The 72,089-nt window shown below is 43.6% G+C and overlaps 3 protein-coding genes across 3 annotated transcripts; all 3 read right to left on the bottom strand.

Annotated features, from left to right (window-relative positions):
- Window positions 1-4,972: 4,972 nt before the first annotated feature.
- LOC134621216 (E3 ubiquitin-protein ligase TRIM21-like) lies at window positions 4,973-6,763 on the bottom strand. Its single transcript, XM_063467645.1, has one exon. It carries the CDS (start codon window positions 6,761-6,763, stop codon window positions 4,973-4,975), a length of 1,791 nt encoding a protein of 596 aa, XP_063323715.1.
- A 10,076-nt stretch (window positions 6,764-16,839) lies between these two features.
- On the bottom strand, window positions 16,840-18,330 carry LOC134620376 (zinc finger protein RFP-like). Its single transcript, XM_065469760.1, has 2 exons — window positions 18,078-18,330; window positions 16,840-17,951 (listed from the first exon to the last, which is right to left on the bottom strand). The coding sequence occupies exons 1-2, from the start codon at window positions 18,328-18,330 to the stop codon at window positions 16,840-16,842; spliced, it is 1,365 nt and encodes a 454-aa protein (XP_065325832.1).
- A 36,458-nt stretch (window positions 18,331-54,788) lies between these two features.
- LOC134620362 (E3 ubiquitin-protein ligase TRIM39-like) lies at window positions 54,789-71,106 on the bottom strand. The gene is made up of 2 exons (XM_063466520.1): window positions 70,459-71,106; window positions 54,789-57,632 (listed from the first exon to the last, which is right to left on the bottom strand). The coding sequence occupies exon 2, from the start codon at window positions 57,621-57,623 to the stop codon at window positions 55,950-55,952; it is 1,674 nt and encodes a 557-aa protein (XP_063322590.1). The 5' UTR covers window positions 57,624-57,632; window positions 70,459-71,106; the 3' UTR covers window positions 54,789-55,949.
- Window positions 71,107-72,089: the final 983 nt, after the last annotated feature.

Below are 72,089 nucleotides of genomic sequence, written 5' to 3'. Positions count from 1 at the left end.
AAACTGCTTCCTGCACAGAGAAGAAACACTGCAGTATCGACTTAGTTCAGGGGCCACATACAACCTATTTTGACCTCAAGGAGACAGCTCCAGTAAAAGCAGTGGAATACCCCATTAACTCTGATTTTCATTCACCCCAGCTCTATGATTTTGTTTTTGGGCTCTACTAGAGCAGCTTCCAAATATTCAGCTCATACTGGGCCTTTGGTTGCTGCCATTTAGTTCAATTCATTTCAGTTCAGTTCTTTGTTTTAGCTGCTTTAGCTCCTCCCTCTTCAAGGCAGCTTTCTTTTTTTATTGGCTGCCCCTCATGAGCTGGGTGCAGCATAACCAGATTTCAACATCAGTAACTTTGATGTAACTTTGGTTTTAAAGGTTTAAAGGTTTTAAAGTTTAAAAAAAAACTTTTAAAAGTCTTAAATACAAATTTGTTAATATAATGTCTTAAAAAGCATTAAAATGTCTTAAATGCAATTTTGATGAGTGTTAAGTCACCAGTAATGATAGTTTTGCCCCATGTCTGTGCTCTGTTTTCTTTTTCTAACTTGAAAGGCAACTTCTAATTCATATTTCAGTGTATTCATTCAAATAAATTGTCTGATTAAATGTTGAGCTAACATTAGCTTGAATAATGTTGGATACGACGGTGACTCACTACTCCATCTGGTGGTTTAAAGTAATATTACATGACAGTGAATCACAGCTCTGTTTGAACAAAATAAGTTTCCACACATAAAATTTGCTTGTTTCACGATGGTTGATGTCACTGATGGTCAGTCGCTAATGGACATTCTGGTTGCCTAGGTAATCCTATATTATATTTACCATATGTTATATGTTAGTCATCACTGTCCTTCACTTTCATTGGTATTAGCTTCAGTCACTTGCGTCATAGTTGGAAGCCTACTACCAAAAGTTATTTCGCCCATTGTTATTTCATGTCACCAAGTATCTTTCATATTTCACGATCTGCTGCTGTGATTTACTTCTTGTGTGGACGCCCCTTTTGTTGACATAACTAAATTAACGCTTAAGAATTAACAACTTACCTCAGGGGGGTCAAAAATGTGGCCCAGGGTCCTGCTAAACAGTCCAACTTTGCTCATGGGATGCCATTTCTACAACATTTATTGTTAGTCTTTTTTTGTGTGCATTTTAGTAAATTAACACAAAAATTCAGTTTTTTAATTTGATGACAAGCCCGGATATTGGGCTGCCAGAGTTTTTCTGTAAATTTACACAGTTATTTCTTGAAGTTTAGGCCTGAACAGCCATCCTGATGGGCTTCTTTCATTTACTGCAACAGTATTTCTGTATACTGTAGAAATAAAATGTGAAGTTTGATATCTTTGCAGTGAAAAAAGGAGAATTGTAAAGAGTTCATCTGTTGCTTTGTATGTGTTATATAGGCTAAATTTACTTGTTAAGGTCAAATTGGGCTGTATGTGCCCCACAGTGTGAATGTCACAGCTGTTGTTGTTTCACACTCTGTTGATAGTTTTAAATTGTTCTTTAGAAGCAGAAAAAGTAGACTTTCCTGATCTTGTGTATGAACACGTGAAATGTAGAAGGTGCTAAAGGCGAGTGTTGCAGCAGAGTCAGGCTGCAGTGGATCCTGCTCTGTTAAATAATCATGATGAATAATGAAGGTGTGAGTCGGCCCTCCTGGGCGGACATTTAGTGTCAACTTGACAGCTCTCGGAGCAGCTCGGGGACGAGGGGGAGATGAAGTTGTCTCCATATTAAGCAGGCAGATTAGACCCGTTAAATGGAGGGCAGCGTGATGAGGGGCGGGACCAGGACCTCCGGGGTCTGCATCTCATCAGGTGAGACAGGGTGGTGGGGGGAGGCTCTGGCCCGCCTCCACCGCACCTCACGTCTTCCGCAAACTGGAACTGACCCCGCGCTTCTGCTAGCCTCCGCCGCAGCTCGGCCCGGCCCTTCCCATCATGCACAGGGGCTGCGTCGAGCTCCCATGAGCCTCGGCTCGCTCCCTGCCATCTGCCGTGATTTATAGAAAACGGCCGATGATTTATGGGCCAGTCATCTCACAATGAAGTTGTTCTCTTTCATTTGCGCGACCTCTCGACCCAGCCGCCACTCCCAGCCAGGTTGGGGAAATGTGCGCTAATCATACACTATGAGGGCTTTTAAACAGGAGGAGCCGGGCGGGTGGAGGTGCAAACAGAGGGCCTTTAATCAAATTAATTTCCAGCAGCATGTGCATACTGATGAAACAGGCGGGCCTGAGAGATGCCAGCGCAGCCGCTTCAAGGTCTGATGGCGGAAAGAAGACTCGGGCAGTCTCATCCCCACGCCTCTCTTTGATCCATGTATGAAATGCTCCGTTAGGAGCCAGGAATCCACGGGATGTGTTTAAATATTTATGCTGTGTCACCGTGGAGCTTGTAAACTAAAGAGTAAGGCCCCATAGATCAGCTGTAACTACCAATATGACCCATCAGATCCAAAAACATCCACCTCAGAGGGGTTTCCATCTAAAGGAGGAGCTCAGTTGCAAAAATCTGGCTGTTTCTTTACCACTCTGACTGACTTTTCAGTCCATCAGGGATGCTCGAGGAGATGCCACATACAGTGACTACAGAACAAGCTGTGCTGGAGGGAATATAGAGGCTTCTTAAACCCACTGGAGGAAAGGCTTAAAAAATCTTTACCAGACAGATCAAATTTAGAAACAGGAGTATTGAAAGTTTAGCCTGGCATTGACAGGAGGAGTCACTGGAGTAGGATATATTGGCTACCTCCTCAAAGCTGATGGTAGCCTCAGGTCTGTACTCTGAAAACTTAGGATTAAACCTAAAGTTAGCTCACTAAGGCTCAAATCCTGCTTCAGCGCTATGAAGACACAGACCTAACCTGCTGCAGAGCAGAAGAGCACACCTACTGACAAATCAGATCACTGGAAAATAGCATCACCGTCACTGGAAGATCCTTCAGAGTACAGGAGACCGTTTGAAGCAGAAGTGTGAAACATGTTTTACTTTGCAGGTTACAAACAACAATGAGAAGTTCATTCTAAACACAATTTGAAAAAGCCGACGCACAAAGTCAAAGACAAGCCTTTAAAAATATACCTCACAGTACAAAGTCTTATTTAATGATCATGCCACAAAACAGATGAAGAACAGCCTGAGATATCTTCAGATGAACAGTAAATCTTACTTTTTACACATCTGAGTCTGCTGCCATTACATGTTTGTTACAGTTCATAACTACAGTATTTTTATGACTTCATCATTCCAACTGCTCATTGACATCTAGAAATATCTAAAACCTCCCAAACATTTTCAGTCCAAAAGTAACAGAAATCAATTTCATTGAAATATTGGATGGATTTGATGAATTCCTCTGATCTTTCTCTAATGAGCATCAATAAGAAATAAAGATCCATGGGAGCAACTTTATTTCTTTGTTTTTATTTCTTCTGGCTGCAAAATTATTTCCAAACATTTTCATTGTTCTGTGAGCTTTAAAGCAGACTTCAGTCTAAAACAACACCTGAGCCTTGAAAGTGTTAGCTGATATAAAACCAGCATGTAGGCCTCCTTGAATTTGACTGTTTAGTTCTGCAGGGTTTGGAGCTGGAAGAACACGATTCAACTGTGTAGCACGCCATAAGAAAACATCTCAGCAGCACCTGAATTTAACTGAATAAAAAACTATTTGATCTGTACACACTCAGAGTTATTATAGATTTGAGAAGCTTTGACACCATGAGGGAGGTGGTTTGCTGGACTCATGAGGATCCTGCCTCATTTTACAAACACCTTACTGAAACAGAGAGCTGCTAAACTCACCACTCCTTATACCAATTATGCTTCACACAACTTCCAACACAGAATAAAACCAGGTAGACAACAAGGTGAATATCAGCTGATATCAATGAAGCTGTCAGTCCCTAACAATACAGACTAACAAAAGTGAAAAGTCTGAAACCAGAACTGAGGGATCCTCAGGGGATTAATCCTGTGACTCCTACTGTGGGAGAAAATGAAGCTGAGCTCCACAGTGGCCTCACAAACAGCAACATGGGGATTTTTATTTAAAGAGTGAGAAAAGGGGAGCAAAGAAAATAATTCCAAAATAAAGCCAACATGTGCTGCACAGTGAAGCTGAAATAAACTCTCAGAGTGAAACACTGAAGCAGCTCTGATGAGCTGAATAATCACTAATCAAACACACACACACACACACACACACGAGTTTAAATGGTTCAAATAAAGCACAGCAGCAGAGACAGAGCTGCCCTGGCTCAGAGCGCCCTCTGTTGGATTTTCACTCAAAGTGCTGTATTTACATTTACAGCTGTCTTAATGCAGGCTGAACAGCAGAGAGGAAAAATAATGAAAAATAATGAATCAAAACTTAAGTACCCAAACCAAAACTTTACATGTGCACCATGAACGAGTCACAGGGATGAGAAGGAAAAAGGACGAGTTGAAGGTGTTAGTAGGATGTCATTATCTTCTGATCAATTATCTCAATCTGCTCCAAAAAACCAAAACAAACAAACAAAAAAAAGAACTTCTTACAAATGTATTTATGACTTGCATCTCTCTAAAGGTTTACAATGGCTAATTCTGAAGTGAGCCATTGTAAACCTGAAGTGAAGTGAAGACTGAAGCTCAGGAGCTGATCATCATCAAAGAAACGATCAAACAAGATGATAAAAGTTCTGATATTTATTCATTTCATTGTGAACAAGTGTGTTGTACATGTTAAAACAACAGAACAGTTTCTCCATCCTGTTTTTGATATTTCACCCCAGGTGAATGAAAATAATGAAATTTTAACATTTGTACTCATGTCCATGGACGGTATATGCTTTAATACCTGTGCCTTTAAACATTAAAAGGAAAGAAAAGGAGAGTTTCTATTTACACAGACTGGACTTCCTTCCTCAAATGGATAATTTTCTTAAACTTGGGAACAGTTTAAAAGCAGGAATCAACTAAAGCTCAACTTGTTCTGCAGCTTCTGACTGAATCTCGTGGTCTTCATCAGGTGCATTTTGCTGGGCTCTGTTTATAGGACTTCTTCTCTGGCTTGGCTTAAACTTTGATTGATCCACATTCCCCATGGAAAAAGATTTGACTGACTGATTGACAGGACATATGATCAGAGGTGCAGAGTTATCATCATCATCATTGACCCCGGGACAGAAGAATGGGTAGAGTTTCCCGGTGAAGGAGCAGCCAGTAAAGGAGTAGATAAGAACTGCACGATCTACATCATAAAAGGAGACCAGACCCTCCTCATAATCCACAAACACCCCCACCTTCTCAGGATAAGACTGAAGCAGGAGACGGACTTCAGGATCCTCAAGAGCCACACAAATGTTTTCATATACTCCTACAGTCCAGTAACCTTTCTCGGGACTCGGTGTGATTTCTTGTTTCCTGTTGACTGATTCTCTGACTACTCCTAAAGCCCATTCAGTCTTTTCTTTAACCTGAACTTCAAAATAAAATCTGCCTGACAAGAGACTCTGCTTTCCTAAAACAACGAGCTCTTCAGAAAATCTCTTTGGGTTGTCTGGAAAATCATTCTCCTCTTCACCACAGTGTACTTGCTTTCCATCATCAGACAGGATGAGATGATGATTTACTGTATCAGGATCAAGAGTCACATCCACTGCATACTGCTGGACCCTCTTCAGCTCAGCATCAAACAGCTTCTTCAGGTCTTTACTGAATATTTCCTTCAGCTGATCCACAACTCTCACCACAGCTCTCACCACAGTCCCCTCATATGATGCTGGATGGATACTGACCTCTGTCCAGTCTTTGGTGGTTGGAGCAGCTTTCAGGGATGAGAAGCTTTGGAGGAGTTGGAGGTGATCTTTAGAGCGTGAGAGCTGTTCCACCTCTGAGCTTCTCTTCATCAGCTCAGAGATTTCCTGTTCCAGATCTTTGATGAAACCTTCAGCCTGTTTCTCTGTTGTTTCCTGTTTCTCTTCGATCTCCTTTATGAGCTCGTTCAGGCGTCTGTCAACAGACTCCTTTAAAGCAGTGAAGACCTGAACACCTTCTGCTTTCTCTCTGTCTGCAGCATCTTTACTCTTCTTCACTGACTCTTTGATCTCCTGAATCTTCAGTCGTCTCTTCTGGATCATCTGTTCAATTTCAGCCTCAGTCTTCCCCAGCTCTGCTTTCTTTCCTTCACATTCTTCTCTCAGAGGAACAAACTTGTGAGTCTTGTGGTCTATAACAGAGCAGAGCACGCAGACACATGTTTGATCGGTCTTACAGAACAGCTCCAGAGGTTTATCGTGCTTCATACACATCCTGCCTTCCAGGTTCTCCTCAGGATCGACCAGCTGATGTCTTTTCAGACGTGAAGCTGTCAGATGAGGCTCCAGGTGAGTCTGACAGTAGGAGGCCAGACACACCAGGCAGGACTTCAGGGCCTTCAGTTTGGTTCCAGTGCAGATGTCACAGGGAACTTCTCCTGGTTTGGCAGCTTGTTGCTCTGAGCTGCTGCTACTGACTTTCTGCTGAGCTTCACGTCTGAACTGAGAAACCATCTCAGAGATTAAAGTCTTGATATGCAGCTCAGGTCTGGTCTCAAAGACCTTTTTACACAAAGGACACTGACACCTCTCATTGATATCCCAGTGTTGACTGATGCAGTTTTTGCAGAAGTTGTGTCCACATGGTGTGGAGACCGGATCAGTGAAGACATCCAGACAGATGGAGCACTGTAACTGTGCTTCAGATAGGAGACAGCTGGCAGCAGACATGTCTGCACTCTGAACAAGAAAGAAAAGAAAATTCGTTCATTTTTAAATTTATTAATTCACATAACACTACACTTATATTTTTCTTTCTTTAAATATAGGATTTAATTTACAGTCTTTTAGTTTAGAATTAATTAACTCATACAATCACATAATACTGTATTCTAAAATAACTTTGCACATTTTAGTTTTTACTGTTATATTTATGATTTAATCTTTCTGTGTTTTCTGAGAGACCTTATTGGCAGTTGCTCCCAGACCCTTGGTTGATGAGCTAAGAGGTGGAGTAGGGGCGGAGCAAGCATATATGGAGAACTGCAAATTGGGTCATACCACAACTCTGGATCAATTTGTTATGTTAGTTTCAATAAGGTTTTGTGTGTTCTACCCCTTTTTGTGTGTGCACTATTTAAGTTTTGTTTAGGTATTGAGTTAGTAGAATTGTTTGTTGTCAGCTTTTGAATAGTGTTCTGTTACTTTGACCTCTTTTACGGGCCCAAGATTTAGATTTTGCTGTATAATTTAACCCAAGGGCGTAGATTTGGCATGGACGGAAGGGACATGTCCCCACCAATATCCAGCGATTATTGAATTGTCCCCACCAATAATTTGATCTCTTCGAGTAAAGAAAAACAAACCCGACAGAAAGAAAAAAGAAACGATTTGTCAACGTCTCATTCACCTAGCGGTGCAGAAAGAGTTAAATTACGTTCTCTACTGGAGTCCTACCTCATGTGACAAATATGGCCAATGTGATTGGCTGTGCCTTTCAGGGAGCTCTGTTTAGTTTTAGCAGCAGCAAGCCTGCGCTGCAAGGACCTGCAATGAGGAGAGGAGGGTGGCAGCAAAAAGGAAGAACCTGAATATAAGAAAGTATTTTTCAAAGAAACCTGTAAGTCACTCAAAATCAAGTTCACTCATAAAATGTGTCCGTCAAATAACGTTACAGGCTTTGCTAGGCTTTGGCCCACATCAGTCTAAAATTGTACGTAACCGTGAACAGTGTTGGGAAGGTTACTTTTAAAATGTATTCCACTACAGATTACAGATTACATGCCCCAAAATGTATTTTGTAACGCATTCCGTTACGTTACTCAATGAGAGTAACGTATTCTGAATACTTTGGATTACTTAATATATTATCATGCTTTTTTACAACTACATGAATGTGATTTATTACTATTACTGAAGGTCCGCGGCTCCGAACCGTAGTAAAGGAACCTCTGGCTAATAGCTTTACTTTTTTGTCTGGGTCAAGTTTGAGACAGAGAGAGGCGTTGAAAGGCTGCTGCAACGGAACTTATTGTTTCGGAGGAAAACACGAACACAGTGTACAGTCGAGTCTTAATAGCTTACTTACAACTGGGCTCGTCAGGCACTCTTCTTGGCTGCAGTGGTTATTATTATATTTACATGCTTCCAGCTCCCGTTTCTGCTCAATGACAACTCGTACTTTTCCTTTTTCTCCCTCCTCGCGCTCACAGACACATAACGGGTATGGCAGTCCATTCTCCCTGCAGCACGGACTACACTGCCCATGAGGCTACATTCTTTAGGGCTATGCCTGTAGCATTCTGCCTATTAGCTTAGCACAACAACAACAAAAAGGCGCTCTCTCACCCAGGAAACACACAGTCTCAGAGAGAGCGGGTCACCCTGTAACCATGGCAACGTAACGCTGCCGCCTGGAACAACGGAACATAGCTGTCAAACAAAACCCAAACAGTCCTGACCCGCCACAATATGAAACAGGAAAATATAGAATCCATTTATTTCAACAAAGTAACTGTATTCTGAATACCACCTTTTTAAACGGTAACTGTAACGGAATATAGTTACTCATATTTTGTATTTTAAATACGTAACGGCGGTACATGTATTCTGTTACTCCCCAACACTGACCGTGAATAACGTGTTTTGGAAACTAACAGGCAGCACTATTAGTTAGTTCTCTCTGTATCCCAGAGTAGCATTTCTAATTTTGATTGAAACTGTAAGAGAAAACGGCAGCCTCGAGCAAGCCAGGATATTAGTTTACAGAGGCTGTTACTAGGGCAGGGCGATATGGCCAAAAATATATATCACGATATATATTTGAAAATTTGCGATAACGATATAACTGACGATATAATTTCTGCGAGACAAAATACAACTCCACAACTTTACTAGCGCAAATAACCCCGATCCATTCATTTTACTTAAACAAGTAGCTGTTTTTTATAGGCATTAAAGCTATATAAACGTTTAACAGTGCAAATGCAAATTCCTTGCTGAAAGTTTAACCAAAAGGCATTTCCAGTAGAAATGTCTGACATATCCTGAGCATAACCATGTATAATATCCACTGAAGTTAAAAAGAGGTGCTTTGCAACATTATACTGCAGTGTGCCAAATAAAAAAGTCAAATACGTATTTCTCGGACCATAAGGTGCACGGGATTATAAGGCACATTAAGCGAAACAAAGCAGTCAGATAAATCAAACTTTATTCAACTCATTCTTCTTGCTTCCTCCACTTCTGTACCATTGATTCATTAATGCTGTATTCTATCACAGCTGCTCTATTCCCATGTTGTTGCAGTATATTAATGACTAACCTTCTATTGTGGATGGATTATCTCAGTTGTTCTCCTGACTGAAGTTTGGTCCGTTTACAGCATCCTGCTATGCGATTGCATTTGTCTCTAACCATCAGGAACCTTCACATTAACTTTTATCGAGTGGATAAAAGTTAGCATTCATCCTCCAGCTTCACTGTTTATGTTATGCTAACATAGCTGTGTCGCTAGCGATCACGTAGCACATCATTATATACCAGCTAGCCCAACTTCAGTAACCCTACAAACGTCACTGCTGTTTAGTTTCCTGTCTTCATTTATGTTGGAAGTGATAGCAGAATTTTTTTCAGAAATCTCTCAGTCAGAACATGCTATATCATGTTTAGGTAACTAGCGAAACTAGCGAGCTAACTTCCGCTAACTTCTAACTCCGTTAAATGTAATGAATTCTGTTTTCATGGATGCCTGGATGTTAAACTAAATAGTTACACCTGGTAAAGTAGCAATGCTGATCATTTCATTAAAGGTGAAAGAATTGAGACAGTTTTAAACTCTCAGTGATGTTCGTTTGACTTCGGGACTTTAAAGGACGGAGTTTAGGACCCAGATTACTCCCAGCTTTACAAGCGCCTTAGTCCGACAAATACGGCAACGACGGCCCGCTTGCATGTTCTACAAAAAAAAGTGCTCTTTTGTGTATCTGACGGACAAACACCAAACCAGTTAAGCTGCACCATTTTTACAAAACAATTCTGGCTCATCCTTTTCACTCAACAATCTACTTTCCCCATTCACATTCTCCGTTACCGTGCATTCTCCGTGCTTTTTCGGCACTGCGCATGCGTGTTTTACCCATATTCTATCGCGATATGTCATTTTCTTATCGTTGCCTAGCTTTCTACCAGTATTATCGTGAACGGTATAATATGGCCCAGCCCTAGCTGTTACAATTATATGTCTAACATTAAAATGTTGATGACACAATAATTTCATCCTAATGGTACTGACATATTCATAGGGTTAATTTTTGAGACAAAATATCATGAGGTAGTCACGATTGTGCAAATATTCCACCTTGTAGTGCAGTTTGCACAAATTGTTTTAAAAATGCACTCACCCTACAAACATTACTGATGAGTCAAGATCTGCACAAATTGACAGAAACACTGAAGCAGCTACCCATTTTATTCTTATTGTCATGTATGTCCTGTTTGTCAGGTGACAGAAGAACTAACACAAAGCTCAGAGAGCAATGGTGATGCAAGATCACAGGTGAAATTGGATGATGACTTGGTGGTTCATTACTGTATTTGAAGCACATGTGTGACTGCATGTATTTGGAATGTCTCACTGTTATTTATCAGGTGACAGAGGCAGCTCTGCCATGTTGTAGCTCGGACAGAGGTGAAGAGGCAAGGTCACAGGTGACTGACTGATGATTTGGTGTAGATTAACTAGTATTTATTATCATCATCCCATCATCCCAGTATCCTCGGCTGAGGCTGAAAGAAGCTTCAGTGCTCTCACAAGACTAAAAACATGGTTAAGGTCAACAATGACTCAAATGAGATTAAACAATGCTGCTGTATGCCATGTCCACCAGGAGAGACTGGACAGTATAGCTGTAAAACAAATATGCCAGCTGTTTATCTCAGCTAACGAGAGGAGAAGGCATGTGTTTGGCTCCTTCACATAGTGGACATTGAGTTGTTGTGTGGGACTCCAGTAGTCCATGTCTGTTGCTGTAACAGTAGTTCATGTTTAGAATAAAACATCCCAGCTCACTGACTTGATCGGGGCAACAGTGTGCCTAAAATGTTGCATAATTTTGCTGAGAGATCTTTTACTTTGTGGTCATCTTAGATGAGTAGTTTTATGGACAAAAACCACCAGGTCATTCAGTGTTCCCTTAGTGCTAATGTATAAGAGATGTTGGTGTACTATAACTGAAGTAATGTTGTTAAGTCCTTAAAGTCATATTCTTTTATTGTCATGACTGTATTTGAAGCTATTTTTATTTTTGTATGATACCTGATTTATATGGAATATGGCTGAAGTAAACTAAACTCTAAAATACTTAGTCATTTGTTTAATAGTAATTTAACAAATTTAACAAAACTATGAATTTTAAGTTTAAATGGTTTAAAAGCATGTAGAATAGCATATACAGGGAAGTATATTTCTCCTTTTGTTATCAAGAAGCAAAGACAAAAAGGAAAAAAAAGAAACAGGGCAGGGTTCGGTGGTTGAATCATCCGTCCCCACCAATGCCCAAATCAAATCTACGCCTTTGATTTAACCACATTTGTTTTGGGGTTAAATAAAAAGCCTTTTTTTTTTGGGGACTTTAAGGTTAGGGTCAGGTTAGTGTTTGGGGACTATAATCTGATCATCGTTAGGGTTAGGGTTTGGCATGTGGTGTGATGCTGTTTCCACATCTCAAAACTATGACATTACAAATTTAAGCCCAGATCAAATAAAGGATCATTTTAAACTGTGAATCATGCAGAGCTACTCTAGGAGACTCCAAGAATAAAAATATGGAGCTGGATCATAAGTCCACGTTAACAAGAAAAACGTGATTATCAGTTATTTGGAATCCTACGTGCTATCATGGGGTTTGGATAGTAAAAAGCAGAGTGAGGAGCAGGTGAAACAGGTTCAACTTCTGCTGATAAAATAACACAAATGGTTGTTGTTGTTGAAAATGTTCTGTTCTGTAGATTTGTACTGAAGAAGAGCTCTGCTAAAAAAGCTCTGCTTACTGAGTAGCAAACACACTGTACTTCCTCTCACTTCTTCACAATAAAATGAATCCGCTGCTTTGCTTTTATTGCAAAACAGCTAAAGCAAATAGAAACAATGAGTACAGGAAGTGATGAGTAAGCAGTAATAAAGCAGGCAGACTGAAGTCCAAATGTAATTCACTTCCAAAGTCCAAAGAAGTGACAGAGCTAAATGTTTGCACAGTCGATCCGTAGATGAATGATCACGTTTCTATTGGAACCAGTGTGACTGTGACGAGTCAGCATGAACTGAATAGAGTGTTGAATGTGATCAGCTATACTCACTGCTGTTTGTAGAGACTCTGCTGTGTTGTTGAGGAAAATCTGATAGACTCAGTTGAATCTCCGCCTCTCCCTGCAGGTGTGTCAGGCACAAAGTGGGGAGCTTATCAGACCCTGAAATTAGAGATTTTAACTGTAAATGTCTTTTCTCTGTCCAACAAATGTAATCTGATCAGTGCTGCTATTAAATCAACTCTTATTTCATCATTTAGAAAAATGTGAAAAAACACCATCTTCAGCAGCGTTGCAGTCATATTTCCTGACACAGAGAGAGTTAAAGTTTTAAACAGCGTGATCATGATATCTGTACTCACCAGTGCTGGACAGAAGCTCTGCTGTGCTGTTGAGAAAGGCTGAATGAGCTCAGTTTAAGGTTCCTTTGAGGAGAAACAGATTTGCTGAGCAGCAGCTCTCGCTTTAAGTTTCAGGTCTCGCCTCTGACACTGAAGCCCTCGTCTTTCAGGTGTTGCTCCACCTCTGACAGGTGGTGGGTAAGGTAACACTTTATAATACGCTCAATGACAAAGGGTTTAATTTCCCTAGAATCAAGTGGAATTTCCATGTATTTTACTTGAAACTACAATGTACTTGTTTGTACCTAGAAAAACTTAGTGGTTTATACACTGAAAATAGGGGCTAATAATTACTTATACTGTATAATCCTGACTCTCTGTGTTCTGTCCATTAGAAGGAGTTAATAAGCAATTTTAAGTTGTATGTAACTTCTGAGTATTTTACAGGAAAGCAAACAGAAATGATACTATTAGTCATTTTATGTAGGGCCTGAGTAATTTTTAAGTAGTGTTTAAATAATTTATTAATAAATTTCAGGTTTCAGTGGAAACAACAACAACAACAAACAGAAATTCTCCATCTTATGTTGTAAATACACTGTAATTGTACGGGAACAGGTTATATTGTGTAGTGTGTTTTTATATTTGTGTTATGAGCTGTATTGGTGTGCATCAGGAATGTTACACTATTCAGTTTCCTCTTACATTTCTAAAAAATATGATTTGGACTGTGTGCCTTTTTCCAACTTAGAAAAACAAACAAACACTAGAAAATATTACTTTTCAATTCAGTTTCAAATATACAGCGCCAAATCACAACAAACGTTGCCTCAACGTGCTTTATATCGTAATATAAAGACCCTACAATAAGACAAAGAAAGCAGGGAAAACCCCAACAATCATATGACCCCGATGTGAGCAAGTGCTTTGGCAACAGGAGGAAAGGAAAAACTCCCTTTTAACAGGAAGAAACCTCCAGCAGAACCAGGTTCAGGGAGGTGTGGTCATGTGCCGTGACCAGTTAGGGGTGAGGGGAGGAAGACTTGGACAAAGACATGCTGAGGAAGAGAGCCAGAGATTTATAATAACTAATAATTAAATGCAGAGGTATATAAACCCATACTGAGTGAAAAAGGTGACTGAAGAAGAAACATTTCACTCATCATGGGAATCCCCCAGCAGCATAGACCTATTACAGCGTAATTAAGGGAGGATTTAGGGTCACCTGATCCATCCCTAACTATATGCTTTATGAAAAAGGAAAGTTTTGAGCCTAATCTTAAAAGTAGAGATAGTGTCTGTCTCCTGATTTCAAACTGGAAGGTGGTTCCATATAAGAAATCAGACTTTTGAGTTTTCCAGATAGGGTGGTCAAGGCTAGGTGTCAGGCTTTCAAATAAATTTAAACTCTGTCTGGGTCTCGTGGTTGATTAATAACTTGGAGTGGAAGATTGCTGCCACACCCCCTCCTCGGCGTGCAATTCGAGGATTCTGAGAATTAGCATGACTCAGGGGTATTGATTCATTTAAGCTAACATAATTATCCTGCTGTACCCAGGTTTCTGTCAGGCAGAGTAAATCACTTTGTTAATTACTTATTAATTCACGTATTAACAGACATTTAGAAGAGGGAGACCTAATGTTTAATAATCCCATTTCACTGTTTTAGTCTTTGGTGCAAATATATTGTTCTTTGAGATTTTTATGATTAAATCATTTATTGATGATTTTTGGTTTGTTTATTTTTCTTTTTTGAGCATACATAGTCTCTAAGGGGATGAGTGGATAACAGGAGGAGACAAGCTGCAGAGAGGCGTGTAAAACTGCAACTCTGCTTCCTGGTCCCAACTCTGGATAGTCACATTTTGGGAGGGGGGGTTTAATAAATTTGGCCAGATTTGTAGAAATGAGAGCTGCTGCACCCAAAGTGGGACGGATACTGTCTCTCCTAACAAGACCACGTTTCCTCCAGAAGGTTTGCCAATTACCTATAAAGCCCACATTGTTTTCTGGACACCACTTAGACAGCCAGCAATTTAAGGAGACCATGCGGCCAAGCATGTCACTCTGGGAAGGGGACCAGGAAAACCAACCAAGTCCGACATTGTTTTGGCAAAGTTACACACGATTCAATATTAATTTTTAGTGATTGTTGCAACCAGGTGTCGTTACTGCTGATGTGAATTGCAATTTTATGAAAGTTATGTTTACCCTTAGCCAGTAGTGTTAGGTTACCCTCAGTGTAGCCTATTTTGGCTGTCTGTGGGTGTGTAGCACTAGAGCAATAGATGGGATGGTGGTGTACTGGGGGTTTCTGTTTAAACTACGCTTCCTCCTCACTGTCACCCTGCCGTGGGAGACCTAATGGTTGCTATGCTACCTTCAACTGCACCGGCTACAGGGGGCTGGCTATAGCTACAGGTATTTCAAGGCCGTGAAGCCAGGACTCCAAATCAGGCTATATTTATTACAAGTATTGTATTGGAGACTGTGCTACAGAAAAAGCCTTGAAGATTACACTATGAAATAAGACATTATCCAATTTTTTTTTAAATTGGCTACACAGATGAGCTACACAAAAACACCACTGTGCTCTGTAACAAAAACATGAAATGGTACTCTACTGCGGAGAGAGCTCTCGGTTTTGGGCATTATAATGGTGGAGCCAAATCAAAATTAACCATGAGAAAAATGAGGAAGAGGAGGAAGATTCTCTGGTTCTTCTCTCTGATGTATCTATCAGATAGATACATCTATTACAAACTGTCTCTTGTAAGTGTATAATAATTTTGACTGTCAAAGACTTTTAATCCAACCAAAAAACAGGAATTTCTTCTTTTAATTCTTCTTTTTTCCCAGAAAAATACCAATATAATTGTTAGTATTAAACAAGAGAAACTGAAACGGATCATGTGGAAATATTTTATTAATTAAGTTTTACACAATAATAGATCAACAGAGTTATTGGTTTGGTTTTCATCTTTCGGGGTGTCAGAACATCACTGACAGTATTTAAAACTAGCTGAAAAAGCTTTGAGACAAAGTCAGTACTACGTTTTACCACTTATTAAACACACAGTATTTACTGAGGAGCAATTTCATTCAGTGTATTTTACAGTCAGGTCCTCAGTGAGAAATGAGAGCGCTAACAGCAACAGCAGAGAAGTATTACAGCAATTATTTTTTATTATTCTCCACAGAAACAAAACTAATGTCTGAAAACAGAGAGCAGGTCAGGCTTCCCTCTGCATTTTAAACTTTATTATGCTTTTAATTTAGAGGGCATCATCTTATTCAGAGTGAACCACAGCAACAGCTCTGATGACCTGAATAATCATTAATCAAACACACACGTGAGTTTAATGGTTTAAATAAAGCGCAGCAGCAGTGACAGTGCTGCCCTGGCTCAGAGCGCCCTCTGCTGGATTTTCACTCAAAGTGCTGCATTTACATTTATAACTGTGATCTTAATGCAGGCTGAACATCAGAGAGGAAAAATAATGAATCAAGACTTAACTAGCTAAGTGCTTAAGTACCAGAAACACAACATTACATTTCCACCATGAACGAGTCACAGGGATGAGAAGGTAAAAGGACGAGTTGAAGGTGTTAGTGGGCTGTGGGGTGTCATTATTTTCTAGTCAAATATCTCAGTGTTGAAACTAAACATAAAAATCATTGTACAAATGTATTTATGACTTGTATGATAGTTAAAATAATATTATTGATGCAAAAAGGGGTCTTTACAGCAGCCCATTCTCCTATCAGCTCAGAGGTAACATAACATGAAGTTCAGCAGCTGATGAACATCAAAAGACACGATAAAAGTTCAGATTTATTTATACACTAGGTGAATTAAAATAATAAAATGTTAACATTTTTACCCATATCCGTGCCTTTAAACATTCAAAGAAAAGAAAAGAAGAGTTTTTATTTACTCACACTGAACTTCTGCAAATGGATGATTTTCTTCAACTTGTAAACAGTTTAAAAAAAGAATAAGAAAGAAATCAACTAAAGTTCAACTGCAGCTTCTAAGTGAATCTCATAATCTTCAGCAGGTGCAGTTTGCCAAGTTCTGTTTATAGGACTTTTTCTCTGTGTTATAACAATGAGATTATCCTGTAATTGACCCAATTTCCTCATGGAAAAAGATGAGACTCATTGGTTGACAAGAGAAATGATCAGAGGTGCTGAGTTTACACCACTATCATCATTATCACAGGGACAGAAGAATGGGTAAAGTTTCTCTGTGAATGAGCAGCCAGTAAAGGAGTAGATAAGAGCTGCATGATCTACATCATGAAAGGAGACCAGACCCTCCTCATAATCCACAAACACCCCCACCTTCTGAAGAGCAGGGTGAAGCAGGAGACGGACTGGAAAATCCTGAAGAGCTACATAAATATTTTTATCTAGTTCTGCTACAGTCCAGTAACCCTTCTCAGGACTCAGTGTGATTTCTTCCTTCCTGTTGACTGACTCTCTGCCCACTCCTAAAAACCATTTAGTCTTATCTGTAACTTGAACTTCAAAGTAAAATCTGCCTGAAGAGAAACTCTGCTTTCCTAAAACACAAAGAAACATAGAAAATCTCTCTGGGTTGTCTGGAAGATCATTCTCCTCTCCACCACAGTGTACTTGTTTTCCATCATCAGACAGGATGAGATAAGGATGTGCTGTATCAGGATCAAGAGTCACATCCACTGCATACTGCTGGACCCTCTTCAGCTCAGCCTCAAACAGCTTCTTCATGTCTTTACTGAGTGTCTCCTTCAGCTGATCCACAGCTCTCACCACAGTCCCCTCATATGATGGTGGATGGATACTGACCTCTATCCAGTCCTTGGTGGTTGGAGCAGCTTTCAGGGATGAGAAGCTTTGGAGGAGGTGGAGGTGATCTTTAGAGCGTGAGAGCTGCTCCACCTCAGAGCTTCTCTTCATCAGCTCAGAGATTTCCTGTTCCAGATCTTTGATGAAACCTTCAGCCTGTTTCTTTGTTGTTTCCTGTTTATCTTTGATCTCCTTTATGAGCTCGTTCAGGCGTCTGTCAACAGACTCCTTCAGAGCAGTGAAGACCTGAACACCTTCTGCTTTCTCTCTGTCTGCAGCATCTTTACTCATCTTCACTGATTCTTTGATCTCCTGAATCTTTAGTTGTCTCTTCTGGATCATCTGTTGAATTTCAGCCTCAGTCTTCCCCAGTTCTGCCTTCCTTCCTTCATATTCTTCTCTCAGAGGAACAAACTCATGAGTCTTGTGGTCAACAACAGAGCAGAGCATGCAGACACATGTCTGATCGGTCTTACAGAACAGCTCCAGAGGTTTATCGTGCTTCATACACATCCTGCCTTCCAGGTTCTCCTCAGGATCGATCAGCTGATGTCTTTTCTGGCTGACTTTCTGCTGAGCTTTACGTCTGAACTGAGAAACCATCTTAGAAAATAAAGTGTTGATGTGCAGCTCAGGTCTGGTCTCAAACACCTTTTTACACATGGGACAGTGACACCTCTCACTGATATCCCAGTGCTGGCTGATGCAGTTTTTGCAGAAGTTGTGTCCACATGGTGTGGAGACTGGATCGGTGAAGACATCCAGACAGATGGAGCACTGAAACTGTGCTTCAGATAGGAGACAGCTGGCAGCAGACATGTCTGCACTCTGAGTGAGAAAGAAGAGAAACAGATTCAATTCATAATTCTGTTTTAATCGTGTTTAAAAAGGATCTATTCTGGTCTTTCAAAATTTTTTTAGCCTTTTTATAGCTATTACTGCAAGACACAAAGTGGTAAGAAATCCAGAGAAACACTGAAGCAGACAGTAGAATGGTAGGGATGGGACGCTCTATACCACAGGTGTCGAACTCCAGGCCCCGTGGGCCGGTGTCCTGCAGGTTTTAGATGTGTCCTTGATCCAACACAGCTGATTTAAATGGCTAAATTACCTCCTCAACATGTCATGGGGTTCTCCAGAAGCCTGTTAATGAACTAATCATTTGATTCAGGTGTGTTGACCCAGGGTGAGATCTAAAACCTGCAGGACACCGGTCCTCGAGGCCTGGAGTTCGACACCCCTGCTCTATACTGATGTGTCAACACTGTGCCAAGCTTCCGAAGCACATATGTTTTGAAAGACTGCTCCGAAGCGTGGTTTAAAACAGCCAGGTCATGTGATCATGACAATACCGAAGTTTAAGCTTGCTTCAACCCAGTTTCGACTGTGTAAATAATATATAATTCTCATTTGAATAATTAATGACATATAGATGAGAGTCAGTGAGCAAGACAGAGACTGGTGGGTGAGCTCCATTCACTCATATCATCAGACAGAGAGAGAGAGAGAGAGAGAGAGAGAGAGAGAGAGAGAGAGAGAGAGAGAGCGAGAGAGAGAGAAGCACACTGTGCATTAACTTCATAAAAGTATCTCAAAAACAAGCAAACAAAAAACGCCTCTGCTTTCAAGGAGACAAATTAAAGAGGCTCTGACTCAGTCTGTTCTCTACTTTTTTCTACATTCACTAGAAGAATAGGAGATTCATCCTCACTATAACCCATTACTCACATACTGCGCTGCCATAAGGAATATAATTATACTGTGAAAAGAAATGTTGGAAAAACATATTCACAGATAAACTATTTCTCAACAATTTTGATGACTGAGTTTTTTCCTTCTTTTCTTCTCGTGAGAATATGTCATAAACAACAAGATGCAGGTTCATTACCAAAACTCCAGACTCAGACTCAATTAAACATCAAGCCCGTGTTAGAGGATACACAGCATTCACAGCACTATAAAGTTAAGGAAAGTTTCTTCATGGTTCAGTACGAATCTGTATAAAAGTATAAAAATGGACTATTAGGATTGTTGGTCAGAATTGGCCTTTGACAATATAATGAATGTTATCATTTTATGAAAAAGAAAAACAGATTTAATTGCTTTTCATTTAAATATATTTTTAAAGCTATGCCAGCTTCTAGCTTTGTCGTGTAGAACAAACCTGATGACATTAACACTTAGAAAGCTTAAAAAGGAAAAAACGCAAAGCTGTCTGTGTCACTGTTTCACAGAACAGCATCATTTAGCTGTAGTGATAGACAAATTGGCCAGCAGATGTCACTGGGGAGACTGTTTCAAAGTGCACAAAATGTTTCAATGTTTCATGAAGCCTCGCTTCACCCTCCAAAGATAGACAACATAACGATGTAAGTGAAGACACCTGAGTCAACCTAGCACAGGTGTAGACAATCAACACAATGATTACGAGGAGGAAATAAAACTAAACACAAGAAACAAGAAACAAAATGGTACTAGGATGAAACAGGAAATGAAATGCAACAATTAAACAGGGAAACAGAGGGGGTCTATCTAATATCTTCTTGTTGGTGTTGTTCCTGAATCACCATGATCATCTTTGTCAAGGATCAACATTGCATCTGACCAGTCACACTGTTATGATGTCATATCTTTGTGAAATGAAAAAAACTAAACAAATCAAAACAAAAAAATGCAACAAAAAACAAAAACATGCCAGCGTCCACTCAGGACAAGATTTTAAAAAAAATCAATCATGGTTAGGATTATGGGGCAATCGTTAGGGATGGGGTTAGGGCAGGAGTCTCCAACTCCAGTCTTTGAGAGCTACTGTCCTGCAGCTTTTAGATGCATTCTTGTTCCAACACACCTGAATCAAATGAATGGCTTGTTACCAGGCCTTTAATGGCCTGTCTTGATAGCATGGTGAAGAGGTAATTCAACCATTTGATTCAGCTGTGTTGGAGTAGGGACGCATCTAAAAGCTGCAGGAAAGTAGCTCTCGAGGACTGAAGTTGGAGACCCCTGGGTTAGTGTTAGGGTTTCGTGTGTGGTGTGATGCTGTTTTCACATCTCAGAGCTATAACATCACTACAGTGTGATTGGTCACTTGCAGTGTTGAACCTAGACCAACATTAGTTCTACTGATCCAGGAACAACACCAACACAACAATATCAGTTTGAGCAATGCAGAAACAGAATTAAACTAAATGCAGTGGAACAGACACAGCAGGAAAAGGCTGTGAAAATGAAGGAATACACAAAGGTGAAAACCTGAACCTTAAGCAAGCTGAGAATAAAAGAGAAAATATTTAGCAATGAACAGAACTTTATAGTTCAAAACATAAAATACTGTGTCAAAGACATAGAACCATGACAAGGCTGAGGTGGTTTGGACATGTGCAGAGGAGGAATAGTGAAAATAGGACAATGTATGTTGAATATTGCACTGCCAGACAGGAGGAAGAGAAAGACCTCAAAAAGGATTCATGGATGTAGTGAAAGAGGACATGCAGAGGCTTGGTGAGACTGAATCCTCTCTTTAAGATGTCTTAAAGCTTATTTCAGACAGACGATGAACTGAGGAGCTGCAGTTCAGATTGTCTGTGAAGGTTCTCAGTCATCCAGGTCATCGTAGTCTAAGGAGCTTGGAAAGAAAAGCGTCTGGACTTCTTTAAGTTGCTTGAAGACGTTTCACCTCTCATCCGAGAAGCTTCTTCAGTTCTAAGGTCAAATGGCCGAGAGTCCCAGATTTAAACCCAGTGGGAGTATCCCCCCAAAGAGGGACAAAGGACCCCCTGGTGATCCTCTAATCACATGAGCCAAGGTGTGAAAGCGGGTGTGGGACCTAATCAGCCAGGGTTTCGGGTGAGCTCATTGTTAAACGAGCCGGTGTATCAGAGAAACTCAGGAGAGTTTTCTCCAAGCACGACATCCCAGTGTACTTCAGACCCAGCAACACACTCAGACAGAAACTGGTTCACCCGAAGGACAAAACTCCAAAACACAGACTTAACAACGTGGTGTATGCTGTACAGTGCAGCGAGGAATGCCCAGACCTCTACAGTGGAGAGACCAAACAGCCACTTCACAAGCGCATGGCACAACATAGAAGAGCCACCTCCACAGGACAAGACTCAGCAGTCCATCTGCATCTTAAGGATAAAGGTCACTCTTTCGAGGATGCCAATGTTCACATTTTGGACAGAGAGGACAGATGGTTTGAAAGAGGAGTGAAAGAGGCCATCTATGTCCACTGTGAGCGACCATCTTTGAACAGAGGCGGTGGTTTACGACACCAATTGTCTGCCATCTATAATCAAGTTTTGAGATCCCTTCCCAGACGCCTTAACGCCCACTCACATTCTGGGCCATCTGACCTCAGGAATTCACATGATAGGGTGGGGCCAGGTTTAACAATGAGCTCACCCGAAACCCTGGCTGATTAGGTCCCACACCCGCTTTCACACCTTGGCTCATGTGATTAGAGGATCACCAGGGGGTCCTTTGTTCCTCTTTGGGGGGATACTCCCACTGGGTTTAAATCTGGGACTCTCGGCCATTTGACCTTAGAACTGAAGAAGCTTCTCGGATGAGAGGTGAAACGTCTTCAAGCAACTTAAAGAAGTCCAGACGCTTTTCTTTCCAAGCTCCTTAGACTGCAGTTCAGATTAAAGCCCAGATCAGATAAAGGATCATTTTAAAATGTGAATCACACAAAGCTACTCTAGGAGACTTCAAGAATCAATCCTCTGTGTTGCTTTTATTATCCATCCATCCATCCATCTTCATCCGCTTATCCGAGGCCGGGTCGCGGGGGCAGCAGCCTAAGCAGAGAAGCCCAGACCTCCCTCTCCCCAGCCACCTCCTCCAGCTTATCCGGGGGAACACCAAGGCGTTCCCAGGCCAGCCGGGAGATATAATCTCTCCAGCGTGTCCTGGGTCTGCCCCGGGGCCTCCTCCTGGTGGGACATGCCCGGAACACCTCACCCAGGAGGCGCCCAGGAGGCATCCTTGTCAGATGCCCGAACCACCTCAACTGGCTCCTTTCGATGTGGAGGAGCAGCGGCTCTACTCTGAGCCCCTCTCGGATGGCCGAACTTCTCACCCTATCTCTAAGGGAGAGGCCAGCCGCCCTTCGGAGGAAGCTCATTTCTGCCGCTTGTATCCGCGATCTCGTTCTTTCGGTCACTACCCACAGCTCGTGGCCATAGGTGAGGGTAGGGACGTAGATCGACCGGTAAATTGAGAGCTTCGCTTTTACACTCAGCTCCCTCTTCACCACGACGGAACGGTGCAGCGTCCGCATCACTGCAGCCGCAGCACCAATCCGTCTGTCGATCTCCGGCTCCCTTCTCCCATCACTCGCGAACAAGACCCCGAGATACTTGAACTCCTCCACTTGGGGCAGGAACTCATCCCCGACCCGGAGTGGGCACTCCACCCTTTTCCGGCTGAGAACCATGGCCTCAGATTTGGAGGTGCTGATCCTCATTCCCGCTGCTTCACACTCGGCTGCGAACCGTTCCAGTGCGATCTGGAGGCCTTCACCCGATGAAGCCAACAGAACCACATCATCCGCAAAAAGCAGAGATGAGATTCTGAGGCCCCCGGAAATTGGCGGGTCATTCCCCTCATCCCCAGACTCTGCTTCCTCCTCGGAAGACGTGTCAGTGGGATTAAGGAGGCTTTTAAGGCTTTTATTATGAAGAGCTAAAAGAAATAGCAACAGTGAGTACAGGAAGTGATGGGCAAACAGTAATAAAAGCAGGCAGACTGAAGTCCAAACCATGTCATCTACTTCCAAAGTCCAAGGATGTGACAGAGCTAAATGTTTGGACAGTGGATCTGTGGATGAATGACCATATTTCCATTGGATCCAGTGTGACTGTGACGAGTCAGCAGGGAATGAACAGTGTTGAAACATGAATGTGATCAGCTGCACTCACTGCTCTTTGTAGAGACTCTGCTGTGTTGTTGAGGCAAACCTGATAGACTCAGTTTAATCTCTGCCTCTCCCTGCAGGTTTGTCAGGCACAAGGCAGTGAGCTCTTCAGACCCTGACATAAGAGATGAAAGAGTTTAACTCTAAACTTCTTTTTCTCTGTACAACAAGTGTAGTCTGCTGCTATTAAATAATATTAAATAAAGCTTCAGCAGCATTACAATCATATTTCCTGACACAGACAGAGTTTAAGTTTAAAACAGTGTGATCGTGATCATCTGTACTCACCAGTGTTGGACAGAAGCTCTGCTGTGCTGTTGAGAAAGGCTGGATGAGCTCAGTTTAAGGTACCAGAGAAACAGATTTGCTGAGCAGCAGCTGTCATTTGAAGTTTAACTTCTGGACTCTGACATTGAAGCCCTCGTCTGTCAGGTGCTCATCCACCTCTGACAGGCGGTGGCAAAGGTGAGCAGGCTGTATTGTGTAATGTGTTTTTATGTATTTGTTATGCTCTATATTTGTGTCCATCATGAATGATTTACTATTCAACTGTCCTCTTATGTTACATAAACATTTGATAAGGACCGTTCTCCCTTTCCTACTTAGAAGAAGAAACTAACACTAGAAAACATTACAGGCATAAAACCAGGTGGTCTTAAAATGATGGAGGCAAATTAACCTTGATGTTAATTTTCACAAAAGTTTCAAAAGGACCATGAAAAAACTGAGGAGGAAGAGGAAGTTTTTATGGCCCTTTAACTTGAGCCTTTTTCAAAATGCTCATGCATAAAATTAGTTTCAGGATTTTAACTCTTTAAATTCCAGATTAAACAGTGGAATTATTAATTATTTATTGAGAAAACTCACAAAAAACTAAATATTTTCTATATAACTGACCTCCCAGCCCACTGAATGAACAGTGGGCTGGTTTCAGTCATTATGCAAATGTACTCTTTATAAGCCTGCAGCCAGCTGAGACTGAAGGAGTCACTTGGATGAGTGATGAAACATTTATTTCACTGAAAATGCTACGTCCAGATAAACAGAATAAACCTTTTGGGATTTTCCATATAGTAAATAGTATAAGGATGGGACATTGGTGGTGACTGGAGTCTTGGGACTGTCAAAGAAACGTCAAAAAACTGATTTGATTGCATTTTTTGTGTAGTGCCTCTCAACACCTTAGTGGACAAAAATGCCCCATTCACTTCCACTGAAACGGCATTCTTTAATCTCTATGCCATTGCAGTATAAAACCATGTGATCTGTAATGTCAGCATTTCATTTTAAAGAGAAAAGTAGTACGATTTAACATTTTTAGTGTCTTCTACCTGATTAAGCCATTTTGCCATTGTAGGCCAAAGCATGAAATGCATGAAAGTTTTTTCTTTCCCAGGTTGGACTTCCTCAAATGAATAATTTTCTTCAAATTGATAAAGCTTGAAAAAATCAATTACTAGCTTGTTCTGCAGCTTCTGGTCATGATCTTCATCAGCAGCTGCACTTTCCTCAGTTCTGTGTTTTAGTGTTGAGATTAATCTGTATTTGATCAAATTTCCCCATGGAAAAAGATCTGACTGACTGATGGACAGGACAGATGATCAGCGGTTTAACTTTTTTACCACCATGTTCATGATCTTCATCATTAGCTACATTAACTTTGGGATAGAACAATGGGTAGAGTTTCTTGGTGAAGGAGCAGCCAATAAAGGAGTAGATAAGAGCTGCATCATCTACATCATGAAAGGACACCAGACCCTCCTCATAATCCACAAACACTCCCACCTTCTGAAGAGCAGGCTGAAGAGAGAGATGGACTGCAGGATCAGTCTTTTCTTCAGAGACTTCCTCAGAGCAGTGAAGACCTGAACACCTTCTGCTTTCTCTCTGTCATCAGCTCAGAGATTTCCTGTTCCAGATCTTTGATGAAACCTTCAGCCTGTTTCTTTGTTGTTTCCTGTTTATCTTTGATCTCCTTTATGAGCTCGTTCAGGCGTCTGTCAACAGACTCCTTCAGAGCAGTGAAGACCTGAACACCTTCTGCTTTCTCTCTGTCTGCAGCATCTTTACTCATCTTCACTGACTCTTTGGTTTCCCAAATCTTCAGTCGTCTCTTCTGGATCATTCGTTGAATTTCAGTCTCAGTCTTCCCCAGTTCTGCCTTCTTTCCTTCATATTCTTCTCTCAGAGGAACAAACTCATGAGTCTTGTGGTCTATGACAGAGCACAGCATGCAGACACATGTCTGATCGGTCTTACAGAACACCTCCAGAGGTTTATCGTGCTTCATACACATTCAGCCTTCCAGGTTCGCCTCAGGATCAATCAGCTGATGTCTTTTCAGACGTGAAGCTGTCAGATGAGGCTCCAGGTGAGTCTGACAGTAGGAGGCCAGACACACCAGGCAGGACTTCAGGGCCTTCAGTTTGGTTCCAGTGCAGATGTCACAGGGAACTTCTCCTGGTTTGGCAGCTTGTTGCAGAAACTCATCTTCAGATAGAAGACAGCTGGCAGAAGACATGTCTGCACTCTGTAAGAAGGAAAGGAAAAAGAAAATTTGGTTTTAATTATGTTTAAAGTGCACACATCTCTTGTTGCGGCAATTGTTTTTCATGTTAAACTCTTGTGTTCCTCTAGTCCTTTGCTGACCTGCCTTTCTATCTTTCTTTCTCCACTCTTTTGCTTTCTCTCCTCTGTCAGTTTGAGCATGGATGAAGGTCACTTACGTAGGGATGAGGATCGGGAAAGAATTTTGTCGACATCGTGGAGTCTAAGTGGGTGCCTGACGTTGGAGACCTTTGATTAACAGCAACAGCTGAGATAATGCAGAGGTCAACCAAGGTGAACCTGTGAGTTTTTTGGCAAAGAAATTGATGCCTCTAAGACAGACCTTGATTGTGGAGATTTTGATGGCCAGGAATCGATGAGCAAAAGATATGAAGCCAGACATGGTAGCGTTGTCGTAGGATGGGAAGAGAAGGTTCAAGGAAGGAAGGTTGTGGAATGAAAGGAACGCGTTCCAAGCAGTCCAGTGGGTGGACAGGGTTCTGGGCCAAAACTGTTAATAATTTCTTCCTGGGAAGACTACTGACCTCTGCAATGCTAGGGTTTAGATCTCGAATGTTATGGCTGTAAAATAGAGAACCTGGTGTCTGGAGGGAGAGGCGAGACAGTGAGTCAGCAATGGCATTATAATGGCCATGCTAGCTCAGTCCACTGTCACGGTCCCAGCATACTACTGTTTGCAGAAAGACTAGGCATCATTAGACAATTACTGACAACTGTGTCAGCCAGCCTCCTGTGATACTGCCCCTGAACCCTCTGCACCACAGCCACAAATCTTTTTAATGAAAACTCTGTAGATTAACTTGCTTACGCCTTTCATTTTCCCCACTTAGAAGGAAGACTCCAAACAATTCATAATTGAATCGTTACTAATTCTTTGACAATCTGTGGCCTTATTCAACCTGTTAAACTTATATTTGTGTGTCCCGGTTTGGTCCTTGACTGAATGATCTTACGACCAACATCAACTAGGTGGACACAGATCCCATCCAGAGAGCACTCACTGCGACTCATCTGTCATCCTCCCTTGCATAGGCCTTTGTGAAACCCACCTCATCCCATCTCTGCCTTTTAAATGTTACTCCATCCAAGCCTCCATCCTCATCTCCGCCACAGCGTCTAGACTCTGGGGGATCCTGCCCTAATCCCTATCACTGCTGAGATTCTGTTCTGCCACAATAGGCCATCTGAGTCTAATCACCAGATACCTTAATTAAATTCTCTATGTCAATAAATTATGTTCAGGTCCTTCTAATTATCTCTTTTTATTGAACTCATAATTATTTCTATTGTGGATTCCAGTAGATACACCTGCCCGCTCCCTTAGGTCTGCCAGTCAGCAGCTCCTTAAGGTACCAAAAACTAAGCCTAAATTTAGAGGTGACCGTGCTTTTGCTGTAGCTGCTCCAAAGTTGTGGAATGATCTGCCCTTGCACGTTAGGCAGGCCTCTTCTCTTCCTGAGTTTAAAGCTCTTCTTAAAACACATTTATTTGCTGAAGCCTTTGGCATTCTTTTAAGGGGTTGACTCAATTTGTTTTACATGTTTGTTTGTTTTTTTAATTTAGTTGCTTTATTTTATTTTAGTTTAGTTTATGCAATTTGTATATGTACATCGCTTTGTGAACCCTAGTTTTACGTTAAAGTACTTTATCAGGTCAGCTGTGATCAGCTGACCTGCTGCTGTTGTGAGGTCCACTGCTCTTTATGGATGTACACAATTGAATTTGACGATTGTCAGCAGATGTTTCATTATCCTGGCTGATTTCCATCCTCTACACTGAGAGTATGCTGTTTATGCTGTTTTAAATCAGTTTTTATAACAGTTCATCTCTGCTGCTTTTATCGGTACCTAACTCTGATCATGAGCACTACAGTCACTGTGCACCAGTCACACATGCTGCTCTTCACTTTAAATCCAATACAGTACAGCAAACTAACCATTATTTTCATTATTGTTATGCAGTATTTAAATAAGTTAGTTCACCTCAGTTTGTTTTGCAGCACATTTCACAAAATGAAAAAACATAATGTCACAGGTACAGACTCAATATCTGATTTAGTACTGCAACCGCAACTTATGGACACCTGCAGTGGTTCAGGTGTCCATAAGTGGTTCATCCCCTGGTGATTTCGTCTCATGTGTCACTGTTTATGCTCAAATCAGTTTGATATCTGAACGCTCGCAGTGATGTGGAAAAAAAAACCTTCCCCTCAAATGTGTTGAATTAAAAGGAACAAGGCTGCTTTGAAAATGTAAGGCAGGGGTGGGCAACTCCAGGCCTCGAGGGCCGGTGTCCCTGCAGGTTTTAGATGTGTCCTTGAACCAACACAGCTGATTTAAATGGCTAAATTAGCTCCTCAACATGTCCTGAAGTTCTCCAGAGGCCTGGTAACGAACTAATCATGTGATTCAGGTGTGTTGACCCAAGGTGAGATCTAAAACCTGCAGGACACCGGCCCTCGGGGCCTGGAATTGCCCACCCCTGATGTAAGGAGTAGAAAGTACCTATACCTGTTTAAAAATTTTGGGAGTAAAAGTAAAAATTCGATAGAAAAATAAATAATCAAGTAAAGTACAGATACATGAATACTTAAGTACAGTGGTGAAGTATTTTTACTTTGTTACTTTCCACCTCTGCAGAGGATGAGCTGAGGAGTTGCACAACCAAAGAAATGAAAAGCGAAGCAAAGAGAAAAACCTATGATTATCAGTCATTTGGAATCCTACACACTCTGCTATGATGAGATTTAACTTTAACTACTGTGGTGTGTTGTTGAGGAAAACCTGATGGACTGTTTCCACCTCTCCCTGCAGGTGTGTCTAAGCAGTGAGCTTTTCAAACTCTTGGTTTAGAGATGAAAAGTTTTAGTTGGAAAATTATTTTTCTCTGCTCTTATCAGACTACATTTGTGCAAGAAATGGTGCTATCTAGCCAACGGTTATTTTCATCCTTTCCTTTCCATCCTGACTTTTGTGCACCCTCTTTGTTGCCAGGTTGGATACTTCCTCAGACAAAGTTTAAGTGTTCAAGCAGGTTTATTTTCATGCAGTTAATATTAAGAATCAGCAAGAAGTGAATTAGAACCTCAATCCAACATTTAGGATACACTGCATCATTTCTGAAATGACTGAATTTCTGAAACAACCAAAGAACAAAACAACTGTGAATGACATCATGTTAGGACTCATCTGTTCACTCTGGAGTGTGTCTGCTCTCTATCAGCCCATCAAAGCAGCTGCAAAGCCAACAAACCATGTACAAAAGTTCTTCCGAGACTCCTTCGTAACAGCAGGATGTCTCAGATAGCAGCTTGGTGCAGAGCTGCAATTTAACAAGATGAAAAAGCTGCTGCAAAGATCTCCTCTGTATAAAATTCTGAAGTCAATGACCAGGCATATATAGAATATTTAATATTCCCACTGCAGATAAACAGGAATATAGCAGAGGGAAATGTAGACTGTTGGGTGTGGTCGGGTTATCCCCCTCATCAATCCCAAATCACACCCTGTTTACAGCTTATAAAGAGATAAGGATCAACATAAAACAATATGATCATGATTATCTGTACTCACCAATGTTGAACAGAAGCTCTGCTGTGGTGTTGAGAAAAGCTGGATGAGCTCAGTTTGATGCTCCTTTGAAAGGAAGAAACAGATTTTACTGAGCTGCAGCTTTCATTTTCAGTTTCACTTCAAGGGTCTGACACTGAAGTAAGTCAGAGGACTGGATACCGAGATGACGCAATTTAAAATTTAAAATTGACCTCCTCCAGCTTGAGTGAACCCTGGCGCATCTGGCCCCCACTACTCACCAGTACATTTTCTATTATTTGGATTATTTGGATTGCAGATTTGAATGAACAGGGACATTCATACTTCAGGACCAGATCAGTGTCTTCCAAGGATTGATTTGCCCTCAACATCTGCTAATTCAGATAAATATGCTCTGACATCTACTTCTCAGTGAGCTGTACTAGCTTAACTGTTTGAGCTAACTTTTGCCTTCCTGTTTGTCGTCGGCTTGGCTGTTTCTCCTCCAACTTAGAAAGAGTGGCTGAGTTTGATCGTAATAACCAGTCTAGTTCATAACTCGTCTCACCAGCAAGACGATGGATTGATGGTTTGACTATCAGTGAGGTTTATATCAGGTTGATGTTTTAACTTTGAATTTCTTTTACCGATTACTGTTATTATCCACGAATTATCAAATGTTCCGTTTTAGATAAAGGCAGAAAAAAATAGTAAAGCATCTTATTATTTTGTGATTATGATGCCAAATTTTAGTTATTTATTTGAATTTCTGATTAGGAAAATGAGTTTTGATGATTTAATATCATATCTGTCTAAATGTTTGACTCATATTTGACTCATATTAGACTTCTCAGAGTTTAATATGCCAATATAAGCTAATATAAGTCTTTAACACTTTTCTAAAATATTTGTGTTTTCTTGTTTTTCAGACAGGTGGTCCAATAAATTTCATAAGAAATGTTTCTAACACTAACTATTTGGAGGTCATTATAATCACATTGTAATTTCAGGAAAAATACATGTCAATTCTAGAGGAATTAAACCCTTACGTATTATAAAGTGTTAGCATGGTGTTACCAACGGTACTGCATTTTTACCATGAATGTGTCTCAGTAAAGCTGATCCGTGCTGACTGTCAGACAATACTGTGTTTCACCATTTATTAACCCTTTAAGACCTACCATAGAACCAAGTCCGTCAGAACTTATCTTTATATTTTTCCATGCTGTAGTGCCATTTGTGGGAGCATTTCAAGTTGGTATACATCAATACAACTGTTATAGCCCAAATTTTAATAATATGTATGCATTAAATCCATAAAAACTACATAAATTGCAAAAAAGTGCAATACACTACAAAAAATCCTTTTTTGTTTTTTTAAACATGTATTTCTAGTTAGAGAAATATATATAAATTTTTTTAAAAATTCCCCACTCGCCCCTGTGGGCGGTTTATCCTTCAAGCTCGGGTCCTCTACCAGAGGCCTGGGAGCTTGAGGGTCCTGCGCAGTATCTTAGCTGTTCCCAGGGCTGCGCTCTTCTGGACACAGATCTCCGATGTTGTTCCCGGGATCTGCTGGAGCCACTCGCCTAGCTTGGGAGTCACTGCACCTAGTGCTCCGATTACCACGGGGACCACCGTTACCTTCACCCTCCACATCCTCTCGAGCTCTTCTCTGAGCCCTTGGTATTTCTCCAGCTTCTCGTGTTCCTTCTTCCAGATATTGCTGTCATTCGGAACCGCTACATCGATCACTACGGCCGTCTTCTTCTGTTTGTCTACCACCACTATGTCTGGTTGGTTAGCCACCACCATTATGTCCGTCTGTATCTGGAAGTCCCACAGGATCTTAGCCCGGTCATTCTCCATCACCCATGGGGGCATCTCCCATTTTGACCTCGGGACTTCCAGGTTATACTCGGCACAGATGTTCCTGTACACTATGCCGGCCACTTGGTTATGGCGTTCCATGTATGCCCTGCCTGCTAGCATCTTGCACCCTGCTGTTATGTGCTGGATTGTCTCTGGGGCATCTTTACACAGCCTGCACCTGGGGTCTTGCCTGGTGTGATAGACCCCAGCCTCTATGGATCTTGTACTCAGTGCTTGTTCTTGTGCTGCCATGATTAGTGCCTCTGTGCTGTCTTTCAGTCCAGCTTTGTCCAGCCACTGGTAGGATTTCTGGATATCAGCCACCTCCGCTATCTGCCAGGGGTACGTACCGTGCAGGGGCCTGTCCTTCCATGATGGTTCCTCATCTTCCTCCTCTTTCTTGGGTTTCTGCTGCCTGAGGTATTCACTGAGCACGCGGTCAGTTGGGGCCATCTTCTTGATGTATTCGTGAATGTTCCTTGTCTCATCCTGGACCGTGGTACTGACACTAACCAGTCCCTGGCCTCCTTTATTCCACTTAATGTACAGCCTGAGGGTGCTGGACTTAAACCCTCCATACATGGTCAGAAGCTTCCTTGTCTTGATGTCAGTGGCTTCTATCTCCTCCTTTGGCCAACTTATTATCCCAGCAGGGTACTTGATCACGGGCAGGGCGTAGGTGTAGATAGCCCAGATCTTGTTCTTACCGTTCAGCTGACTCCTCAGGACTTGCCTGACCCTCTGCAGGTACTTGGTGGTTGCAGCTTTCCTAGCGGCCTCTTCGTGGTTCCCATTTGCCTGTGGGATCCCCAAGTACTTGTAGCTGTCCTCAATGTCTGTAATCTAGCCTTCTGGTAGTTGGATCCCCTCAGTTCTGACTACCTATCCTCTCTTTGTTACCATCCGACTACACTTCTCCAGTCCGAACGACATTCCGATGTCATTGCTGTATATCCTGGTAGTGTGGATCAGTGAGTCGATGTCTCATTCACTCTTGGCATACAGCTTGATGTCATCTATGTAAAGGAGGTGGCTGATAACTGCTCCATTTTGTAGTCGGTATGCATAGACAGTCTTGTCAGTGATCTCACTGAGGGGGTTAAGGCCTATGCAGAACAGCAGTGGGGTCAGAGCATCTCCTTGGTAGATCTCACACTTGATGCTGACTTGTGCTATGGGCTTGGAGTTAGCCTCTAGTGTTGTCCGCCACATCCCCATTGAGTTCCTAATGATTGACTGAGGTTGCTGTGGTCTGCCCTCAGATCCACTAGCCACTGAGCATTGCTGTTATGGGTTGCATCCTTCTCCCATATGCTCTTCCAGTATTGCTCCGTATCCATCCTTGGTGGTGCTGTTCTCATATTGTTCCCCTGCCACTGAGAGTACACCTTGGCTGGTTCCATGGAGAACAGCTGGTTTATTCTCCTGCCTTCTATCTCTCTGGTGTATCTCTTCATTCGGCTGGCCAAGGCTGTGAGTCGTTACTTCTTAGGCACCTTCTTTCTCGCACCTTTCTGCAGCTCCAATATTTGGCTAACCTCCCTTCGTGTTACTTTGATCTTACCCTCCAGTCTCCTTCTCCATGGAGGGTACTCCTCCTTGTGGCTGTTCAACTTGTAGCCAAGTATCTCACTGATCACTGCTGCTGTAGTGTAGATCAGCTTGTTAGTCTCGGTAATGGTGGTTGTAGGTATCGTTTGTAGCGCTGCATTCATATCATCTAGCACAGTGCTTCCCAAACTTTTTCCAGCTACGTATCCCTTGAGACATGTCAGCCTCAGCCGCATACCCGCTGCTACGAACGACTCTTAATTAGTGTCTAAAAATACATTGCAATACCGCATGCATACAAATAAATACTGCACAGTCGATTATTTCTCACCACCAAATGAATTTATTAATATATTTTAGTAATGACAGAATTTTAATAACGAACTTTACTACTTAATATTAGCAGTGTATCAAAAGATTTATTAGAATTCACCGTTTTGTCGAGAGCATAAAGGCCAGATATGAACTTTCATTAAACATAACTTTATTTAATGTGATGGATGTGCTTGAGCAGAGGCACACAGCTCTTCAATGTTTGGCTCAATTTGGGAAAGACTGAGTCTTAAATCGTTTTCCACACAAAGTCTTGCTCTGTATTTTGTTTTCATGTTTGTTAAAGCAGAAAATTCCCTTTCGCATAAGTATGTGGTGGCGAAAGGCATCAGAGTCTTGACAGCGTGCTTAGCCAGCGTGGGCTGTTCAGTGCGCAGTCCTATCCAGAAATCCGCCAGGGTCTTTTGAGCGTGTTCAACTTTTAGAGATCTATCTGTGGCGATCTCAATTAGGCTCTCCTGGTCAGACGGTGATAACGAAGTAGGCACGGCGGTGAACGGGTGACGTATCCAATCATTTGAGCCGTCAGTCTCTGGGAAGTATCGGCGTAACTGCACCGCCAGCTCCTCAAGGTGCAGGTTACATTCGAGCTTTACACTTTTTGATAGTGTGAGATCATTTGAGCACAGGAAATCATGCAACACGGGAAAGACTTCAGTGTTGTTTGCATCCATGCAGTTCTTCCAAAGGTTTAACTTCTTTATCATGGCCTCAACTTTATCTTGAACATTGAATATAGTTGCAGAAACGCCTTGTAATCCGAGATTGAGCTCGTTCAGACGAGAAAATATATCACACAGATAAGCCAGGCACGTAAGGTACTCTTCATCATGCAAATGTTTAGACAGCTCAAAAGGATGGTTACTGAAGAAAACTTTAAGTTCATCCCTCAGCTCAAAGAAACGGGTCAGCACTTTCCCTCTAGATAGCCAGCGAACCTCTGTGTGGAGTAATAATGTCTCATGCTCGCTGCCCATCTCATTGCACAACGCAGCAAATAAGCAGGAGTTCAGCAGCCTGGCTTTCACAAAGTTAACCATTTTTACACTCGTGTCCAAAACATGTTTCAAACGGACAGGTATTCCCTTTGCAGCAAGAGCCTCTCGGTGGATGCTGCAGTGTACCCAAGAGGCATCTGGCGCGACTGCTTGCACACGCGAAACCACACCTCCATGTCTCCCAGTCATGGCCCGTGCGCCATCGGTACAGATGCCAACACATCTGTCCCACATGAGTCCATGTGTGTTCATGAATGTGTCCAGCTTTTGAAAAATATCTGCAGCAGTTGTCCTTTCTTCCAGCGGTTTACAGAACAGCATGTCCTCCTTGATGGTTCCTTCATGAATGTAGCGCACATATACGAGGAGATGCGCCAGGCCAGCCACATCCGTAGACTCATCTAGCTGTATTGCATAAAATTCACTGTGGCGTATGTGCAGAAGTAGCTGCTGTAAAACATTTTCTGACATTGCATTGATGCGCCATGAGACAGTATTGTTTGATGATGGAATGGACTGTATCGTCTTTTTTGCCTTTTCCCCCAACATTGTCCCAACCATATCTAAAGCAGCAGGGAGAATGAGGTCCTCCACAATAGTGTGGGGTTTGTTGGTTTTAGCCACTCTGTAACTGACCATGTAAGATGCTTGTAGTCTGTTTTTATTCATAAGATCTGGCACTTGAATGCAGGTTTTACTTGTTGAAAGTGATTTTAGCTGTCGCTCAAAATATTCTCTTGGTTTATTTTTCAAATGGGGATGATTTGTCTCTAAATGTCTGCGCAAAAGTGAAGGTTTCATTGAGTTCTGAGACAATACTTTTGCACAAATAACACATTGTGGCCGGGAAAATCCACCAATATTTATACACGTGAACCCCAGCGAAACATAATTGTCATCATATTTGCGCTTCTTTGAGGTTGTGTTACAGTCCGAGCTGTCATGTTTTCTCCCACTTTGACGCTCCGCATCAGACACTTCATCACTTTCCACATGACTGGCTCCAGCTATGCTAGCCGCTTGGCTAGCAACGACAGATACATCCATGCTAGCATCCAAATCTGACGAACACATTGTTGTTGAACAATCACCTGTGCGGTCACTGGAAAATGCATCTTCAGATATGAGCTGATTGGTTGTTGTGGCCGGTGTCTCCGTGGTAGGGCCTTTTTTTCTTGTTAACCACTTGTCCATTTTTGCGCTGCACTGAATGCTTGGAGGCAACTTTAACTGTTAGGTGTCAGTCATTTGGGCAAGTCACGCCCATGTATTTTGTTAGAGCTATTTTTTTGCTGAACACCAGAGGGTGGTATATAGTCATGTATTTGAGAGCCACATAAAACTGCATTAGCGCAAATTTTGGCTTTTAAAATTTGTGATCCCCACTCAAACCCCAACCCTCGCGTACCCCCTACAGCCACTTGCGTACTCCCGAGGGTATGCGTACGCTAGTTTGGGAACTACTGATCTAGCAGATCTTCTGAAGATTGAGCATGAGCAGGGGTAGGCTGGTTTGGAGGCACTTAGTGGTGCTCCTTGGCGGGACCAACTGTCGTCTGAGGTGTGAGCCCTGGAGGAGGTACCAACAGACCATGACTACTGTTAACAGGCAAGTGGAAATTTATCTAGGTATTTTTTGGGGGGGTGGAGTCTAGGACCTTATCAGACTGTTGTCTGCTACAGAGTTACACATATTATACTACTAGTAATATAGCATCCACCATCTCCTGCTTGCATATTTCTGACAACATCTAAGTGGTGTGGCAGCCGTTGATTGAGCCAGCCCTGCAAACCCTGTGGATGGACGATGCAGTGGACAGTGGGAGGAAGCATCCTAAAGCTCTCTTTGCAGACCACCCTGTGTGATTCTCCACTCACTGACCAGAAAAGACAAACTACAGGTCTCAGTTGCAGCACCCCATCTATCATGTGTGATCTTGCTTCAGCGGATCAAGCAACACTGCCAGAGAGTTCCTGTAATTTCTTGAAGTTGTCAAAGAAACGGTCCAGGAACAGGTCACTCAGGTTAATCTTGTGTGAACTACTGGAAATAGCTGCAAATATTTTTTTCTGTCTTCAAATATTGTTGGTGCATTACAAATATTCTTTTTTGTTGTTCTTGATATGTACTCTATTGTTATTGACTGAATATCCATTTCCAATCATCCTGAGTTAGCATTGTGTTCATACATGTTAATAAAATGGGTTCAGTGACAATTACTGTTTCTTTCAATTTATTGAGAACATAAGACTTTTAACGTTCAACACAAATATCAGAATGTAACAAAAAGATTTAAAGGAAAGCATCGGCCATTTAGGAAATAAAAGGTGTTTGATGCCTGAAAAATTAACTTACAACACAAATGTCACAATGGAAAAAAAAAAAAATCCAAGTAAAGCATCTGTCATTTTGGAATTAAACATTCCAGAATGAAAAAAAACCCCAAAACATACTCCTTAACTTAAACACTCTAGTTACATAAAACATGTGAATTTTGATTTTATGTACTGTAAAGCCTGTATAAGAAATAAATATGTAGCCCACTAAGTATACAATCCAGAAAGCTACACAACATGTATATTTTCAAACACAAGTCTAAGTTTCACTGTTTTTTGTAAAAAAAAAAAGAAAAAAAAAAGAAAAGAAATTGTTACATGCTTATTTTACACAAAATGTCAGAAATCTGCACTATCATGAACATAAATTTAAACCTAACTTTTCATGATTTGTTGGGTTAACCCTCTGAGGTCCAAAATTTAACTAGCCATTTTTGACTCCTTTTGAGTATACATTTGCATTTCACCTTCAAATTGTTTCATTTTATTTTTTTTCCTGCCTTGCTTGGTATCATTCTTTTCAGCTCAACCTCACGTGTCTGAATTTACAGTTATTTTTCATTGACATACTGTATTAACACAAGTAATCTGAAATCACACACACAAAAAAAGAATTACTGTAAAAATCACAGATGTGTTGAGTAAATTTTTATAACTTGAAATGCAAATATAAATTCTACATTTTGAAAACTTTTGGAGTTGTATATGTTTACAAAATGTATCTAAAAATGCAGCAATACACCTGGCGTTTTTCACATTTTGAACAACCGTTTAACAATATTACTATAACTGAAATGAGAGAACAATCAGGTGTCACAATAAGATGCCAGTAAAAAGAAATTTGTTTGTCTGCCACAAGCCACAGGAGAACACCACAGGGATAAACACTGCAGGCCTGACAACAGGAGGTGTATCACTCCTCTGGTTTTCTACCTGGTGACAGGTTTACATTGCAATGTGCCTTTGTGACATTCATCAGTACCCTCACTGACATACAAAACAAAACAACGACTACACAACACACTAACTACACATTCCACGCTAAACGTCACAAATCTCCCACATCTAAAAACTCGCTATCGATGAAGGACACATTTGTCGTAACATTTGGAGGACTCTTTTAATTTGGACAGCCTTCGTCACATTGCTGTGATGTCATTGCCTCCAAATACAGCATTTGAAGCATCCTTCCCCTGAACTTGGACACAGCCTTTATATACACAGGCAGGAACATGAGGGAATGAGGAACAGGTGGCAACACAGCTGGAGCTAATTGGGCAAGACAAGACAAGGAAGTAAAACAGAATATACTAACAGAAGACAAGACCTTCAAAGTAAAACAGGAAATCCACAGAACAAACTCAGAGACACAATACACAAAACAGTGGGAACACAGAACCAAAATCTAAGAACTAACAAAGACACTTCAAAAAATTAAAGATTAATAATACAAAACAGAAAACACTGGGTCTTTGACCCAGGACCATGACAGAAACGCAAGGACACTGAGGGCTGAGGTAACATAGGGGAAGACAGGCAGAGGGAACACAGGGCATGACAAATAGATGCTCCGGCAAAGAACAGAGGTCAACACACACTAAACACACCGATCGCGATCGTGGCTCAAGAGTTGGCAGTTCGTCTTGTAATTGGAAGGTTGCCAGTTTGAGGACAGTCTCGGTTGTTGTGTCCTTGGGCAAGACACTTCACCTACCGCCTACTGGTGATGGCCAGAGGGGCCAATGGCGCGATATGGCAGCCTCGCTTCTGTCAGTCTGCCCCAGGGCAGCTGTGGCTACAACTGTAGCTTGCCTCCACCAGTGTGTGAATGTGAGATTGAATGAATAGTGGAATTGTAAAGCGCTTTGAGGGTCTCGAAAAGCGCTCTATAAATGCAATCCACTATTAAACACACACACACACACACACACACACACACACACACACAAGGTAACAAGGAAATGGCACACAGGAGGGAGACACAGCTGAACCTAATTAGATGAGACTGGTAGGAAGAAAACCAGAAAACATGAACATCGCACCAAAAACACTAGACGCAACACAAGGAAGGCAGAGAGAACAGTTAAACACTGGAAAGGATAAGAAATACCCCAAAACTAGCAAAACCACTGGATATTAAAAAAGATAAAACATAAACACGGAGTCCACAGACTCCAGACCATGACATTCGTCCAACTGTTGTCGCTCAAGAACAGATGTCAGAATCTTTCTGACCATACGGATTATCCCAAATTCCACCATGATGTGATGCTCCAGGCAAATTGAAACTCCATTTTATTCCAATGTGTGGCAAAGCATTTTTAATTTGGGTATGTTTCAGTGATTCAAGAGCCTCCCTTAACTCTCTGTCTGCTCCAACAAAGTTGGTTCCATTATCAGATTGAATTTGAGCAACTTGACCTCTACGACTAATAAAACGGTGCAAAGCATTAATACATGCGTCTGTGCTTGGAGAGTTGGCCACTTCCAAGTGCCCAGCTCGGCTGGCTAAAAAGGTGAAAGTGACTCCATAACGTTTAGCTGTACCTTGTCTTCTTTTAACTTTGATAGGTCCAAAATAATCAACTTCGACATTGGTGAATGGTGGAGTATCTGGCAAAATTCTTTCCTTGGATAAATATTCCATCTTTTGGTCCAAGGTCTTTCCATGATATTTTCTGCAAAAATGTCATTCTGTGATAACCTTTGTTACAGCTGAGTTGGCATTTGTGATCCAGTATTTTCTCCTTAGTGTGGATAAGGTGTGGTTATGACCACTATCACCAAGCTGTTGATGAATGCGCTTTAGAATGAGAGTTGCTACATAGATAATAGATATCTCTTTATTGTCATTGCACAGTCATACATAGTAAAATAGGACAATGAAATTGGAAAACTGTCCCACGTCGGCACTACGTACAACATGACACAACACGACACAACACAACATAACACAGTAACTTAACTTATGTAATAAAGATAAGATGTTGATCTACATATTGGTCTTTTGCAAGAGTAAAGGGATGCTTTATGTCTTCCAGCAAGGAGCCTTTTGTCAGTCGTCCCCCAACTCTTAAGTTTCCTTTTACAAAGCTCTTGCTGCATTATTTTGGCAGGCAGCAGGACTGGTGCAAGAAATCCCAGTGGATCATAAATAGAGCTCGATATTGACAACATTCCATGTCTAGTACAGGCTTTTTGAGGAACATCCATTTTAAAGTTGAATGAATCAGTTTCCACACACCACTGCAAACCTAGGACTCTTTCTACAGAAAGTTTGTCTCTGTCAAGATTTAGTTCTTTTAAGTCTTTAGCCCTTTGCTCCTCTGGGATACTTTGCAACAGGGTGAGGTTATTACTGACCCACTTGGTCAGCATGAATCCTCCCTTTTTACAAAGTGCTGAAAGATCTTTGACCAAATTGATACCATCTGAGGTGAAGGCCACACTTTTCAGACAGTCATCCACATAAAAGTTCTCTTTTATGGTTTCACATACCTTGTCTAGAAATTCATTTTGATTGTCCTCAGCTGTTTTTCTCAAAGCAAAGCTGGCACAGCTCAGGGAAAGACACTGCACCAAACAGATGAACCGTCATGCAGAACTCAGTCATATCCTTGCTCAGATCTCCACCTGGCCACCACAAAAAAACAAAACAAAACAAAAAAACGTAGAAAGTCTCTGTCCTCTTTGGCAACTTTAACTTGATAAAACATTACTTTTATGTCACCCATAAATGCGACTGGATCCTGTCGAAATCTAAGCGAAACCCCAAGCAATGTGCTTGTGAGATTAGGACCTTGTGAGAGCTGATGGTTTAATGATGTCCCCTGGAATGATGCTCCACTGTCAAATACTATTCTTATAGATCCTTTCTTGAGATGGTAGAGAGCCTGATGAGGATTGTACTACTTCTTCCCATTCTTGCAAGCCAGCTGCTGTGAAGGTATTTGCTCTGCATATCCATTACTCATCGTCTCGTCCATGAAGTTTTTATATTCTTTATGTAACTGTTCATTATGAACTAGTTTTTTTTTGACTTTTCAATCTTTGTTTAACTATGGAGAAATTATTTGGCATCTTTATGACTGTTGTAAGTCATGGTTTGTTGTGGTAATGAGCCTTCCCGTGCTGTAGGTTTTATCATGTTCATGGGTGTGACTGTAGCAGCAAAGCGGTTCCCTTTAACTTGTTTGGTTGGCTGTAACTTCAGTCTGTTGTTGACCTTTGAGACAGGGATCAATTTAATTCAATTTTATTTATATAGCGCCAAATCACAACAACAGTCGCCTCAAGGGGTTTTATATTGTACAGTAGATCGTACAATAATAGATACAGAGAAAAACCCAACAATCATATGACCCCCTATGAGCAAGCACTTTGGCGACAGTGGGAAGGAAAAACTCCCTTTTAACAGGAAGAAACCTCCGGCAGAACCAGGCTCAGGGAGGGGCGGCCATCTGCTGCGACCGGTTGGGGTGAGAGAAGGAAGACAGGATAAAGACGTGCTGTGGAAGAGAGACAGAGATTAATAACAGATATGATTCAATGCAGAGGTCTATTAACACATAGTGAGTGAGAAAGGTGACTGGAAAGGAAAAACTCAATGCATCATGGGAATCCCCCGGCAGCCTACGTCTATTGCAGCACAACTAAGGGAGTATTCAGGGTCACCTGGTCCAGCCCTAACTATATGCTTTAGCAAAAAGGAAAGTTTTAAGCCTAATCTTGAAAGTAGAGATAGTGTCTGTCTCCTGAATCCAAAATGGAAGCTGGTTCCACAGAAGAGGGGCCTGAAAACTGAAGGCTGTCCCTCCCATTCTACTTTTAAATACTCTAGGAACAACAAGTAAGCCTGCAGTGCGAGAGGGAAGTGCTCTAATAGGGTGATATGGTACTACAAGGTCATTAAGATAAGATGGGGCCTGATTATTTAAGACCTTGTATGTGAGGAGCAGGATTTTGAATTCAATTCTGGATTTAACAGGAAGCCAATGAAGAGAAGCCAATACAGGAGAAATATGCTCTCTATTTCTAGTCCCTGTCAGTACTCTTGCTGCAGCATTTTTGGATTAGCTGAAGGCTTTTCAGCGAGTTTTTACGACATCCTGATAATAATGAATTACAGCAGTCCAGCCTGGAAGTAATAAATGCATGAACTAGTTTTTCAGTGTCACTCTGAGACAGGATATTTCTAATTTTAGAGATGTTGCGCATATTTGTTTAATATGTGCGTTGAAGGACATGTCTTGGTCAAAAATGACCTCAACGTTCCTCACAGTGTTACTGGAGGCCAAGGTAATGCCATCCGCTTTGGGATCCTTAGGGACTAGTAAAGGGCTATACTAATACAGGCCATTTACCATCCAGAGTAAGAATCTGGTTAGATACCATATTTCTATGGTATATTTCATCATATTTTGTCATTGATGTTATATTCTGAATGTCCCCAAATAAAGGATCCAAAAGAATTTTTACTTGCCTTTCAATAAATGCAAACAAAGCTTGAAACCGAGCTCTATTTTTAGAAGTTTCAAGTATATCATATGCAGAGGCTCTCCATTTCTCTTTCATTTTGTATGGCAATTTGCATAAAATGATTTTCATGTTCATTGCCATGTCCAGTTCCAGCATATATTGTAACGTTTTCATGACATTACCACTCCCATGTAACAACAGAGAATATGCTTGCAACACATTTTCATTGTTAGTGGCAGGCCAGGATAATGCCTTTTCAATGTAAGCAGTTGTGACTTTATGTTCATTTCCAAAGTGTTCTTTGAGCAGTTGCTTTGCTTGTATTTAGCCTTGTTCTGCAGCAACATGTTGGCAACTGCGTATTAGCTCTCTCAGCTGTCCTGTTGTAAACTGCTCCAAATAATACAAGCTGGCCTTTTCTTCCACTCCTTGTTCAAACGCACTAATGAAAGAGATGTACTGAAGAGGATTACCATTAAATACAGGTATTTTCCTGGATGGTAATGATGATGAACACTGATGCTGAACCAGGGTTGCAGTTATTTCATTTTGTGTTTGTAAAATGTTACAAACATCCTCAGATTGTATCAGCTGTGCAGAGCGGAAGGCTGTGGGTCTATCTGGATGAGAAATAGGGGTAAAAACATTCTTATGTGTTAATACAAACTCATCGGCCAACACAGCTGCTTTTGACATTGACGTCACCTTCTGTTCATTTAAGAACATTATGACTCTCTCAGGTAACGAATTTTTAAATCCTCCAGTAGCATTAGCTCATGCAGAGACTCACAAACATCACCAACTCCGTTAGCAGCACACCACTTAGCCCCTTTTTCATGTGCAAACTCAACATATGTTTGACTGCTGGACTTCTTATGGTTCCTAAATTTCTGCCTGTAGGCCTCAGGTACCAGTTCATAGGCACGTACAATTGTTTCCTTCAACACTTCATATTTCATGCTCTGCTCTAGCGAAAGTGAAGCTACTACCTCCTGAGCTTTGCCCACTAATTTACACTGAAGTAAAATAGGCCACATGTCTTTTGGCCAGTTCAGAGCAGTAGCCACCTTTTCAAAAGCATTGAAATATGAATCTATCTCAGACTCACGAAAGGTAGGTAACTAGAGCATTATTTTTGCTAACATCAAGACTTTCCGGGGACATATTTGAAGTTTATTTAGTGACTTGGGTTTTCTGCCCTGAGGATATCTTCAGTGCTTCTACTTCAAGCTGCTTTAACCTGATTTTTTCAGCTTCTATCTCAATCCTACGGATCTCCAGGCAGAGATCATAATCTGCTTTATGCATCTTATCCTTCTCCTGTGCCTCCAACTGTAAACGTAGTAAGCGAACCTTAAGCTTTGCATCACTGTTAGATGTCTGGGATGCTGGAGAGAAAGGCTTAAAGTGAGGCAGAGTTTGGGGAGCCGCATCTGACTTGGGCACCCGGAAGTGTAGCAAGTAGAGCATGCTCTTCAGTTATCTTTGGAGAAAATGGATAAGCAGAGACTCCAGTGGGAGCTAAGGGGTCCTGAGAAGGGACCTCAGTCATAACAGGGCTAATTAAGATACCCAACTCTATTAACCCCTCCAACAAAGCCTGCTTAATATCCTTCTTCACTCCGTATTTTGGTACCGAAAGTGAGATCAACCGCATAACCTAGTGTGTCTAACAGTTAAAACGCTGCAGCCAGTATATATTGCACCCCAGCTTACCAATCCAGCCTCCCACCACACACTCTCAAAATACACAGAAGCCTTCACACAATTGTTTGTCATGAACCAGAAGCCAGCAGCCACCAGCTGGCCAGGGAGCTGCTCATTTGTAGTGATCCCCAGAGAGTGATTGGCCAACTTTGCCCAGACCAGCCAATAGACACATGCCAACCGACTTTGAACTGACCAATAGGTGGAGGCTTGACACCTGAAAGATAAAAAGAACACAAAAGCAAAGCCACATTTCTTGGCACATAACACTCCCACTGTAAGAATCGACCTGCGTGGTGGAGGATGTAAATTGTTAAATTGTGTTGTGTTGCCTGTTTGAGCTTGTAGAGGCTCACTTTCTATTTCTCCATAAGGCAAGGCAAGGCAAGTTTATTTATATAGCACAATTCAACAACAAGGTGATTCAAAGTGCTTTACAGAGACATTAAAAACAAAAACAAATAAAAAGCACGATTTAAAATTGATTAAGACAAGCAAACAAACAAACAAACAAACAAACAAACAAAACAGTATTTAAAATCAAAAATCAAAACAGTAGATAAAATCAGAACAGTAGATAAAATCAGAACAGTAGATAAAGTCAGTAGTTAAAATGTAAGTTTTGAAATTTAAGCTTAAAAGTGTGGATTTGGTGCTTTATTCAAAAGCAGCTGAGAATAGGTGAGTCTTCAACCTGGATTTAAATAAACTGAGTGTTTCAGCTGATCTGAGGCTTTCTGGGAGTTTGTTCCAGATATATGGAGCATAAAAGCTGAATGCAGCTTCTCCGTGTCTGGTTCTGACTCTGGGAACTGATAAAAAACCGGATCCAGATGACCTGAGGGATCTGGAAGGTTCATACTGGGTCAGGAGGTCACTGATGTATTTTGGTCCTAAACCATTCAGAGCTTTATAAACCAGCATCAGAACTTTAAAGTCTATCCTCTGACGGACAGGCAGCCAGTGTAAAGACCTCAGAGCTGGACTGATGTGGTCCACTTTTTTGGTCTTAGTGAGGACTCTAGCAGCAGAGTTCTGAATGAGCTGTAGTTGTCTGACTGATTTTTTAGGTAGACCTGTAAAGATGCTGTTACAGTAATCAAGCCTGCTAAAGATGAATGCATGGACTAGTTTTTCCAGGTCGTGTTGAGACATCAGATCTTTTATCCTTGAAATATTCTTGAGGTGATAGTAAGCCGATTTTGTTATTGTCTTAATGTGTTTTTCTAAGTTTAGGTCTGCATCCATCACTACACCCAAATTTCTCGCCTGGTTGGTGGTTTTTAGGTGTATAGATTGAAGTTCTCTGGTGACCTGTAATCGTTTTTCTTTGGCACCAAAGACTATTACTTCAATTTTGTTTTTGTTTAGCTGGAGAAAATTGTGGCACAACCAGTCATTAGTTTCCTCAATGCATTTACCAAGAGCCTGTACAGGGCCTTGGTCTCCTGGTGACATTGTGATATATATTTGTGTGTCATCTGCATAGCTATGATAGTTTATTTTGTTGTTCTTTATAATCTGTGCCAGTGGGAGCATGTAGATGTTAAACAGAAGGGGTCCCAAGATGGAACCTTGGGGAACTCCACATGTGATACTTGTCTGCTCAGATGTGAAGTTACCTATTGATACAAAGTATTTCCTGTTTTCTAAGTATGTTTTGAACCAGTTTAGTACAGTTCCTGAAAGACCTGCCCAGTTCTCCAGTCGTTTGAGTAATATGTTGTGGTCAACTGTATCAAATGCTGCACTGAGATCCAGTAAAACTAAGACTGACATTTTTCCACTGTCTGTATTCAGACATATGTCATTAAACACTTTGGTCAGAGCGGTTTCAGTGCTGTGGTTCTGTCTAAAACCTGACTGGAAGGCATCATAGCAGTTATTCTGTGTTAAGAAGTAATTGAGCTGTTGAGAAACTGCTTTTTCAATGATCTTACTTAAAAATGGGAGGTTTGAGATCGGCCTGTAGTTATTCATTTGTGTCTTGTCAAGATTGTCCTTTTTCAGTATAGGTTTAATTACAGCAGTTTTTAGTGATTCTGGAAACACACCTGACGTTAAAGAAAAGTTTATGATCTGTAACAGGTCTGACTCCAAAGTCTTTGAGACCTTTTTGAAAAAACTTGTTGGCAGGACATCTAAACAGCAAGAGGAGGAGTTCAGTTGACCTAAGATGTCCTCCAGGTCTTTGTTGTTAATAGGGTGAAACTGTTTGATGGTGTTTAAACAGTTTTTTGGTGGACACAGTACATGTCCTGGATCTGCTGTTGATGTACCAATTGCTTGTCTAATCTTTTGGATTTTTTCTGTGAAGAATTTGGCAAAGTCATTGCAGGCCATGGTCGAATGAAGTTCAGCTGCCACTGACACAGGAGGGTTTGTTAGCCTGTCAACTGTAGAAAATAGGACCCGAGCGTTATGACTGTTTTTGGTGATGATGTCAGAGAAGTAGGACCTCCTTGCACTCCTCAGTTGTAAATTATAATTGTGAAGTTTCTCTTTATAGATGTCATAATGAACCTGGAGGTTTGTTTTTCTCCATCTGCGCTCAGCTTTCCTACACTCTCTTTTTTCATATTTCACCAGTGTGGAGTTTCTCCATGGAGACTTCTTCCTTCCAGAGATAACCTTCACCTTAATGGGAGCAATAGTGTCCATTACATTTAACATTTTAGCATTGAAGCTAGTGACGAGCTCATTGACTGAACCTCTGGACAGGTCAGGTGTTAATGGGAAGACCTGGTTAAAGATCTCACTACTGTGTTCAGTTATACACCGTTTTGTGATCACTGCTGTTGATATATTTGTGTGGGCTGAGATTTTACTTTCAAAGAAAACACAGTAATGATCAGACAGGCCCACATCAGACACAGTAACCTTTGAAATGCTCAGGCCCTTGGAGATCAGTAGGTCAAGAGTGTGTCCTCTATTATGTGTGGCCTCTGTTACATGCTGAGTCAGCCCAAAGTTGCCCAGAGTGTTACTCAGGTCTTTAGTCCCTTTGTCCTGAGGGTTGTCCACATGGATGTTAAAATCCCCAACAATAATTACACAGTCGAAATCAACACAGATCACAGACAGCAGTTCACTGAGGTCATTAAAAAAGTCTGTGCAGTATTTGGGAGGCCTGTAAACATTAAGAAACACAACTTTGGATGGGGCCTTCAGCTGTAACGCCACATATTCAAAAGACTGAAAACTTCCAGGAGATAGCTGCTTACATTGAAATGATTCATTAAATAAGACGGCAACCCCTCCTCCTCTCCTGCTCACCCTGGCCTCACTGATAAAACTGTAGTTAGGAGGGGTCGTCTCGATGAGAACAGCTCCACTGTTACTTTGGTCCAACCAAGTTTCAGTTAAAAACATAAAATCAAGGCTGTGCTCAGTGATTAAATCATTAATTAAAAATGTTTTCCCAGCTAAAGATCTAACGTTTAATAAAGCCAACTTAAGTGTTTTAGAGGTATTATTTGCCCCCTCGTGTTTGGGAGCAGTCTGTGGCACACAAGGTATGTTTACTACATTTAAAGATCTTTTAGAGTGCAGCTCTTTGTGTTTTGACCAGGCCACATGTCTCCTTCTGTCACCTAAAAGTACAGAAATTTTGAAACCTTCTAATAAACAGGGTCCCAGCTTCTCCTGGGAAAAGTCACCACTGTCATAATCCTCGCAGCCCGGACCCTCCACACATCACACATCAGACTGCGGAGACAGAGCATGAAGGTGGTAAGGAGGAACTAAGGGCGGCGAGGCTGCGCAGTGTAACTTTGGTTGCTCTGTTGAGGGCGGGGCTCGATGGCGAACCTTTGGCTGCTCTGGTGGGGGGTTAATGGGGGACAAAAAGGGATTGGGCCGGGGGGTAGATCTGAGCCCAGCATTGACCCGCTCCATCATCTCCTCAGTGAATTTCAGGTGTGGGGAGGAGGGAGAAAGGGAGGGGGAGGAGGGTGATGGCCTGTCAGGGGTTTGGGGGACTGGGGAAGGTCGTGGTCCCTGGTCCTGGTCGTTGGTGTTGTTGAGAGAGGTGGAGGCAAATAGGGACCCCTCTTCTTGCCTCAGATGTCTCTCCTTTCTGAGGCTCTTCCCGGGTGGGGGCAGATGGAGCTCCTCCTCAAGGTTTCTGCTGGGCTTTGTTTGTTCTTGGAGTACTGTTTGTTCCTCTTTATGAGATAACTCCTCGTTTATCTCAGCCTTGGCACCAAGCACAGATGGATGACGTATGGAATAAAACAAGTTGGAGGTGAACAGTTTCACCCCTGACTTGTTAAAATTAAATCCATTTGCTTTAAACAGATGCCTGCGTTCCCAAAAAATATTAAAGTTGTTGATAAAATGCACTGAGTGGTCAGTACATGCTGATATAAGCCATTTATTCAGTGCAAACAATCTGCTGAATCTCTCGTCTCCTCCTCTGACGGGCGGTACAGGCCCACTGATGAATACAGCTGCATTCAGAGAGTTTACAGTATTTAATAATCCAGTAAAGTCCCGTTTCAGAACCTCCGACTGTTGTTTGGACACATCGTTTGACCCTGTATGCAGAACAATATTTGTCACAGTTGGATATTCATCTGCAATCTGAAGAATTCTCTCCTTCAGGTTGTTGACCATATCCTTAGGAAAGCATAGGACTTTAGTGTTCTTACCGCACATCCTTTGTACATCCTTTACGGCAGAGTCACCCACAATCAGGGTTTCAGGCCTAGCCTTTAGCTTTCCCTGTGGCCTTTTACTTCTCAACAGATTTTCAGACCTTACTTCGCTACTTTTAGATGGATGGTTGTCCGATATAGATCCAGGGTCCTTTGATAGTGGAGCAAATCTGTTCTGCAGTTTCACATTCAGTTGTTTTGGAGGTTTGTTGTTAACCTTTCTATTCACGGTTGTCCAGTCCTGTTTCCTCCCGTATACAGGGGTAGAAGAGCTTCTCTGTCTCGTAGGAAGTGAAGGCCAGTCGGTTTCAGAGATTTCAGCTCGCTGTGTTCTGCCTGTGATACGTCCTCCCCCTTCTAGGAGACATGATTTGTGTCTTGGTTTTGCACCAGGACAGTCCAAGGGGGGATTATCGCTTGATGATTTATAGTAATGCACAGAGTCTACTTTCTTGGTCATGTTATCTGTGCTCCTTAGCTGTGTACTAGCTTGCTCATCGCCATTGCTTTGAATCAAAGGCAAGGTTGTTTCATTTCCACACAGTCCATTTACCTCCACATTTACTTCTAAGCGATGAATTTTTGTCTCCAGTACTGCAATCTTCTGCAGGAGTTTGTGGTAGTCATCTGTGGAGAGGGAAGGCATCTTGTTGCTAGTTAGCCTAGCTAGTTAGCCTAGTTAGCCTAGCAGTTAGCACCTTTCCAGGCTATTGAGGCTGTTCGGAGTCCAGACGCTGTAATCAGGCTTCAGCTGTGTCTAGGCCACAGACACACGGAGCGCTGAGGATAAGGTAACTAAAAATGTTGCTGTTTCTGTTAAGAACACTTTAGTCCTAATGATCTATAAGTGTCCAGAAGCTCTCGCAGGTAGGCTCATACAGAAAAAAGGGAAAAAATCAGCATAAAAATCAATAAAAATCAATAAAAGAAGCAAAGCATTTGAAGAGCAAAGAGAGGAAGCGTCCACACTCACAAAAGGGGGCGGGGTGTGTAATGTAAGATCATTGCAGATATGCTGCTTTTAGTCTGTAATATTTCTATTGCAGGTTTATCTTCTTTGACTGGCGTACCGGGCTTGACTGCAGTTGCAGCTGCTGTTTTTTCTGATTTCCCTTTCATAATATGAATTCATAGCATTGGATGATATGTTAGATGTACTTTGAACTTCAGAAGATTGGAGAACGGCTAAATTTGCAGAAGAGGCAGAAGGCAAAGCTTCAAGTTCGAGGTGTTCACGTTTCCTCCTTAGCTTTTGTTCCTACTTTAGGACTGCTATGTGCTTTTTCTGCTTTTGCTTTTATTCTTGCAGAAGAAGTTGTGCTTACTTTACTACTAGTTGAGCCTTTGGTGATGGAAGATTTACCAACAACATTTGAAACACTGTCCTCTGGGTTAAGTCCATCATCAACACCATTATTACCCTTGAAATGCAAATGTTCGCAACCAGATAACCACTCTCTCACCACATTAGCAAACTCATCATAAGGCATTGTTTTTCCTTTAAACCATGTTTCATGGTTTTCTTTTTCATCATCTGGTAACAAAAACATCAATGAACCATGAACAGTTTTGCGGTGCAGTTTACACGAAACCTTTTCCCAAAGAAAAGCCAGTTTGTGACTTTGTGAATTGAAAAGGCTAAGCCTATACTTGAAGCCACTGACTGAGGTGTTCATTGGCGAGGGGTGATGCAATGTCATTGGTATGAATGAACTTAATAAACTTGCTACAGTCCAATAACTCCAATTGTCTTGTCCTTTAGAATCTTTATTCCAACACCATTTAACATAACAGCGCAGCGGTCACAAACTGTTTACTTCCACCTGATCAACAACACCTAGCGTTAATTACGCGCGTCTACCTTAAATACATTCACCATACCACTAAAAACACAAAAGGTGACCCCTAGCAGCATACATAAGATAACAACCCAAGAAATTGCTCCTACAATGAACATCAAAGAAACGATCAAAGGAGATGATAAAAGTTAAAATTTTTAATAATTTCATTCTGAACAAACATGTTATACACATTGAATCAGAACAACAGTTTCTGAATCCTTTTTTTGGTATTTAACACCAGGTGAATTAAAAATAATTAAATATTAACATTTGTACTCATATCTATACAACGTATATGCTTTAATTTCTGTGCCTTTAAACACTGAAAGAAAGAAGAGTGTCTTCTTCCTCAGGCTGGAATTCCTCAAATGGATTATTTGTTATGGATTATTTGTTATTATTTGTATGGATTATAAGTTGAAAACAGCCTAACAAAAAAAATTAAACCTAGGGTCAGATCACTGGCTTGTTCTGCAGCTTCTAGCCACATTACCTGGTCTCAACCAGCATGTGCAGTTTGGTCAGTTCTGTTTTTAGGACATCTTCTCTGTTTTGATTGAAATGGTTGAGATTTATCTGTAATTGATCCAATTTCCCAATGGAAAAAGATCAAGAACAGCAGAACAGATGATCACTTATCATGGTCATTGTCATCACCTCTGTCACCATCACCCATCATGACAGGACAGATGATCAGAGGTGCAGCGTTTTTACCATCATCATCAACATTCCAGGGACAGAAGAACGGGTAGATTTTCTCGGTAAAGGAGCAAGCAGTAAAGGAGTAGAGCAGTTTTTGTTTTTTGTTTTAACCTCAAGAGAAATTTTTATTTTCTTTACATGAAATGTTGGAGAGCTTGAAGTGAGTCAGACCTTATAAATACTAAATCTGGGGTTATTTTTTAAGGAGCAAAATTTGCCTCAAAAGTGTTATAAATGTGTATGAGTGTAAACTAAGATTTACAAATGAGTGCAGTGATTTGTTTCTAACTCACAAACGCATGCTTAAATCCACACATAAATCCAAAGTAATTTGAGTGCACGTAAAACTACGTTTACAAATGTATACATCCAAACCTGAATAAATACTGATCAGTTACACACAATTTATTAATTTCATCTTCACAAATCTGATAATTGTCTCTTTCAAAAAGCTTTCTCTGCGTGCAAATGTATAAAACTACACATAACATCCCTTCTGTCCACTTACAGACATAACTTTTCAAATGTTTGTTTCACTACTGCCTCAAATGTAAGAAGAACAAACGCACACAGAGCATCCTCACAGAGAAGCAGCACTACCTGCATAGCTTATGTTGACCATATGTTACTGCTAGATGTCTTAAGTTATACATGTTTGTTTTCTGCAATAACAGGATTCAATGACGGAGACATTTCAGCCTTTATTTAAAAAGTCAGAGCCTTTAAAAACTGCTAAAGAGTTTTGATGAAGTCATGTCCCTGTGGTAGCTCAGAAGCACCTCAGATATACATATATATAAATCTCTTGTGATATATTTAAAATTTTGATGCTGCGTGAGCTTTTACGGGGTACTGGTCATCTCTGAGAGGGTCTTTTAACAGTGCAAGTATTCAAAGACAGCAGCAGCTTCCACCCCAGTCCTCGTACACATGGACACGATGCAGAGTACGCCAGAGGGTGGCACAGCCATGGCTGAGGTAGCACTTTATAATACAGTCAATGACAAAGGGTTCAATTTCCCTGGAGTCAAATGGAAATTCCATGTATCTGATCTGAAATTATGATGTAATTCTTTTTACCTGCAAATACTTAGTGGTACACTAAAAATAATGATAATAATTGTATTATCATCAGTATTACTGTATAATAACTGTATAGTTTAATACTTTTTGTTATTCTGTATCATATTAACTACATTTGTAAGTAATGAATAATATAATATTAAAAAAAATGTATGCATCATATTGGTATCCATCATGAATATTACAGTAGTTTCCCTCTTATGTAACAGAAAAACTTTCTCCCTTTCATACTCCGAAGAAGAAACAAGAGCTAGAAAACATTACAGACATAGAACCAGGCCATCTTAAAATGACGGAGCAAATCAAACGTTTTCTTTCCCAAAATCATGGATGATAACTGAGGAGGAAAAACTGAGGAGGAAGATTATCTGGTCCTTCTCTCTGATGTGGCTACCTTTTTTTTAAATAACAGTTTTTAAAACTTTTTCAAATAAATCTTGTAAGTGTATTATAACTTTGACTCTCAAAGAATTTTGATCCAATGAAAGACAATGACTTTCTTCTTTTCATTTTTTCCACTAAAACACCTGAAAACAATGCTCTACTTAAAATGACTTACTGTATAATTTGAGTCTCCTTTATTGTAAAAATTAATCAGTTATTAAGCCTACTTTTTAGTGTATTGTTTATGCCACAACTGCCCTGAACTAACAGATTAGCAACATTATTTTAATATTTATGTGACTGGTATTCCACCAGTATGTGCAAGCTTTTTCATCATAATTATATTTTTAATAATAAAATACATATAATTACTGTTATTATCCATTAATTTTCAAACGTACTGTTTTACATAAAGGCAGAAAACAACTAGTAAACCACATTATTATTTTGTGATTAAGATGCCAAATTTCAGTTGTTTATGTGAATTCTTGAACAGAAAAATGAGTTTTGGTGGTTTGATGTCATATTTGAATAATTTCTGACTTCCGAAGTCCACTGCACTCAAATTTGAGAACAAAGACATGAATTCAGTTTGTTCTTAAAACTAAAACCAATATAAGTTTGTGTTTTCTTTTTTTCATGACAGGTGGTATACTACATTTTATAAGCAGTGTTTCTAACACTAACTATTTTGAGGTCATTATAATTAAATTCAGTTAAAAAAAAAAAAAACGTGTTCCAGAGGAATTAAACCCTTAATATAAAGTGTTACCATGGATAAATAGTGCATTTTTATTGTGATTTTGCCTCAGTAAATCTGATCAGTGCTGGTGTTCTAACAACATCTCTTTTATTTTATTGAAAAGGGAAAAACTTAACATCTTCATGGTCTAAAATCTTTTCCAGAGCATCATGAAAGAGAAGCAGCGCAGACAAGAGGACGCGTAGCGCCACCTGGAGGACGCTCTCCGCTCTCAATACCACACCCACTCAGGACGAGAAAAGGAGGAAAAAGAAGCAACAAGGAAAAGACTCAGATGCTGAAACATCAAAGAAGCAGATGGACCATCAGCCTGATTAGAAGCTAAGCAGAAGAAGATCATGCAGCTGTGACTCCAGATGTTTGGTTTGAACTAATGGCACAGGATCTCCTTGATTGATTATTATTGATATTTTAAATGTGTTTTAATAGCTGGAATAAAACCTGAAAGGAGGGGAAAGTGAATCCCATCATGTGGAAATAATTTAGTATTAAAGATTTACAGATTCACAGAGTTCTTAGTTTGGTTTTCATCTTTCGGGGTGTCAGAACATCTCTGACAGTATTTAAAAGCAGCTGAAACATCTTTAAGACAAACTCAGGGCAGCGTTAAGAACAGTCTAACACCTTGGATAAGTATAGACTACAAAAGCAGAACTAAGGAGGAAAGCGTAACCCCCGGAGCAACACACTTAACACCTACAAAGCGCACACTCACACTCACACTCACACTTGACATGACCTGCACACACACACACATTGCAGATAGAGACATGTACATCACACACACACATAAACAATTAAGACCTTAAAAGGAAAGGTAGAAGACGATAGATGAGGAAGAAGTTGCTTTGATCAAAACTGTGTATGACGTATAGGCGAACGTGATATCAGAATAACAGGGAAGGTGGCAGGTAAATAAGGAACTTTGGAATAATATAAATGTAACAGTTCGAAAGACTGCCCTTCGAATCTGCAAGAGGCTTTACGCTGAGCTGATTCCCTCCTGCGCAGCGGTTGAAATAAAGAAGTTGATTGAATTGAAGAAGTCTGTCTCGAGTCGTTCGTTTTGGTTTTTCACCAGGTCAGAAAAAAACGATCGGGAGCGGCATCAGCACACTGACAGAGGCTTCCCTCTGCATTTTAAACTTTATTAAGCTTTTACGTTAAAGGGAGTCATCTTATTCAGTGACTGAGACGTAATACACATTTATTCTAATCAAGACAGTCAACTAAACTGGACTTGAATTAATTTTTTTTTAATTGGTTAGTACATTCATTAGTTTACTGACACTTCTTGACAATAAATCACAACTGGAGTAAATAAAAAATATTGTAAAAACATATCGGAAGTGTGGGAATTTTCTCCATTTACCCTAAGTTCACATTTAATCCCTATGCGGTGGACCTAACCTGCTCCAGAGCAGAAACCAGTCCAACTCACTAATCACATTTCTGGTAGCATCACCATCCCACAGCCACAACCAAGATTTTAAAAAGCTGAAACCAGGAGCCCAAAGTGAAAGACAAGTCTTTATTGATCTTCCTTGAAACAGAACAGACAGTAGAAAGTCTTATTTAATGATCATGTCACAAAACAGATGAAGAACAGCCTGAGATATCATCAGATGAACAGTACATCTTAATTTTTACACATCTGATTCTGCTGCCATTAAACATTCATTACAGTTTATAACTACAATAGTTTTATGTCTTCAAGACTCAAACTGTTCATCAACATTAGGAAATATCTCAAACTTTCCAAACATTAGCACTCTAAAAGGAACAGATATCAATTTTATTGAAATATTGGATGAAATACAGAAAGCTGTCCTGTAGGGCTTGTCTGATCTGACCATCAATAAGAAATACAGATTTACAGGAACAAATCATAAACTCGTCAGTGTGTTTCAGACTGATGTGTTGGTGCCACCTGATAAAACCTGAACTCACAGTTAGAAGCTTTTTTTTCCCCATTTAAATGTAACGTTTAAATCTGCTTCATTAATGATGATTTGGAGGTTGACGAGGAGAACAAATACATGAATCTGTTTGACTGCAGGCCTGAAAATAATTAAATATTAACATTTGTACCCACATTTGTGAACAGTATATGTTTTAATGTCTGCGCCTGAAAAGACTGAAAGAAAAGGAGAGGTTCAGCATTCTCAGAATGAAATTTCCTCAAATGGATCATTTTCTTCATGAGAACAGAGACATGAACCTCTTCCCAAACTGTTCACCTCACATGATGCTGCCACATTACAGGGAAGAAGACTAGAGTTCAGCAGCTGATTATCATCAAAAAACATGAAAGGAGAAAACAAAAGTTCAGATTTTTTTTTTTTTTTTTATGTACAAGTGTGCTGCACATGTTAAAACAGCAGAACAGTTTCTGAATCCTGTTTTTGATATTTAACAACATCTGTGCCTTAAAAGGCTGGAAGAAAATTAAGGAAAGGTCTTTTTCAAACTGAAACTCCTCAGACTGGTTATACTGTTATCAGGCTGAAAACAGTAAAACAAACAAATCAATTAAAGTTCAGCATGCTGACTTGACCTGCCGGTTCTGACCGAATGTCATGGTTTCCATCAGCAGGTTTGAGTTGCTCAGTTCTGTTTTTAGGACTTCTCTGTGTTAGTTAAATGTTGCGATTAATCTTTAATTGATGCAATCTCTTCATGAAAAAAGATCAGACTGACTGACTGATGATCAGTTATCATCATCCTCATCATCATCACTGATGCAGTCACCCATCATCACAGGACAGATGGTCAGAGGTGAAGAGTTTTTACCATCATCATTAACACCAGGATAGAAGAGTGGATAGAGTTTTTCCATAAAGGAGCAGCCAGTAAAGGAGTAGACAAGAGTTGCATGATCTACATCATGGAAGGAGACCAGACCCTCCTCATAATCCACAAACACCCCCACCTTCTCAGGAACAGACTGAAGAGAGAGATGGACTTGAGGTTTATCAAGAGCTACACAAATGTTTTTATGTTCCGCTACAGTCCAGTAACCTTTCTCAGGACTCGGTGTGATGGCTTCCTTCCTGTTCACTGACTCTCTGACCACTCCTAATATCCATTTGGTCTTGTCTTCAACCTGAACCTCAAAGTAAAATCTGCCTGAAGAGAATCTCTGCTTTCCTAAAACACAAACAAACTTCGAAAATCTCTTTGGGTTGTGTGGACATTCCTTCCTATTGTCACTACGTTGTACTTGTTTTCCATCGTCAGACACAATGAGTTCAGGATGTGCTGTATCAGGATCAAGAGTCACATCCACTGCATACTGCTGGACCCTCTTCAGCTCAGCCTCAAACAAGTCTTCAAACTCTTCACCCAGTGTCTCCTTCAGCTGATCCACAGCTCTCACCACAGTCCCCTCATATGATGGTGGATGGATACTGACCTCTGTCCAGTGTTTGGTGGTTAGAGCAGCTTTCAGGGATGAGAAGCTTTGGAGGAGGTGGAGGTGATCTTTAGAGCGTGAGAGCTGCTCCACCTCAGAGCTTCTCTTCATCAGCTCAGAGATTTCCTGTTCCAGATCTTTGATGAAACCTTCAGCCTGTTTCTTTGTTATTTCCTGTTTGTCTTCGATCTCCTTTATGAGCTCGTTCAGGCGTCTGTCAACAGACTCCTTCAGAGCAGTGAAGACCTGAACACCTTCTGCTTTCTTTCTGTCTGCAGCATCTTTACTCATCTTCACTGACTCTTTGATCTCCTGAATCTTCAGTCGTCTCTTCGTGATCATCTGTTTAATTTCAGTCTCAGTCTTCCACAGTTCTGCCTTCTTTCCTTCATATTCTTCTCTCAGAGGAACAAACTCATGAGTCTTGTGGTCAAAAACACAGCAGAGCATGCAGACACATGTCTGATCGTTCTTACAGAACAGCTCCAGAGGTTTATCGTGCTTCATACACATCCTGCCTTCCAGGTTCTCCTCAGGATCGATCAGCTGATGTCTTTTCAGACGTGAAGCTGTCAGATGAGGCTCCAGGTGAGTCTGACAGTAGGAGGCCAGACACACCAGGCAGGACTTCAGGGCCTTCAGTTTGGTTCCAGTGCAGATGTCACAGGGAACTTCTCCTGGTTTGGCAGCTTGTTGCTCTGAGCTGCTGCTGCTGACTTTCTGCTGAGCTTCACGTCTGAACTGAGAAACCATCTCAGAGATGAAAGTGTTGATGTGCAGCTCAGGTCTCATCCTGAACACCTTTTTACACATGGGACACTGACACCTGTAGCTGATATCCCAGTGTTGACTGATGCAGTTTTTGCAGAAGTTGTGTCCACATGGTGTGGAGACTGGATCAGTGAAGACATCCAGACAGATGGAGCACAGAAACTGATCTTCAGATAGAAGACAGCTGGCAGCAGACATGTCTGCACTCTGAGTGAGGAAGAAAAGAAACTGAGTTTATTAATTCCACTGGTGGATGTTCATGTTAAGTTTCAAATACTGAGGTCAAAGTTCAGACAGCTCTAAACACAGTTTATGACCATTTTCCCCAATGACATTAGTCTGTAAAGCCTTTTTTAAAATGGTAACTTTTTTAATTAATCCTTTTATATTATTAGTTAGCCTCATCTTGTATGTGAGGAAAAATGAATACAAGCAAATAATTATATTTCATGGGTGAAGGTATTTTGGCCAAATTATAATTGCCATGTCCTGATGCACACTGCCTTTCCTGATCCTCGTTATGAAGTTTTTCATTCGTTGCTCCTCTTAATGGAATGCTCCTCTTCCCTTGTGCAGAAAGCGATTACAGATGTTACACATTTTAAATAAACAGAAATAAACAATCCTTGTTGTTGTTGCTTGCTTAATGACTGATTTTAGTCTTAACAATCCATCTTTGAACATGATGTTTGTGGGTCGATTTAAATGCTTCAGGTGTGAGTGCACTCAGCTTCTACTCAATATGTTAATAGAGCCAGGTGCAGATGTGTCACAAGTTAATCTGGTTGCAGGCTATGGCACTTGGACACATGTGGCATTGCTGGACTGGGGTCCGTTCTTCGTACCTCGCTTACTACATCCAAGATCAAATGACACATCCAAGATCAAATCATCGCGCTAACTTTGAGCTCGCTAATCCGGTTCTCCGAACACACCTGTTGTTGACGATTAGTATAGCTGGATGAAGTAATCTGAGATCACTGGGTGGCTTAAAAGGGGCTACGCATCGATAGTAGAAACATTGATCGGCAACCCTGTGATTGGTCGGCGAAGATGTCGAAGGAGCGCGCTCAGTATTTCACGGCAGCAGAGCAAGAACTCTTGATTGAGGGATTTCAGGAGTTTCAGAGTTTAATTAAAACGCAGAGGAACACTGCAAAGGCTGCAAAAGCAAGGAGAGAGGGCTGGCAGAAAGTTGCTGACAAATTAAACTCGTAAGTGATCCATGATATTACATTATATCATGTGATATTATATTATACCACATTATATTATATTACATCATATCCTCTTTCACATTAGAGCCACAACAGGACCCACTAGAACATGGGAACAAGTAAAAGTGAAATATAAGAATATTCTACAGAATGGTAATATTTATCACTTATATTGCTTTTAGTCTCTTGAAAAGAGACCCTGCAATAATCTGTTTGTTTGTTTATAACAGCAACCAAGAAAAGGGCAGAGCAAATAAAGACAGGTGGTGGTCCTGCACCCCCTCGTCACACCCCGGCTTTTTGTACCGTGACATTTATTGACATTGTGGGTTTTTTTGTGTGTAGTTTTACATAACACTCCATCACTTTTACCTGTTCCCATGCGAGGGGTGACTGAAGCATGCACAGTAAGTTGGGAGATATATCTATCTATCCATCTATCTATCTATACATATATATTGTAAAGACCGCGGGTTAGTAGAGCTGAACTGGCTAAACTGCTCACTAGCTAAAACGGCTAGCGGGGCGCTAGCAGCTATCGTCGAACTTCACAACGAATGGAGAGCGCTCGTGTCCCATACACCGCACGACCCCGAGCGTCTCAGCAGCAGGCCTATAATCCCCAAATGATCCAGCAGGAGGCAGTAGTGGTTCACACCAGTCATTTATTTACCATTTGTTTTTACAACAACTGTAACGCTGCTGACACCGAACCCCTATCACGCTCCCACCACATAGAGTCGCGGTGTCAGCCAACCATGCCAATTCAACCCGCTCCACAGAACACACATCAACTCCACTGTGGCTTACATTAACACAACATGCGAATCAAACACATAGGAACTAGCAGAACGATAGAAAACACAGACAACACAATACCCAGAATGCACCTGGCTAACAACCCCAGCCAGGTCATTACACAGCCCCCCCCCAAGAGGTTTAGTGTCCCCACAACCTTAACTGTCCACTCTGTAGTCCAGCAAATGTCCGGGCCGGCGTCGAGTACGCTTCGGCCTTGACTGGGAATCCATGGCGCCCCCATTTGGGCCGGCCGTAGGGGGCAAGGAGTCCCCAGGCTGCACACCAGTCTGTGGGTTGGGGGCAAGCGGATGGTATGGCGCCAGCCGGTCCTTGTGTAGCACCACCCGCCTTCCCCGCCCCGGCATCCGGACTCGTAAGACCACTTCCGATAGCTGTTCCAGGATCTCGCCCGGGCCTTGCCAGTGGCTCATGAGCTTGGGGGTCAGCCCCCGCTTCCTCTGGGGGCAGAACACCAAGACCCGATCTCCGGCCCCCAGCATAGGACCGTGCGCACGGGTATCGTACGCCCGTTTCTGGCGGGCCCCGGCTCCCTCCAATGTCCGTCTTGCCAGCTGATGCACCGTGTGCAACCGCTCCCTGAGCCGCCGGAAGTAGTCCATCTCTGGTCCACCAGCAATCTCCGGCTCAGGGGGCGCCCCGAACACCAAGTCCACCGGGGTTCGGAGCTCCCTTCCGAACATTAACGCTGCAGGAGTACACTGACTTGACTCCTGCTGTTCGATACGCCCACAAAACAAGGGGCAGGTGTTGGTCCCAGTCCCTCTGATGTTGGCTGGTCAGGATGGCCAGCTGGGTGGCCAGCGTGCGGTTGAACCGCTCAACCAGACCATCGCTCTGAGGATGGAGGGGGGTGGTCCTCGTTTTTCTCACCCCCAGCCTCCGACACACTTCTCCCAGCACCTGGCTCTCAAAATTCCTCCCTTGGTCGCTATGGAGCTCCTCCGGTACACCAAACCGCGTGAACATCTCATCCACCAGGGTCCGCGCCGTCGTCACCGCACTCTGATCCGGCACCGCGTACGCCTCTGGCCACTTTGAGAAATAATCCATCGCGACCAGGACATACCGGTTGCCGGCATCAGTAACAGGGAACGGACCCAGGATGTCCACTCCGATCCGCTCCATTGGCGCCCCAACTAGGTATTGCTGCAATGGGGCATGGGAGCGCTGGCTGGGACCTTTCTGCGCCGCGCAGTCGTCACAGCAGTGGACATGGATCTCCACGTCCTGACGACACCCCGGCCAGTAGAACCGCCGTCTCAGCCGCCGCACCGTCTTGCCATTCCCAAAATGGCCAGTACCTGCAGCCCCATGGACCCAGCGGAGGACCTCAGGCCGCAAGGCCCGGGGAACCAGGAGCTGGAGTATGTCGCCTCCCCCATCTGGCGCTTGCCACCGCTGGTAGATTACACCGCCATGGAGCTCCAGGTTGTTCCACTGGGAGTACAGCGACTTCGTCTCGGGCCCCTGGGAAGACACGGCGGACCAGTCTGGCCGTGTCCCTGCCTCCATCCAGTCCCTCACCATCCCCAGCGCTGGATCGCTCACCTGGTGCTGCTGCAGCTCCGCCGCGGTGAAAGGTTCCTGCCCTTCATCCTCACCCTCGGGTTCTGCTGCTGCCGATGTCGGACCCCGGTCCAGCTCCTCCAGGCGCCTGCAGTACCGGCACTCCTCCGCAGAACAGGGGCGCCTGGACAGGGCGTCAGCGTTGGCGTGCTGCCGCCCTGGTCGGTGCTGGGCCTCAAAGTCGTACTCTTGTAGTATTTCCAGCCACCGGGCCACCTGACCCTCCGGCTGGCGAAAGTTCAGCATCCAGGTTAGGCTGGCATGGTCGGTCCTGAGCAGGAGCTTAGTGCCCAGGAGGTAAGGTCGGAAATGACGAACCGCCAGGACCACAGCCAACAGCTCACGCCGGGTAACACAGTAATTCCTCTCGGCCCGGCTGAGGCTGCAGCTGTAGTATGCCACCACTCGCTCCTCAGCCTCTCCCCTCTGGGAGAGCACAGCTCCGACCCCCACGTTGCTGGCGTCAGTGTCCAAAAGGAAAGGCTGGCTGGGGTCAGGATACGCCAAGACCGGGGCACTCACAAGGGCAGTTTTCAGCTGTTCGAAAGCCGCTGCACAGTCCTCAGTCCAACCAAACCGCTGACCCTTGTTTGTCAACTGATGCAAGGGGCTAGCGACGGTGGCAAAGTCTTTTACAAACCTCCTATAATAGGAGGCCAGCCCCAGGAAGCTTCGTAGCTCGGCGACGTTCGATGGGGGAGGCCAGTCCCCCACAGCAACCACCTTCTCGGGGTCAGCAGCCACCCCCTTTTCGCTCACCACATGTCCCAGGAACTTCACCTGGCGAGCAAGAAGGTTGCACTTGGCCGGGTTCAGCTTTAGTCCGGCCCCGCGGATGGCAGTCAGGACCTCTCGCAGGTTAGCAACAGCCTGTTCAAAGTCCTTGGCATGAGTCAGCAAGTCATCCAAATAGACCACGCAGCGGGCACGGGGAATGTCTTTGAGGACCCTTTCCATTAACCTTTCAAACGTGGCTGGTGCATTGCATAGTCCAAAAGGCATCACCCTAAACTGCCACAGTCCTTGCCCTATGGTGAATGCAGTCTTGGGCCGTGCCTCAGCAGCAAGCTCCACCTGCCAGTACCCACTGCGGAGGTCTAGCTGAACCAACTGGACCCAGCGATGTAATCCAGTGCGTCATCGATGCGAGGTAGCGGGTAAGAGTCCTTGCGGGTGACCGCGTTCAGACGCCTGTAGTCCACACAAGGGCGCCAACCCCCTGTTTTCTTCCGCACCATAACCACAGGTGCGGCCCATGGACTATCCGAGGGTTCAATGACACCATTAGCTGCCATCTCTTTTATCAGTTCCTCGGCAGCTTGGCGTTTGGCGAGGGGCAGGCGGATTCGCCCACAAAACAAGGGGCAGGTGTTGGTCCCAGTCCCTCTGATGTTGGCTGGTCAGGATGGCCAGCTGGGTGGCCAGCGTGCGGTTGAACCGCTCAACCAGACCATCGCTCTGAGGATGGAGGGGGGTGGTCCTCGTTTTTCTCACCCCCAGCCTCCGACACACTTCTCCCAGCACCTGGCTCTCAAAATTCCTCCCTTGGTCGCTATGGAGCTCCTCCGGTACACCAAACCGCGTGAACATCTCATCCACCAGGGTCCGCGCCGTCGTCACCGCACTCTGATCCGGCACCGCGTACGCCTCTGGCCACTTTGAGAAATAATCCATCGCGACCAGGACATACCGGTTGCCGGCATCAGTAACAGGGAACGGACCCAGGATGTCCACTCCGATCCGCTCCATTGGCGCCCCAACTAGGTATTGCTGCAATGGGGCATGGGAGCGCTGGCTGGGACCTTTCTGCGCCGCGCAGTCGTCACAGCAGTGGACATGGATCTCCACGTCCTGACGACACCCCGGCCAGTAGAACCGCCGTCTCAGCCGCCGCACCGTCTTGCCATTCCCAAAATGGCCAGTACCTGCAGCCCCATGGACCCAGCGGAGGACCTCAGGCCGCAAGGCCCGGGGAACCAGGAGCTGGAGTATGTCGCCTCCCCCATCTGGCGCTTGCCACCGCTGGTAGATTACACCGCCATGGAGCTCCAGGTTGTTCCACTGGGAGTACAGCGACTTCGTCTCGGGCCCCTGGGAAGACACGGCGGACCAGTCTGGCCGTGTCCCTGCCTCCATCCAGTCCCTCACCATCCCCAGCGCTGGATCGCTCACCTGGTGCTGCTGCAGCTCCGCCGCGGTGAAAGGTTCCTGCCCTTCATCCTCACCCTCGGGTTCTGCTGCTGCCGATGTCGGACCCCGGTCCAGCTCCTCCAGGCGCCTGCAGTACCGGCACTCCTCCGCAGAACAGGGGCGCCTGGACAGGGCGTCAGCGTTGGCGTGCTGCCGCCCTGGTCGGTGCTGGGCCTCAAAGTCGTACTCTTGTAGTATTTCCAGCCACCGGGCCACCTGACCCTCCGGCTGGCGAAAGTTCAGCATCCAGGTTAGGCTGGCATGGTCGGTCCTGAGCAGGAGCTTAGTGCCCAGGAGGTAAGGTCGGAAATGACGAACCGCCAGGACCACAGCCAACAGCTCACGCCGGGTAACACAGTAATTCCTCTCGGCCCGGCTGAGGCTGCAGCTGTAGTATGCCACCACTCGCTCCTCAGCCTCTCCCCTCTGGGAGAGCACAGCTCCGACCCCCACGTTGCTGGCGTCAGTGTCCAAAAGGAAAGGCTGGCTGGGGTCAGGATACGCCAAGACCGGGGCACTCACAAGGGCAGTTTTCAGCTGTTCGAAAGCCGCTGCACAGTCCTCAGTCCAACCAAACCGCTGACCCTTGTTTGTCAACTGATGCAAGGGGCTAGCGACGGTGGCAAAGTCTTTTACAAACCTCCTATAATAGGAGGCCAGCCCCAGGAAGCTTCGTAGCTCGGCGACGTTCGATGGGGGAGGCCAGTCCCCCACAGCAACCACCTTCTCGGGGTCAGCAGCCACCCCCTTTTCGCTCACCACATGTCCCAGGAACTTCACCTGGCGAGCAAGAAGGTTGCACTTGGCCGGGTTCAGCTTTAGTCCGGCCCCGCGGATGGCAGTCAGGACCTCTCGCAGGTTAGCAACAGCCTGTTCAAAGTCCTTGGCATGAGTCAGCAAGTCATCCAAATAGACCACGCAGCGGGCACGGGGAATGTCTTTGAGGACCCTTTCCATTAACCTTTCAAACGTGGCTGGTGCATTGCATAGTCCAAAAGGCATCACCCTAAACTGCCACAGTCCTTGCCCTATGGTGAATGCAGTCTTGGGCCGTGCCTCAGCAGCAAGCTCCACCTGCCAGTACCCACTGCGGAGGTCTAGCTGAACCAACTGGACCCAGCGATGTAATCCAGTGCGTCATCGATGCGAGGTAGCGGGTAAGAGTCCTTGCGGGTGACCGCGTTCAGACGCCTGTAGTCCACACAAGGGCGCCAACCCCCTGTTTTCTTCCGCACCATAACCACAGGTGCGGCCCATGGACTATCCGAGGGTTCAATGACACCATTAGCTGCCATCTCTTTTATCAGTTCCTCGGCAGCTTGGCGTTTGGCGAGGGGCAGGCGGATTCGCCCACAAAACAAGGGGCAGGTGTTGGTCCCAGTCCCTCTGATGTTGGCTGGTCAGGATGGCCAGCTGGGTGGCCAGCGTGCGGTTGAACCGCTCAACCAGACCATCGCTCTGAGGATGGAGGGGGGTGGTCCTCGTTTTTCTCACCCCCAGCCTCCGACACACTTCTCCCAGCACCTGGCTCTCAAAATTCCTCCCTTGGTCGCTATGGAGCTCCTCCGGTACACCAAACCGCGTGAACATCTCATCCACCAGGGTCCGCGCCGTCGTCACCGCACTCTGATCCGGCACCGCGTACGCCTCTGGCCACTTTGAGAAATAATCCATCGCGACCAGGACATACCGGTTGCCGGCATCAGTAACAGGGAACGGACCCAGGATGTCCACTCCGATCCGCTCCATTGGCGCCCCAACTAGGTATTGCTGCAATGGGGCATGGGAGCGCTGGCTGGGACCTTTCTGCGCCGCGCAGTCGTCACAGCAGTGGACATGGATCTCCACGTCCTGACGACACCCCGGCCAGTAGAACCGCCGTCTCAGCCGCCGCACCGTCTTGCCATTCCCAAAATGGCCAGTACCTGCAGCCCCATGGACCCAGCGGAGGACCTCAGGCCGCAAGGCCCGGGGAACCAGGAGCTGGAGTATGTCGCCTCCCCCATCTGGCGCTTGCCACCGCTGGTAGATTACACCGCCATGGAGCTCCAGGTTGTTCCACTGGGAGTACAGCGACTTCGTCTCGGGCCCCTGGGAAGACACGGCGGACCAGTCTGGCCGTGTCCCTGCCTCCATCCAGTCCCTCACCATCCCCAGCGCTGGATCGCTCACCTGGTGCTGCTGCAGCTCCGCCGCGGTGAAAGGTTCCTGCCCTTCATCCTCACCCTCGGGTTCTGCTGCTGCCGATGTCGGACCCCGGTCCAGCTCCTCCAGGCGCCTGCAGTACCGGCACTCCTCCGCAGAACAGGGGCGCCTGGACAGGGCGTCAGCGTTGGCGTGCTGCCGCCCTGGTCGGTGCTGGGCCTCAAAGTCGTACTCTTGTAGTATTTCCAGCCACCGGGCCACCTGACCCTCCGGCTGGCGAAAGTTCAGCATCCAGGTTAGGCTGGCATGGTCGGTCCTGAGCAGGAGCTTAGTGCCCAGGAGGTAAGGTCGGAAATGACGAACCGCCAGGACCACAGCCAACAGCTCACGCCGGGTAACACAGTAATTCCTCTCGGCCCGGCTGAGGCTGCAGCTGTAGTATGCCACCACTCGCTCCTCAGCCTCTCCCCTCTGGGAGAGCACAGCTCCGACCCCCACGTTGCTGGCGTCAGTGTCCAAAAGGAAAGGCTGGCTGGGGTCAGGATACGCCAAGACCGGGGCACTCACAAGGGCAGTTTTCAGCTGTTCGAAAGCCGCTGCACAGTCCTCAGTCCAACCAAACCGCTGACCCTTGTTTGTCAACTGATGCAAGGGGCTAGCGACGGTGGCAAAGTCTTTTACAAACCTCCTATAATAGGAGGCCAGCCCCAGGAAGCTTCGTAGCTCGGCGACGTTCGATGGGGGAGGCCAGTCCCCCACAGCAACCACCTTCTCGGGGTCAGCAGCCACCCCCTTTTCGCTCACCACATGTCCCAGGAACTTCACCTGGCGAGCAAGAAGGTTGCACTTGGCCGGGTTCAGCTTTAGTCCGGCCCCGCGGATGGCAGTCAGGACCTCTCGCAGGTTAGCAACAGCCTGTTCAAAGTCCTTGGCATGAGTCAGCAAGTCATCCAAATAGACCACGCAGCGGGCACGGGGAATGTCTTTGAGGACCCTTTCCATTAACCTTTCAAACGTGGCTGGTGCATTGCATAGTCCAAAAGGCATCACCCTAAACTGCCACAGTCCTTGCCCTATGGTGAATGCAGTCTTGGGCCGTGCCTCAGCAGCAAGCTCCACCTGCCAGTACCCACTGCGGAGGTCTAGCTGAACCAACTGGACCCAGCGATGTAATCCAGTGCGTCATCGATGCGAGGTAGCGGGTAAGAGTCCTTGCGGGTGACCGCGTTCAGACGCCTGTAGTCCACACAAGGGCGCCAACCCCCTGTTTTCTTCCGCACCATAACCACAGGTGCGGCCCATGGACTATCCGAGGGTTCAATGACACCATTAGCTGCCATCTCTTTTATCAGTTCCTCGGCAGCTTGGCGTTTGGCGAGGGGCAGGCGGTGGGGCCGCAGCCGGATTGGAGCAGCTGCTCCAGTGTCGATAGTGTGCTGCACCAGGCCCGTCCTTGTGCAGTCCTCTTCCCTGGCGGCAAAAATATCCATAAACTCTGCCAAGAGGCTCTGCAGCTGCCGCTGCTGTGTCGCACTGAGGTGCACCCCACTCCGCCGCCCAAGCTCCTCTACTGCCGCGACAGTCTCAGGTGACGGGGAGACTGCCGAGCTAGGCGGCGACTCTGGCTGCGGGATGTTGGCCCTGCTTACATTCACCCCCTGGGTCCTCTTCCGCACCCTTGCCGCCCTCGACCCCTGGCTGTGGCTTGGAGCTGTGGGGCGCGAGGGCTTTGGGGGTGCTGGTGGGGTGGGGGTCTGTCCCTGGCTACCGCGGCCCACTTGGAGCTGCACGGTCTCAGCACCAAGGTGGATGGCAACTCCCGGCACATCGACCCGTGCCCCCCAGTGGGCCAGCAAGTCCAGTCCAACAATGCACTCGTCTGTTATGTCGGCAAGCCAGAACTCATGGTTCACACTGTTCGTTCCCACCACCACCTGCAGAGTCTTTTTCCCCGGCATCACAGTCTTTTCTCCTGTGACAGTGTACAACGCTGTGTGAGTAGGGGTCCAATTTTTCGGCAATGAACCGCCCGTCTCCGGAAGCACCCCTCTCCGCAGCAAGCAGATGGTGGACCCCGTGTCTACCAGGGCCCGGCAAGACCGTCCATCAATTATACAGTCCAGGTATAGTCCACGGGTGGACGCACAGCGGCCCACCACAAGATGAGTGTCACGGAGAGGGTTTAATGATTGGGGTGGGGGTTCCCTCACTGCCCCGCCCCGTGGCCGTTTCCCGTCGGTGATGGCACTCGGGCCCGAGGACTAGGTGCAGGACAGTTCCGGGCGAGGTGACCGGGCTCCCCGCACCGATAACAGCAGTCCGTCCAGCACCTCCGACGGGGGACTGCCTCTGGTTGGGCTCGTCTGGCCTCCTCCTCCTCATCCGACTGGGTCGCGCTCATCTCTCGCTCGACCCCCCTGGCCGATCGTCGGGCCACTGGCTCGCCCCGCAGCACCTCCTCAGCCCGCTCAGCCTCCCTCAATGCCTCCTCCAGGTCTCGGGGGGATGACAGCCGGACATGCTGTCGCAGCCTCTCCGGTGTGAGGCCCCTCAGGAAGGCGTGGAGACCCAGCTCCTCTCGTGCCACTCCTGGGAATGTTGGATAGCCCCGTCGAGCATAGAGGCGGACGTCCGCAGCAAAGGACCCCAGGCTCTCTCCCTCGCGTCAGCGAGCCAGCTCCTCCCTGCTCTGTTCGGCTGGTGGTCTCTGTCCAAACCGTCTGCCGAGCGCCGTGGTCAGAGCCCGGAGGTCGCACTGCTCCTCTAGGGGCAGGTCCAGCAGAACCTGGAGCGCTGGGCCCTCCAGTGCGAGCGCCAGGTGGGTGGAAGTCTCTTCTTGACCCCACCCGTTGTGAGCGGCAGCCAGCGTGACTTGGGCCAGGTACGGCTCCAGCTGCGTCGCCCCAGTGTAGTGCTGTAGCTTAGCAGCCGTCCTGCCAGGAAGCTGTGGTGCGGCCCCAGGAATCCCCTCCAGCTGCGGGGAGAGCAGGGGGTGGCTGTTCCGGGGCGCGCTGTGGCCCTCTGGCCGCCCCAGCTCGGGTCTTCTCCGCTGGGTCTCGGCAGCCATGTTTTCCAGAATCGAGCAGTTGTCTCGGATTAGACGCTCTAATTCGCCTATGGTCGGCTCCATAGTGTCTGCTAGACACTCATGAATCCCACTTCTGACACCAATTGTAAAGACCGCGGGTTAGTAGAGCTGAACTGGCTAAACTGCTCACTAGCTAAAACGGCTAGCGGGGCGCTAGCAGCTATCGCCGAACTTCACAACGAATGGAGAGCGCTCGTGTCCCATACACCGCACGACCCCGAGCGTCTCAGCAGCAGGCCTATAATCCCCAAATGATCCAGCAGGAGGCAGTAGTGGTTCACACCAGTCATTTATTTACCATTTGTTTTTACAACAACTGTAACGCTGCTGACACCGAACCCCTATCACGCTCCCACCACATAGAGTCGCAGTGTCAGCCAACCATGCCAATTCAACCCGCTCCACAGAACACACATCAACTCCACTGTGGCTTACATTAACACAACATGCGAATCAAACACATAGGAACTAGCAGAACGATAGAAAACACAGACAACACAATACCCAGAATGCACCTGGCTAACAACCCCAGCCAGGTCATTACAATATATATATATATATATAGAGAGAGAGAGAGAGAGAGAGAGAGAGAGAGAGAGAGAGAGAGTTAAGTAAATAACAAAAAAAGCGATATCTCTCTATGAGCACACTGTCGCGCTGAGCTAAAGGATCCTGTCTATCCCGCAATATACGCTGAATTCTGAAAACTCTCCTTATCAATCTTGCACCTTCCACAATGGGTTGCTCGCGTACAAACGGACAGGACATGGCTGCGACCGACTTCCCAAATCCACCTTCGCTTTTATAGCCGTGGTCTCTCATCTTGATTACACAAAGTAATTTACTATTACTACTCTAAAATATGAATTACATCTGAAATAATCAAATACATGAAATAGAATGATTAATAGTACATTTCCCTTTTTTTAGGAAATGACCTGTATGTATCTGTATGACATCAATAAAAGAATCAAATACTGCATTATCTTTAGTTACACTGATAATATTTATTTATGGAAAAACAGTGGGGAAATATCGCTGTTGCTTTCCTATAACTGAAGCGGACATACCTGAGTGGCCGCGATCTAATCCTGTTTACATAAAGTAAGCCTGCTCCCAAGCAGGTCTACGCTTACGGATCTGTTGCTATGACAGCAAGTCCCGGATGAGCTTCGGAGAACCGAATGATCCAAGATCACGCGAAATCGTCAACAATCAAATCCGGCTAACTTACTTAGCGAGGTACGAAGAACGGACCCCTGGACTCCATTTGAGTGCAGACAGGCAACAACGAGGAAATCACATGGGAGTAATAAAATATGGTAAAACTGATAACAAAAACAACAAAATTCTTGTTAACTTTCGTGGTATTCTGAACAGCATGGGTGTGGTTTTGTTTGCAGTTTTCACAGTCGCCTCGTGCACGGGATTATTACCAGATAAACTCGAGAACATTTTAAATATTTTTTTGGTCAAGAGCAACAATAGTGACAGACTGTGTTTGAACTAACTGTCACTGACATGCTTTTCAGTGTTTATTTCCTGCTTTGTCTGTAGCAGCTCCGGAAAAGCGAATCTGCGACACATCTGTTTGACCAACACCAGTTAATCTGAAACATTATTAAATCTAAAACACCTTTGACATGAAATTATTTGCTAGTGATTATGTTTTTCTCGCGTGAGTGTTGACATAAATTTGCTTCCACAGCTCCGGATCGTCCCCACATCTGATCTGCAACAGCAGATGCAAGCAGCGTCATCTCTGCTGTTGCAGATCAGGACTGCTGAAAGTGAAAGTTTATCATTTGTTTGCACTGCGCTAAAAATCAGAAGAGGGTGAATTTGCATATTTTTATAAAAAAGAGTTTATTAGAGGAGAGAAATGTAGAGACGTGTGTGGAAATACCCCCAACCAACAGGTGAACCGCACCGTATTTGCAGGTTACAAAGAGGAGGCTGAACATGTGGACTTTAAAACAGTGTGATCGTGATCATCTGTACTTACCCGTGTTGGAAGAAGCTCTGCTGTGCTGCTCAGAAAGGCTGGAAGAGCTCAGTTTGACGCTCCTGTGAAGAGAAACAAGCGTTGCTGTTCTCACTGTGAGTTTCACTTCTGGACTCTGACGCTGAAGCTCTCGTCTTTCACATGTTGCTCCGCCTCTGAGAGGCGGTGGTCAGCAGTGCGTGGATACGTCTCGGTGGACGTGATCACAGTTCGTGTTCAGTCAACTATTATTGTATCTTTTAAGAAATTGAGGGGGAAAAAGCAACGTCTTCATTGCCAAGAAAAGAAAAGACAATAGGACGCTCCGAAGACCACGCCCACACAGGTGGAGAAGAGCAGGAGGAAACAGGAAGAAGCAGTGAAGAGAAAAGAAAAGGTCTCAGACGCTGAAACATCAAAGAGGCAGATGGGCCTGAGTCCATCAGTCTGATTAGAACCAAAGTAGAAGAAAATCATGCAGTTGTGACTCCAGATGTTTGGTTTGAACTAATGACGCAGTGACTCCTGCCCTGTGATGTTGCTCTGTTGTATGTTCTGTATGTTGTTATGCTGTGAATCAAGCGAGACAGCAGCATAAACATACTGCAGGTATCATTGTTAGGATGAAGCTACCAGTGGCAGATACGTGCTGTGTAGATAAGTTACAGCTTGCTGGATAAAGTTACTGCAGAAACTAAATGTTAGTTATAAATCTTAGTTTTGGACTATTACAGGATTTCCTGATGGATAAATCTGGGCCTTGATTTAAAACATCAGGGGATGTAAAAACCACATAAGAAGAAGAGATCCTGGATATACTCTGATCCTTATTCATGCATTAGTGTTAAAATCAGTGAACCACTGTGGTCATGTACACTCTGAAGCTGTTACAGTATTTTTTTATGTACTACTGTGAGTGCAGTCTCATGATTTCCTCTTCAGACTCAGGAGATCCAATCAAACGTGTCATAATAAATCCTCCTTCAACGCAGCGCTGTTTGTCCAGCTCTAACATTCAACTTCAACATTTACAGTTTTTTCTGATTGCTTAAGCACATTTTTTGTTACTATTGGCTATTTTTGCAAAACTCTACACACAAATAAGAAAACCTGTCACCCAAATATCAAAACATTGTAGTTCTCTTGCAAAAGCGAACACAGCTAGATTAACTCTTCACACCTTCGTAAAAATGGTGTTTTCGTATCAAACAGTACACACAAGCCATCATCTACTAAGCACACAATGCGCCAACTACACACTGATGGTATGAATACAAAACACATCTGACTTTTGCTTTCTCTGTGCACAAGGTAGGCCATGTCAGTTTGAGCTCATATTTTTGTCATAGATCCATAAGCATAGAGGGATCCAAACTTCTGGTACTGGTGTTTATTCACACACATCAAAACAAGCTCAAGTGTTTATTTCCAAGTATAGGACTATTTGCAATCACCATATTGACTATATGGGTTTCTTGGTTTACATTGAACATGCTTCCTCTGCCCCAGCATCTGGTCGTCTAGCAATTCTGTAAAGTAACAATTTCAGTATTTTTACATCTATGGTATTTTTGTGTTTCTCATTAGCATATGGCAGTGCTACAAGTCTTAGTGCAAAGTGACTGTACTAACCGATTCTGATTTCGAAATGT

The sequence above is a fragment of the Pelmatolapia mariae genome, linkage group LG23 (assembly GCF_036321145.2).
Source record: "Pelmatolapia mariae isolate MD_Pm_ZW linkage group LG23, Pm_UMD_F_2, whole genome shotgun sequence".
Classification (NCBI taxonomy): Eukaryota; Metazoa; Chordata; class Actinopteri; order Cichliformes; family Cichlidae; genus Pelmatolapia; species Pelmatolapia mariae.
This window is presented reverse-complemented; position numbering and strand designations above follow the sequence as displayed.

Excerpts from the sequence above, each read along its gene's own strand:
- LOC134620362 (XM_063466520.1), bottom strand. The coding sequence starts at position 57,623 with ATGTCTGCTGCCAGCTGTCTTCTATCTGAAGATCAGTTTCTGTGCTCC.
- LOC134621216 (XM_063467645.1), bottom strand. The coding sequence starts at position 6,763 with ATGTCTGCTGCCAGCTGTCTCCTATCTGAAGCACAGTTACAGTGCTCC.
- LOC134620376 (XM_065469760.1), bottom strand. The coding sequence starts at position 18,330 with ATGTCTGCTGCCAGCTGTCTCCTATCTGAAGCACAGTTTCAGTGCTCC. Across the intron at positions 17,952-18,077 it reads ACGTAAAGCTCAGCAGAAAG|CTGTTGTTGACCACAAGACT; the intron begins TCAGCCAGAAAA and ends GCATGCTCTGCT.